This window comes from Triticum urartu, chromosome 6A, assembly GCF_056163025.1.
Source record: "Triticum urartu cultivar PI428250 chromosome 6A, HENAU_Tu73, whole genome shotgun sequence".
Lineage (NCBI taxonomy): Eukaryota > Viridiplantae > Streptophyta > Magnoliopsida > Poales > Poaceae > Triticum > Triticum urartu.
In genome coordinates this window covers 80,733,746-80,805,834 of record NC_141878.1, presented here as the reverse complement: position 1 = coordinate 80,805,834, position 72,089 = coordinate 80,733,746, and the positions used below count along the sequence as shown (strand labels likewise).

Here is a 72,089-nt window from a genome sequence, read left to right as displayed (position 1 = left end):
CCGCATCGCCCGCTCCCTCCATCTCCTCCCTCGAGTCTCCCGCAGCACCGCTGGCGCGACGGAGTCGAGCGGCTGGAGCATCCGCGGGAAGGCTTTGTAGACATGTGGGAGATGCATCTTGTACATCTACCTATCTTCCAGCCATTCCCCCGTGGATATGGCCGGCGACTCCATGGGGCGCGCGAGCGGACTTGCTGAGGGGGCAGGCGCGCCCGGAGTCAGGAGGCGGGGGGTGGCGGCGAGATCTATTTGCCAATTACTCCCTCCTTTTCGGTTTATAGGGCTCAATTCAAAAATCTCACCAACCAAGGTAGATGATGAATGGTGGAATACTTTTTGTAGTTTGCAAAAGCACCTAATTAATGCACTTGTTTTCCTCAAAAAATTATGTTTATCAATGCATAAATTGCAATGCATGCATGCATAAAGTGCATGCATTGGTCAATTTTCTCTTAATACTTGCATGCAATGATTTAATGCACCTTGGAATCTGAACATGTGATGGAAAACAACCAAATTGAGCCTTATAAAATGGAAAAACTAAAATTTTGAGATAAGCCCTATAAACCGAAAAGGAGGGAGTATGTGAACTAAATAGTCAACATATAAAATAATTTAAATATATATAATATAGTTAGAAGGGAAACATAAGTTGGACATGACGTTCCTATTCTTATATAGAAAAATAGAACAGACCTCTGCGTTTTCTTCAAAAAAATACATAAATTGGGCTGCCAAAAATAAAACCTCGGATGGGAGGTCCATAGGCCGGTCGATACATGACGGCCCTAAGAAAATACAAACAGGCCTATGGACCTCCCATCCGAGGTCGTGGGCTGCGCATGTTAAAAATGAAATCCTAGACGGGGCAGCCCAAAACCACGTCCAACACTTGCCAAAACTTCGTCCCTCGTTTTCTCTGTGTTTCACACACTCGACATTGTGTGGGCATTTTGACTGTGCATCATATGAAGATGTGCTATGCATGAATGTTGATCAGCATGATGTTAACTAGCTGGTAGTTCCATTTTCGACCATGAACAAAACTTCCAACATGATGTTAACCCTGTTTGAAAAGGCCGTGTTAATATAAATGCTCTGCCTCTGAAAGTTGCAGTTTCTTATCCGAAACTGAACTTGCAGTTTCTTATCTGAAACTGAAACTTGCAGTTTATTCTCTGAGAATCACATTGTCTGCACTTTTATACTCCTATGAAACTACATTTTTTAAGTGCTAAAAATAGATATCTAGAATTCATAAAATACTTTATATGCTCAATACTGCAAATCTGAAATTCAAAAGACATTCATATCTAAAAGTACTCTCAAAATACACAACACAAAACACAATTCACAACCTACAAATACTAACAACCCTAAGCTCCTCCTGACAATTCACAACCTTCCCGACTATTGGGCTGGGGGGGCAGCCCCCTCCTATTCCTTGGTGGCAGACAGCCGCCCCGTGAGACGATGTGAACGGCGAGGGATACGATGGCAGGGAAGCGTTGTCGGGCCAACTGCTTTTCTCCTCTTGCAGTTGGGTTCGGTCGACGAAGACTCCACCGGCTCGCTCTGGCAGGACACCCTCACAAACGGCACCTTGTAGATGCTCGATCCTTCAATCTCTGGTGGATGCTCCATCTGGGATCGATACTCCCACCACCGCTCCCTCACGATCGGATTCGGTGAATCTGTTTGCTCCATGGCCCAGGAGCAGCTCTATGTATTCCGGCGCGACTCCCTCCGGGAGTATCGCCGCCTTTTCGCTCTGTTGCAGATAGTTGGCCATGGATGTCGCCGTCGTTGCTAGTTGGTCCTTGTTGTCAAACCAAGACTGTATCTCCAACATCCTAGCTAGCTTCACAGGGTCGCCGTCTGCGATCCTCACGTATCAGTTGTACTCCTCCATCGATCTACTTCTCCACAGCACCTTCACTCGCCGGCGGTGGTTTTTGAATGGAAGAGGAGAGGAGCAGCGCTGGTTTTGGATTAGAACAGGAGAGGAGCGACGCTGGTTTTGGACTGGAACAGGAGAGGAGGGGTGGTGGTTTTGAAATGGAAGAGGAGAGGAGCGGCGTTGCATTTAGATTGGAACAGGAGAGGAGCGGCAGTGGTTTAAGAGGAGAAGAACGGAAGAGCGGCGCTGGTCTTGGAAGTAGTTTTTTGTTGTTTTGCGTATTTTGGGTCAAAGTTTGACCACGTACTATATTTGACAAGCAAAATGTGAATGCATGTCACCAAAAATTGTATCGTTTGGTTCGTATCTGAATGTACTTTCAAATTATACTCCCTCCATTTTTGTATACAAGACCACAAACTCATATTACAGGTACCAAGGTAAAAATCAATGCTATGTTTAAGTAAATGTTGCAAGCTAGCTTGTCACCTTGATTGTCGTGTTAATTAATGTGGTTTTTATCTCCCAAGCACAACAAGCCAACCCTCTTACTCCTCATTGGTTGATTAATGTTGGGAATGCAAGCTAACCTTCTCACTCCCGCATGCACACAAGGGATATTAATGTCCTCGGGTGCTAGTACGAGGCAAACGCCATCAATTTTGCCTCGATTAATGTTAGTGACCTTGTATAGTTGCAAATTGTAATTTTGATAGTGGCCTTGTATACAACGTATAACATATATTTTATGTGCGAAAATCATGGTCAATTATGACCCAGAATAAAAGGGAGACTAGTTAATGTGGGGTCGCTTTCTTAATTGAAGGGTAAATTGATTTTGATTTTGATCCAGTCAGAGCGCGCCGGCCCTCTCATCCAATCCTAAATCGCTGCCGCACGCTCCTCTCCCTCTTCTCCATTGCAAAACCACCTCCTCTCCTCTCCATCATCTCCATTCCAAAACCACCGTCTCACCTCTCCCTCTTCTCTATTGCAAGACCACCGTCTCTCCTCCGTTTTCTAGACGCTTTGCTCCATGGCGCGGGCGCAATCCATGGATACAAAATTAGTATAATGTATACTATTTAAAAGTGAGGGCGGGGCTTTTCCTGCGCGGTAGGCGGCGGGGCAGTTCCGCCTAGTCAGTTCGACAGAGACGCGAGAAGACGAGGGAGTAGGCTGCTGCAAACGTAGGGCTGTGTGATTTGACAGCAAGTTACTGCTGGACAGGTGGGGCCCCATGATTTGACTTGCCATTATCATTTTAACTGCGGCGCTACGACCGGCGTGAGTCTCCCAGATTCCTGACCACCTCCATACATGTGCCTCTCCCAATGCTCCACCATGTAGTAGAGGCTGGCTCTTGCATGAGAGCCCACTTCTCCACTTTTTGCTTGCCTCTCTTTCCTCCACATATGCAAAAATGCCATGTAAAGCGCACTATTTACTTTTACTTGCTCCTACAGGTGCTTAAGCTTGCCACATAGGTATAAAGTCTGATGTGGCAAGTTAATCAAGAAAAGAGAAACTAGTTTGGTGACCCAAGGAAGAAACGGTGCTAAGCGCGTGTACCTAGGTGAAAAGACAATTTTGAGTCTATAGCTAATTAAATGAAGCAAACTTAGCAACACCATTTCATTGGAAGAGGTCACTCCTTGGCAAATGCAATAAATACACGCGCTTAGCACCGTTTCTTCCTTGAGTACGAAGAAAGAGATAGAGAGGAGTAAAAAAATACACTTATAGCCAACCTTGTTGTAGTATGAGTGACTAAGTGATGACTATGTATGACATGCCAACATCAGATAGCCTAACGCACCGTGTTAAATCTCCAAGGGCGCGACCGCGCGAGTGACGCGACGGTCGTGGTAGGCGCGACCATGATACGGGCTGCTGGCAGCCCTTGGATCTGAGATCAAACGGTCGCATGCTAAGTTGCTGAAAATTTGCAGAATAACCCTCCAGGATAGGATATTCACCCATAGGTGTAGAATCACGCCATGCAACCGTTCGATCTCAGATCCAAGGGCTCTTGGAAGCCCGTATCATGGGAGAATGGAAAGCCACTACCCTGCCGTTCGCACGCTGGCAGTTCGCTCCTACTCGTCCCCGCATGTCCTTCAATACTACGGCGGTTCGCTCCTAGTCGTCCTGTCCATTCACATTACGGCAGTTCCACTAATCCTAACCCTCCTCCCAAATCCATGGCGTCCCAAATCTCCACGATCGGCGGTGAGTACAAGGTTAGAATCATCACCGGCGATGAGTTCGACGTCATCTACACCCGTTCTTCCGCGACGGTGAAAGGATGCCTTTCTCGCTTCAGCCGCATGTTTGAAAACTCAGATGATGAGTGGGTCGATGGGCTAGATGTTGAGTACACCACAGTCCTGGGATGAGAGAAGGATCTAAAGGACGAAGAGAGGAAGAAGCCCGCCGTGATCCAGGTTTGCGTACATAACGTTTGCTTGGTCTACCACATATGACATGCCGACGTTGAGTGCCAGGACTTTAAGAACTTCCTCAAGGACAAAACAGTGAAATTCATTATTGTAGACTTTGGTAACGACAAAGAAGTCCTGCGTCGGATAGGCCTCGTTGTAGGCAACACCTTCGACCTCCAAAAGAATCGGCTGGTGTCCTCTTGTCAGCCTTCAATGCTGACCCTCGCAGGAGCCATGGTTCATTCTTCGTACGGTAAACTGGAGAAACCTCATTACACATTTCATCGTCATGCATGGCAGTGGAATGTACTAGATATAGACCACATCCACTATGCTGCAATGGATGGCTACCTTTGCTTCAATATCTACAAGGGTTGGATGAAGAGCAACAGCCAAGTGTGCAGTTCAAGCAAAGAAGTATCGTCCAAGAGGAAGAGGCACAAGGACGAAGTCGAGGACATGGACGAGGACTCCGAGTAAGGTGGCAGTGCCGTTGCTCATGGTGGTTCTAATGCAGTGTCTACCGGAATAGTTGCAAAGTTTAATTTCAGGTGTGCTTAATTTAATTTGAGGGGTGTGTTGTGCTGAGCCCCCAGCAGAACTATGTTATGTTTCTTCTCGTTACTTTAACTCTTCAGTATGTACATACTAGTATTTCTTACATTTCATCTTTTAGTTGGTATAGTACTACCACTCGTTTCTTCACATTATATACGTACAATATATATGGCCAATATCATATAGCCAGCACTTTAGTTGTCAAAGAATTTCAGGGTGCTTAGTTTTGTCAAAGAATTCCAGGATGCTTAGAGGGTGCTTGGATCCAAGGGACTTATTTTAGGCTGACTAAAAATAGTCTCTTTAAGAGGCTAAAGTTCCAAGCACCCCTGACTAAAGAGGGCTAAAACTAGTCTTGAGACTAAATTTTTTTAGTCAGGGGTACCCCTACTAAAATGTGGATTAGTCCTCTCTCTACTCATTTAACTCCTCTCCTTTAACACAGGCGAGTTCTGGATTGGAGGGTTTGGAGGATAATAAATGTTCATTAACTTGATTTTAGCCTTTTTTAGTATTTGGATCCAAGCATGGGTGAGGCTAGCATGTTTTAGTCCCACTACTTTTAGTCATGGGACTAAAACGTATCCAAGCACCCTCTTAGTTTTATTTGATGGGTGGGTTGTGCTGGACACCATTATTGTGACTAGCCTTTTTAATAGTACTATATGCATAATTTGGCGACGAGCGCTCTCTATATGTACCACCTTTCTTTAATTTCAAGTTTTGCTCCATGGCGCAATCCATCGATACTACTGCTGTACAAAAGTATACATTTTTTAAAAGGCTAGAGGGTGGGGCAGTCTAGCTTGGTCGGTTTCACGAGAGGCGAGGACCTTTGTGATTTGACGGCTCATTACTGCTGGAAGGCGGGGCCTTGTGATTCGACTGCTCGTATAAATGCGCCGACGACCTGATCGAGGAGGAGCAAAGAACCATGCGGTATACTCAAGTTTTCCACTGGAGTAGTACTGCGACGGAGGAGCACGAAACACGGCAGCCCAGTGCCATATGGCGATAAAAATGATCTAATTTGCTAGTCATCTCATTGTTAGCATTGTTCTATTCATTCCCTCAAAAAAATGTTCTATTCAAGCCTCGCAGAGAACGTGCCACGTGCGGTGAAACACCCGAAAAAAAGATAAAACACAGGAGCAAAATAAGAAGGAATATTATCACCCCAGATGATCTAATTTGCAGCGGAGTCGTAACTGCTTCTTCATCGCCTCCACGACCTCCATCTCCTTGCGCGTCTCCGCCATCTTCATCATTGTGTCCATGGCATGGCATTTCTCGACGCGAGCCTTCATCATCTGTTCCACGGCCATATTACGTACCTTGACAGCAGCCGGGTGCTCGATGCGGAGCTTCACCAACTCTTCCTTCTGTTCCATGGCGAGGGCCTGCAGCATCTTCATCGAGGAACTACTATTCTCATGCAGCTTCTTCCAGCCGGCGTTCTTCTCCTTCAACAGGTCGATCTCGTGGCAGAGCTTCGCATTGTCCTCCCGAAGTCGCAGGATTTTGCCGGTCGCCTTCTTCTCCGAGGCAATGCTCTTCTTCAGCAGCATCACCAAGCCGGCGGTCAACTCCCCCTGCTGATTGAGCTCAACGGGCATGTCGTCGAGGCTCTCCTTCAGCAACTCCATCAAGCCTTGGATGAACTCCTTCTGCTTATTGAGCTAATCGGGCATGCCGTCAAGGGATAACGACTCCAGCTCCTCTGGCTCGGCATGTTCGCCTCCGCGGCTAGGGCGCTCCTGGGAGCCATCGCCTGCCCGTGAGAGATCTTTCGAGGTCTCTGCATGGCGGCGAGCCCTCTCTTTTTTTCTGTAGCCTTGGTTGCCGCTCCCTTGTTACGAGTAGTTCTCGACCTAGAGCTCTGCTCACCGGCCATGGCAACGACAGATGAAGAAGAAGCACTTATGAGGAGGAAAGGTAGAGTGATTTTCGGTTTGGTAGTTCCCCTTTTTATAACCTAAATACTAGCACTAGTACTAATACCTGCATAGTGGGAACACGTTCAGGTTTGGTACATACTACTAGTAGGTGTGAGCAGACTTCCGAATGTGATGGGAACAAGGTAAAGATTAATTAATGGTTTTGGTTTCGAGGCCCGAAACGGCTCCCAATGAGTTTAGCGGAACATAAATTTCAAGTAGAAAATTTGAGCACTACTGGCCGTTGGATATCATCTAGATTCCACCAGATTTCGTCACATGTATAATCTAGAAGACTCCATGGTTGAACTTAAGCATAATGCACAAACATCAAAACACAAGCACTTCTTATTTGTTCTAGAATCTTCCGTATCAGAATTGCCCAAATGTTTTTCTACATGATTTGCCATTATTTGTTTTTACGTTATGTCTTAAGACGCACAATTCCATGAATCTTAAAATAGATTAGCTTTATTATAAAAACTAGATGATTTTGAATGAAATGAACTATAAGAATTAAACGAACATCTACATCATGCATATATGACTCAAAGCTTGCATGCTATAATGTGGTATTTATTCATAATTTGGTTGCCAAATCTCATGCGTGCAATGCACGTGTACCTTACTCTAGTCTAAATGGTGTTTGTGTGTGTATTGTGCGTGTTGAGGTGCAAATTGTCTTTTTTTTGGGTACACGTTAAGCTTGTTCTTCCGAAATTTCAAGCCGCACCTTGTTATGCCGAAAATTCAAGCTAGCGTCTCTGTCTATCGTGCTGCGAAACTCCCGCCTCTTCAACCTGCGCCTTGTTAGCCCGAAATATTTAAGATATATCTTTGTCTTGTTGTGCTCCGACAACTCCCTCCATCTCAACCCGCGCCTTGCTACTCCGAAATTACAACGCGCGCAAAAACTCCCACCTCCTGTGAAATCCCGACACGCGAAATGCCTGTGGTACCCCTGAACCAAAAGAACTGCCTCAAATTGGTGGGGGTACTTTCGTAACTTACCCCACATTTTGGACAAGCGCGTCTCTAAGCCATGGTTCCCCACTGCCATCCCATCCGCCCACCCATTCGTACACCGAGGCCGCGAAAACCCGCGACGAAACCCCACACCCTGCTCCGTCCGCCATCCAGTCGGAGCCTCTTCCTCGACGACGTCGTCCACAGCAACACCTCGACGTCCCTCATCCACCGTACCGGATGAGGATCTGTCGTCGATCTCATCGTCTCGCCGGTTCAGCCACCCCGTCCTCCACCTCCAAGGAGCTGCCCCGACGTTCCCCTCGTCTTTTGCGCCACCTCCATTCCCACACCGCCGTCTTCACCTGCACCACCGGAAGAGCATCATCATCACCGTTTCCTCGGATGAAGCTGCGGCCTAATTGGCGCCACCAAAGAGGTTGTACACTAATTGCTGCATTTTCTTCTTGATTCGATCTCACGGTGCTGCCGGCGCTCGGTCCCGAGCCGACACGGTGCGGCTCCATCCACGGCGGCGTCGCCGGCCACTTCCTCCACGGCGTCGCTCCCTCGGCGGCGACGTCCACATCAATAGGACCTGCTGCTGCTTTAGCTCTCGCTCGCGCTGCTGCTCTGCTCTTGCTCTCGGTCCCCTGCCTAGTCTGCTCTTGCTATTGCTCTTGCTCGCGCTGCTGCTCTCGCTCTTGCTCTTGCTTGTGATGCTGCTCCGATTTAGCTACACTTCACTCCGATGCCACCGAGGTGAAGGAAGAACCAGCCGCAGCGGGGAGGGGGGCTCGCCGGAGAGTTACCCCACTATCTATCTTAGGGTTCAGGATGGGGGAGGTGGTCGCCGGCGGTGGCAGGGCGTTGGCGGGCGGTGGTGTGGGGATCGCCGGAGAAAAAGCTCGGCACGGGGAGGCTAGAGGGATGGCCGGGGCGACGGTGGACCGGCGGTGGGGAGTGTTTTCGGGGCGGGCGGGGCGGCGCACCACCGGCCGCGGGCAGCGGGGGGCTGCTGTTTGGCCGGCTCAGGGGGGTGGAGGTTGAAGATGAACCGCATGCCCTTGATTTCATATCCAATGGCTGCAAAATCGACTGACCAGAGATGAAAAAGTCAGTCGACCGATGTGTAGCCTCACCTTGCTAGTGCATTTAGTTTCGATAGCAAAATTCAGTTTCGACGGCAAAATTCAGTTTCGATAGTTAAGTTCAGTTTCGACAGTTAAGTTCAGTTTCGACAGTTAAATTCAGTTTCGACAGTTAAGTTCAGAGATGAGCGGCTGATGTATTTTACATCTAGCACTTTATGGTTATGTATTTTACGTCATGTATTGAAGATGCTATTAGAATTCCACTCAGGTTAACGTTGTTCGTTGTGTCTCTTGTCCTACTTCAGCCTCGGCGTCGTACAACTCACCGGAGCTGCTCCAACGACGAAACCCTCCATCACAGCGGAGCAGTACCTCGGGCTCCATCTCCAGACTCCTAAGATCTTCTTCCCCTCCTCCGACAGCCAAGTCATCCAGAGCATCCTCACCGGCCAACCCAATCACGCTGAGATCAACATGGCTTCGCCAAAGAGGTTGTGCACTTGTTGCATCTCTTTTTTACTCTACATGTTATATATATTGTCCACTGAGCACTCGTAGCAACAGGAAATACGATTATTTTATCCTACTATATGACAAGCAATGAGGTACCAGGCAACTTAGCTATCCGTGATGGACTCTCTTGAACGCCATCATTATTTATCTCTGCGCGTTTGAGCTGTGCATTTGTCGATGGGCCTGGGAGTTGAGCTAGTATGGCAATGGACTGGGTCCAAAGTAATAGAAGTAGCACAAAAACATTTTTTAGTGTAGGATTTTCCTTGCTCAAGCCTTCCTACTAGAATCGCCAGTGCTTGAAAGGAGAAGTGAATGAAAAACATCGGAATTGGAAAGTTTCCTATGGTACTACTTTTCATGAATTTGGTGCAAAGGAATGGAGCAAAGGAAAACTGTAGGATTTGTTCCTTTAGTGTCTCCTTGAAAGAAAAACCGCAGGAATTCTAATTTCCACTTCTCCTCCTTTTCATATTCCTATTCATCAAGCACAAGACTAAGAGATAGTAGCATAATAGCATTATAACCGTACATTTTCTTGTGGTTTGACTTAATCTCACCATGCTTTTTTGCATCCTGTGATCTTCCAATTGTTGTGAATCAAACACCCAGATTGGCAGAAATCATGTGTTTTTAAATTCTCTATTTTGCACGTGCATTCCTATCCTATTCTTGTCTATTTCCTATCCCTGCATTGTTAGAATCCTCAAATTCAAACAAGTCCTTACTCAATTACTTCTGTTACAGATATGTGTCAAAGAAAACCTTGTGTGGTTTGTCCTGCTCCTGCGGTGCTGTGTTCCACCCCAGCTCAGCTGCTCCAACGACGGAAGGGTTCACCACAGCAGGGATCCACTCTCCAGACTGTCTTTCGCCGCCTCAGATCTTCTTCCCCGCCGCCGGCAGCCACGACAACTGCATTACCATCATCAACTGAGCAGATGACCTTGAGGACTACATGGGTCCGCAAGAGAGGTCGCACTCTTCCGTGTCTGCTTACGTTATGCGTCGCTTAATATGATGACATGCTACATTATCGTCGTGTTCACCTATTAGACTCTGAGTCAGGTCCAAAGTAATGTTGAAACTTGAGTTTTTAAATGGTTGTGGGGTACATATTGGGGCAGCAATCAGTACTATCTGTCTACTATCTGGTTAATCTCCGGTGTCTACTATGAGTTTCATGTTGGGTGCAAACAAACATTAAAGGAGCCATTATCTATATTTTTTAGATAAAGCTATTATCTGCCTGCTATCATTGGTTTTGGGTCTATCCACAGTTTGCTACCATCACTCTGGATTTGTGCATGCACTCCTTACATAATCTCACTATGTTTTATTCCTATGCATGCCAGTTATTGTACACAATGGAACTGATCATGTAGAGCAAAAGAGACGAGCCTTGCGTGGCAATAAAATTTCATGCAGACGTCGTTCCATGGTGGGCGCAAAGGCAGCCCCCCTCCACCCATTTCGGATCGTAATCAAGAGGAAGATAACTGTTATGAGGGGGATTCAGAAGGAGAAGACCACTCCTATTTACCCCATGAGGTCTTCGCTCTAACTTGGCATGCTGATGTTGGTAATATCATGCATATGGTGCCTTGCATTGCTTACTGTATACATTAAAGATGTCATCTTCTTAGTTTAGACATGCTTTGTGTCAATGCCATCTGTTTAGTTTCTTTATCGTATATGTGAATCATGCAATGCCATCTTGTCTAGCCAGGCATCATATATGTGAATTTTGCAATGCCACCCTGGTTAGCCAGTCATCTTCTAAGTGAATTATATCATGCCATCATTTTTTTATTACGTGTTAAATTTGTCAACAATTTTAGTACATTCAATTACTCTTCCTGTGCATCAGCCATTTGGCACGGTCATGGAAAAATCTGGAGTGGAAACAAGGTCTTCAGAGCAGACAATGCTATCTGGCGAAGTGCATGTCTTGCTGGTTACCGATAGCTCCTCAGAGGAGGATTCAGAGATAGATGACTAGTCATATCCCCCCCCCCCGAGGTGCATGCCCTAACTTGGCAGGGTTATGTTGCTCATATCGTGCGTATGGTATCTTGCATTGCTATGTCATTTGCTTAGTTTAGACATGCTTTGTGTGAATGCCACCTGTTTAGTGTCTAATTACCATATATGTGAATTATGCAATGCCATCTTGTTGCAAGACATTATATATGTGAATTATGCAATGTTATCTTGTTGCAAGGCATTATGTATGTGAATTATGCAATGCCATGCTGTTTAGGCAAGCGTCATATATGTGAATTATATCATGCCGTCCTTTTTTTGTATTTCTCATTACTTTTGTCGACAATGTTTGTATATTCAACTGCTCTTCCTATGCATCAGCCATTTGAATTGGTGATGGAGAAATCTGGAGTGAAAACAAGGTCTTCAGAGCAGACAATGCTACCTGCTGAAGCAGATATCTTGCTGGTTACAAATAGCTCTTCAGAGGAGGATTCAGAGGCACATGACCAGTCCTATTATCCCCCTGAGGTGTATGCTCAAACTTGGCAGGGTTATATTACTCATATAATGCATATGTTGTATTGTAATGCTTAGTTTTTACATCATATACACAATATTGAATGCCATCTCCTTAGTTGACACATCATATATGCGATTGCCCTCTGCTCACTTCCTTAGTATATAAATCATATATTTGAATTATGGCATGCCATGATGTTTACATAGACAGCATTTATCTGAATTATGGCATGCCAACCCATTTTCTAAAGACATAATATAGTTATATCATCTCATCCTGTTTACATAGTCATCATATTTAAATTATGTCATTCTATCCATGAATTATATCATGCCATCATGTTTCCATCGACGGCATGTTTGTGATTTATGGCATGCCAACCACTTTAATAGACACATCATATAGTTATATCATGTCATCCTGTTTACATAGTCATCATATTTTGAAGTATGTCATTCTATCCTGTTTAGTTAGCCATCATACATGTGAAATTGTGTCATGCTATCCTGTTTAATTAGCCATCATATATGTGAAATTATGTCCTCCTATTCTGTTTGCTTAGACAACATAAATGTGAATTATTTCATGCCCTGTTTTTTCCCTACTATCCATTGCACCTGTCTATCTTACAATGTCTGTACATTCAATTACTTTTCTTTTTTTATCAGCCATTTCAATTGGAGAGAGTGATGGCAGTATCTGTGGGAGTAAAAACACGGTCTTCAGAAAAGATCATGCTACCTGTCGATGCAGATAGAATGACAGTTGTACTTGCCCAAGAACCAGCCCCACCACACATAACCCACACTCATGCAGATTGTACCCCTACCAAGTTGGACAGAGAACTAGCTACACCCCTTCTAACCCCAACCCCAGCAGATAGACACCCAGTTCCCGTTGACACAGCACCATCTCCACCACAGAGCACCCAAACACGAGCAGTTAGTAAGGCAACTGCAGTGCCCAAATCACAAGGACCACCACTCCGAACCCGAAGTCAACGCTTAAAGCAGAAGAAGAATTGTTCTCAGGTCAGGTTTCGTAGCTATGGTTCATACTACTTTGCTCTTGCATCATTGTATTTACTGATACCAACTAATTTCAAATTTGAAGGATGCAATTGAAACTCCAATGGCGCAACAAGTATGTTTTAAACCTGTTTCTTCAACGTGTTTGGCTGTTTGCTGTTGTAACTTGCTCTATATTGATTTCAGTTTCAATTGAATAAACAGTTATGTTCTCATGCCATGCACATTACAAGTGTTGTTATTGCTGTGTAGTTTCCCAAACTTATATTCTGTCTATGCTGCTTTGTCTTAAATAGATATGATTTGAACTGTATCTATCTTGATTTGGCAACATAAACTAGAATGATATAGACCATACATTGACCATACTACATAGATATATGTTTGTTTCATGTTGTTATCCTGTCCACCTTACTACTGAACTGGTTTACCAAAATGAGTTTCATATACTACATTGTAAACCTGAGATGTGTTTGTTTGTTTCTCTTTTAGAACATGATAAAATATTGGAGAAGAGTACCCTGTTATGCAATGGTAAAGGAAGTAATGCAGATAAGGTTCAAGATAGTGAGACATCCCTGTTGGTCTCCAAGAAAGCTGATAAAAACTATATTGAAGACACTCAGACAACCCCAAAGTCCTGTCTTGATGTAGTGTTTGAGTTACTGGCTACCACTGCTGGCACCGGATCTTCGAACTCATTGCCTGAATCAGTTCGGCCTCTTGACTCTCAACTTCAAGTTGAAAGACATCGATCAGATGTTATGCGACAGGAAGCCGAAGGACTGAGGAAGTCCCTGCAGAATTCAGATGCATACTTTCTGGTGCAACAGCAAGCGCTGGAGGACTTAAGCGCCAAACAATAGAAAGTTAATAAGCTTGCTAAGCATCTTCCCAGCATTATGGGTACCCAGGATATTGTTTCTTGAGCTCTTCTGAAATGGTTTCAGTTCTAGACTTGTTTTGCTGCGACGTTTATATGCTGCTGTGTTCCCTATATTTGCACTGGTGGCGAACTTTGATGCCCAGTGGATGTAATATGTGTAATAGTCGTGATAGCCTAGTGTAAGTTGCTTGCTTATTTATTTCCTTGTTGTCTTGTTTATTTGTTTGCTTGTAGTCAGTGCAGTTCTTTTTCTGCGGTTTGCTAGTGGCTGCAATAACCTATTTTTTTAAAACTAGGCCACAATAACCATGGGCTAATATTTACTGTAGTGACACTGGGCCTCCTACGGGCCATAGAAACAGTGGGCCTTCTACGGGCCGTATAAACAGTGGGCCTTCTACGGGTCGTAGAAACAGTGGGCCTTCTACGGGTCGTAGAAACAATGGGCCTTCTACGGGTCGTATCATCAATGGGCCTTCTACGGGCCATATCATCAATGGGCCTTATACGGGCCAAACAGACCGCATTCTGGCCGTAAACGGGCTAGAGTTGGAATCGTCCGTTCATGGGCCGACCATAACGGGCCATCGTTAATAGGCCGTATTTGATGACGCTGTGAAAACGGCCCAACGTATTAACGGACCACAAACGGGCCGACTGTAACCATGGGCTGAATTTGGCCCACAAGCAGAAAATGACAATAACGGGCTGTAAGTAAACGAATGCTGGAAATGAGCCCAAGAATAAATGGGCTCTGAGAAGGCCGAAAGATAACATGGGCTGGAGACAGTCCAACGGAATAACGGGCCGTTAATGGGTACAAAGTGATACACTGTTCATTACCGGCTAGTTTCACCACGGGCCGTTAATGGGTGTAAAGTGATACATTGTTCATTACGGGCCAGTTTCACCACGGGCCGTTAATAGACCATGAGTTACATAGGGCCTCATATGGGCCGAAAGACGTCATGGGCCATACATGGGCCAAAAGTGAAAACGGGCTGGAATCATATTGGATGGCCCAGATGACGCTACTGGGCCTAATTCGGATAGGGCGTAACGGGTCTTGGGTTAGCGGGCTGTAAATGGGCTATATGCAAACAGGCCGTTAACAGGCTTTCCATGGGCCGGCCCGCCACCTTTTGACCAAGTCAAACGGGCTGGCCTTTTCACAGGAATGGGTCGTGCCATGTGTCAACGTATCATAGGCGCCTTCTGTCCAATGAGTGGATGACATCTGTCCCGACGATGAGCCGACACATGTTTCCTCCAGCCAATGATGATTTTACACGTGGAAAATCCCCATTGGTCGGGGCTGTTAACAGGTTATCGGATCCAAAACCCGACCGGATAGCTTAACGGTGTTCCGTTACGGTGGATGCCACGTGTCGGTCACCCTTGACGAAAGCACTTCTGTGACGCGCGATTTATCGTCATGGAAGTGAGCACTTCCGTGATGATAATTTTGGTAATGTCATGGAACACTTCTACGACAGCACAGGTATGACTATCTTGATTCTATCATAAATTTGTCATGGATGTACATGCATGACAAAAACGCGACCTACTGTGACAAACACGTATCATCACGGAAGTGTATTTTTTTGTAGTGTATGGCGTCTAGTGAGGGAAATTACCACCGTAGAGGTCCTTACTTTGATGGTACTAATTTTTCTAGTTGGAAGCATAAGATGAAAATGCATATTCTTGGACATAACCCTGCCGTTTGGGCTATTGTGTGTATTGGCTTGCAAGGTGAATTCTTTGATGGGAGAGAACCGAACTGTGAGGCTAGCGCGGAAGAGTTGAAGATACTGCAATACAATGCTCAAGCTTGTGATATTCTCTTCAACAGATTGTGCCCCGAAGAATTCAGCAAAATCAGTCGTCTTGAGAATGCAAAGGAAATTTGTAATACTTTGATTGATATGCATGAAGGTACCGACTCCGTCAAGGAATCCAAATTGGATGTGCTTCAAAGTCAACTTGACAAGTTAAAAATGAAGGATGGTGAAGGTGTCGCTCTTACACCACTCTAGAATTTGACATTTCACTTTTGCCGCTCTTAGCTTTTGACAATATATCACTTTTGCCATTCAGTGGCAAAAGCAAAAAATTTAGAGTGGCAATTGTGATACATTGTCAAAAGCTAAGAGTGGCAAAAGTGAAATAAAAAATTATCGTTTTTGCCACGGAATGGCATTTGTGATGTACTGTCAAAAGCAAAGAGTGGCAAAAGTGAGATGTCAAATTCTAGAGTGGCATAAGAAAAATTGGCAAAAGCTAGAGTGCCAAAAACAAAGTTTTCCCTTTCACATAAGTTCTGTTTTTAATATAGCCATAACTTTTTCATACTAAATCCAAATTGAGTGATTCCAAAGCCCACATCTCGAAAATTTTGTCATCCTTCTAGTGCAGAAAGTGTTTATGTATGAGAATTTTGAATTTGAATTTGACCAGATTTGATCTAAACACTAAATTTGGCCTAACTTTTATAGGAAAAAATTTATTTTTGAGTAATTGTTTTTCCTACTATTTATATATGTTATATACCTATCCATTAGATCAATAAAAGTATTTTTTTAAACCATTTAAAATTGCTTTGGAACAGATCCATGTTTCAACTTGATTAGGCCATAATTTTTGTTTATAAAAGCTTTTAATTTGATTTTTTTTGCAAATTAAACTTTGAGGAAAATACTTTTTGTTAAAGTTTTATTTCTAGATTAGAGAGCCTTATTTGCTTTTGTTTAATGTTCTTGAGTTTTCCCCTAAGTTCTTCATAGTTTCCTTTAGTTTTCCTTATGATTCTTTATGCTTTCTTTTCGGTTTTGGAGTGATTGTTTATATGTATGCAATTGTTTGGTTACAATAGATTTCTTGGTCGGTGACGAGTTGAATTGTCAGGAATTGTGAGTGCGATGAACTTCACTAACAAGTACCAGGCAAGTCACTTTGATCATACTTTTACTGCCTATGTTTTATTGCATTAGGTCCACCCTTAAACTTGCATCAAGTAGGTATGTGGAAATTGTGCCCTTGAGTAGTATCATAACGTAGGAATCCAATACCTTTGTTACCAAGCCCCGAGAACCGATGATTTAGTTATGCTGCTATGCTTCAGTAGACGGGGTTGGCATGATTGAATTTTATGAAAGTTGTGAGAGTAATAAATTGGGTTAACCTTAAGGTGGCAACAATTTCAACACACCTATGCGTGGATTGGTTGCGGGCACCTGATTTCTCTCAGGATTTGCCGGGGCACCTAATGTCTATTAGGATTTGCCCAGGGGATCCTGGTGTCTACCTGTGATCACCCTATGAAATGCTACCTAGGCTCAAAGAGAATATGGCTCTTTCAAGACTAGAAGCTTACGTGTGCAATCACAAGCCATTATGGGCTCTGACATAGTGGAGTAAGTTGTAGGAAACCTTACCGGGTGGTACTACGAAAGTAGGGGATTATAGTCGGGATGGGTGTGACGCCCGGGTAATTAAGCTACAGTAACCCTCTGCTAAGGATGCCACGTCCCCTCGGTTACTGTTGATAAACTCGAGTTAGTTCAAAAACGATTCAAATTCAAATTTAAAATATAAGCAAACAGTAAAAGTTTTCAAGCATTAAAACTAAATTGTTCATCATGTGGCAAATAATCCCTAACTAATTGAGGTGAAGAAACCACATTCTTATAGAAAGTTTAGATGCATTTGAATAATTAAAACAGTAGGTAAAACAATGAAATAAATTTCTTTTGCATTTTATAAAATAATAAACTGTTTATTTAGTTGCCCCTAAGTTAATGGGACAGTAGCATAATTATTAACTCTAAATTAGTGACTGCTTTTATAATTTATAAAACTAATACAACTGAGAAATTAAAAGAAAACAGAAAAGTAAATAAATAAAATAAAAGAAAATACAAAAGAGAAAAACTAAACTAACAAAAAAACAAAAAACAAAGAGAAAGCCCCCCCCCCGTTGGGCCAAGTGGCCCAGCTGGCCTTCGCCGTCCGAACTGGCCGGCCCAACTGGCCCAGCCGGCCACACCTTATCCCCACACCCCCGCAAACCCTAATCCCCAATCTCCCCCACTCCTCCCACTCTCCCCCCCCCCGATTGGATCGGGGGCTCGAACCGCCCCGACCCCGTCGCCTCAACGCCGCGCCGGCGCCCGCCCGAAGCCGTCCGTCGCCGCCCGAAGACCACCCCGTCGCCGGACTCCCCATCACCGCGCGCCCGCGTCGTCCCGCACCCGACGCGCCCACGACGTCGCCGTCGCCCCGATCGCCTACGTCCACCCCGCCGCCGGACCTCGTCGCGCCGCCGCACATCGTCCCCGACCCCCGCTGCCCAGTTCCCTATGAACCCCCCTGTGAGCTTCGCCGTTCGTCCCCTCCCTTCTCCTCTGATTCGCATCGCCGTCGCCCGCCTGTGCCTCAACGCTGCCGAGCCCGGACCTGCTCCGGACAAGCCCGTCACCCCCCTCCCTCACCGCGCCTCCGCACGCCGCTTGCCCGCGCGTGCGCGGCCTCACCTCACCAGCGATGCGGCCTCGCCGGCCCGCGCGCCCGCGCCTCCCACTGCTGCAGCTGCCGTGGCCTCGCCCCTCACGCCAGCCCGTCCGCGCGGCCCCACTCCGGCGGCGCCTCCTCTGCTGCCCGCGAGCTCGCTCGTCGCCGGCCCCGCACTTCGTCTCCCCACGCCGGCCGGCCACCGCGGTCGCCTTGGCCACTGGCCTCGCCTCGCCACACTCCGTGCGGGTGAGCGCTCGCCCCGGCGCCCATCGCCCTCCTGCCCGCTAACCCGCTAAGGCCCCCCGGGGCCTATGACAAGGGGGCCCCATCCCCTAGAACGTTTTATATAAAAAAAGAATAAAAATAATAATAAATAAGATTATTAATTAATTAAATAAATAAATTGTGTTTAATTAACCTAATAACTAATTAAACTAATTAACTACTGTTAATTAACATAACTAATCTGTTAACTAAACTAATTAACCTGGTTAATTAGTTAACAGATAATGGCATGTGGGTCCCACTGGACCCACCTGTCTGTTTGACTGATCAACCGACCAGTTGACCTGCTGACATCACTCTGATGTCATGCCTGCGTCATCATTCACTGTTCTGGATAATGTTGGGTTTAAATAAATAATTAAAATCAGAAAATGATTTAAATCTTTAGAAAATCATATCTTTTAATCCGTAATTCGGATGAAAATACTTTATACATGGAAGTTGCTCAGAACGACGAGACTAATTCGAATACGTAGCCCGTTCGTCTGCCACACATCCCTAGCATAGCAAACATGCAACTTTTCCTCTCCGATTCATCTGTCCGAAAACGCGAAACACCGGGGATATTTTCCCGGCTGTTTCCCCCCTTCACCGGTATCACCTCATACCGCGTTAGAACACGTCTAGCTTTGCCTGTTGTCCTGTTAAGCACTTGCTTGCTATGTATTTACTGTTTCTCCCCCCTCTTCTCTCCGGTAGACCCCGTGACGATGCTGATGCCCTTGTGGTCGACTACGTCACCGACGACCCCTCCTTGTCTGAGCAACTAGGCAAGCCCCCCCCCCCTTGATCACCAGATATCGCCTATTCTTCTCTACTGCTTGCATTAGAGTAGTGTAGCATGTTACTGCTTTCAGTTAATCCTATACTGCTGCATAGCCTGTCCTTGCTACTACTGTTGTTACCTTTACCTGCTATCCTACTACTTAGTATAGGATGCTAGTGTTCCATCAGTGGCCCTACACTCTTGTCCGTCTGCCATGCTATACTACTGGGCCGTGATCACTTCGGGAGGTGATCACGGGCATATACTATTTACTTTACACTATTACATTACCTGTGATACTGTTCGGAGATGGGGGCTGAAGGGGCAGGTGGCTCCATCCCGGTAGAGGTGGGCCTGGGTTCCCGACGGCCCCCGACTGTTACTTTGTGGCGGAGCGACAGGGCAGGTTGAGACCACCTAGGAGAGAGGTGGGCCTGGCCCTGGTCGGCATTCGCAGATACTTAACACGTTAAACGAGATCTTGGTATTTGATCTGAGTCTGGCTACTGGCCTATACGCACTAACCATCTACGCAGGGACAGTTATGGGCACTCGATGTCGTGGTATCAGCCGAAGCCTTCGTGATGTCAGCGACTGAGTGGCGCGCGCCGGATTGGACCGTAAGCCTGCTCTTGTATTAAGGGGGTTAGTTCTGCTTCCGGCCGCGTTGGCAACGTGCAGGTGTGCAAAGGGCGATGGGCCCAGACCCCTGCGCCATAGGATTTAGACCGGCGTGCTGACCTCTCTGTTGTGCCTAGGTAGGGCTGCGACGTGTTGATCTTCCGAGGCCGGGCATGACCCAGAAAAGTGTGTCCGGCCAAATGGGATCGAGCGTGTTGGGTTATGTGGTGCACCCCTGCAGGGAAGTTAATCTATTCGAATAGCCGTGATCTTCGGTAACAGGACGACTTGGAGTTGTACCTTGACCTTATGACAACTAGAACCGGATACTTAATAAAACACACCCTTCCAAGTGCCAGATACAACCGGTGATCGCTCTCTAACAGGGCGACGAGGAGAGGATCGCCGGGTAGGTTTATGCTATGCGATGATACTTGGAGGACTTCAGTCTACTCTCTTCTACATGCTGCAAGATGGAGGCTGCCAGAAGCGTAGTCTTCGAAAGGACTAACTATCCCCCTCTTATTCCAGCTTTCTGCAGTTCAGTCCACATATAATAGCCTTATTCCAGTTGATACCAATGCATACATATGTAGTGTAGCTCCTTGCTTGCGAGTACTTTGGATGAGTACTCACGGTTGCTTTTCTCCCTCTTTTCCCCCCTTTCCCTTCTACCTGGTTGTCGCAACCAGATGCTGGAGTCCAGGAGCCAGACGCCACCGTCGACGACGACTCCTACTACACCGGAGGTGCCTACTACAACGTGCAGGCCGCTGATGACGTTCAGGAGTAGTTTAGGAGGATCCCAGGCAGGAGGCCTGCGCCTCTTTCGATCTGTATCCCAGTTTGTGCTAGCCTTCTTAAGGAAAACTTTTTTAACTCATGTCTGTACTCAGATATTGTTGCTTCCGCTGACTCGTCTATGATCGAGTTCTTGTATTCGAGCCCTCGAGGCCCCTGGCTTGTAATATGATGCTTGTATGACTTATTTTATTTGTAGAGTTGTGTTGTGATATCTTCCCGTGAGTCCCTGATCTTGATCGTACACGTTTGCGTGTATGATTAGTGTACGATTAAATCGGGGGCGTCACAAGTTGATATCAGAGCCGACTGCCTGTAGGAATCCCCCTTCCACACTCCTTGGCCGAAGTTGAGTCTAGACATTACTAAAACTTTTACTAACATGGCTGTGTGTCTTACGGGCACACGTCGCCATCGGGTGGTATTAGGATCTTTTATTCCTCGCCTTTACTCTGGGACCCTGATCTCTCTTCTATTCGGGTTAAATGGTTTTGCTAACTCTAACTCTAGGTTCTCGTAAATACTTTCTCCCGGAGAGCCCCTTCATTCCAGATGATGGCCTGCTTCACCAGAAGATTCCGAAGATACTCTTTGCTATTCCTCTCGAGACTTTGTGCCCATCACTTTTGCTATTCCCGACCACCGATAAATCCTTATGGATAACTACTTACACTTGCCATTCATACGATCATCCCCCATTGATCTTGTTATTACAAGATACCCCGAAGTCTTCTCTATTGTTTCGATAATCCTTTGAGCTTACTGCCTTGCTGTTCTTTGTCACCCGAATACCCCTACGGATAATTCTCGCGCTTATCGAGTATCCGCTCATCCCCTAGTTGTTCATGTGTTTCACAATGGTCTTCGAAATACTATTCGATCCTCCAAAAATCCTTAGTAGCTTATTACTCTGCAATACTTGCCTGCTTGCATTATGGATGCTTTCCATATGTCTGGCAATATTCGTTAGTATCCTTAGGCATCGTCTTTTTGATCCTATTGATTCAACATGAGTGCGAATGCACGCAATCATCAGTTGATCCTTTTAAATTATCTTTCCGGCTCAGACATTATTTTAAAACATGAGCTGGATCTCGACCAATCAAATTGCTGTCGATTGTACCCCTAAGGCTATTCAACTTATCCATCCCTAATCAGAGCATTGCTTCTGATCCCTTATCTTGGAATTGATAATTCCTTTCCATTTGAACTTTGAGTTAGTCAGTTGTTTCCATAAACTGATCTCCTTGTATTCCTTCTTCCTCGGGTTGAGTACCGATGCTCACATCAGACCCCTTGTGGACCACCAGATCCTTTGTTGGATTTTATCCGACAGATTCCTTCATATTCTATAAGCTTGTGAGCCTTTCCTCAGATACATAATGCCTTTGGTAAATTGTATCATCTGCTTTCTCCAGCATGCTCTACTCTCTAGCTTGTGTTATTTATTCCTGAAATTGTGGTATATGCTCCTAAGATGCCTCGATGGGTTGCACCTATGCCTTCCATATTATGTGTGAACTCGAAAGTTTTCACGAGTCATAGTCGTCTGGTATTTTGCCAGATAATTCAACCCTACAACTTCTTCGAAAAAGAGAAGTGAATGAAAGGTTATACACTGAAGAAGTGGGAGTCGACCTTGAACTTGTGTTCATGCCCATGGACACGATGTATATCCTATCATGGGAGCTTCTTGTAATAATAACTATCCCCTTGATATAATATCATATGGTATCTGTGAATTGATCCTTGCAATCATGGTTCCGACCATATGTTCTTCTTTGATCCCATTTCTCGGGCAAGTTTAAGCGCTTGTCTTCTATATATCAATACACCCCACTTCAACCTTTCATTTGATATGCCTTCGAGTATTATCCCCTGGTATCTCGAGGATATCTTGCCATTGCACTACATCTTATGAACTTGTGCTGGAGTAATACCTTTCCCTATCAGAGTCACTCCACGAGTTCTGGGTTGTCATCAACCGAGACCATCGATAAGTGAATTGATTCCGCACTCTGATACGATAACTCTAAGTAACTTTCGTTGCTTATGAGTTTAATAATCCTTGAAGTCATTCCTAGCCTGATTGGATACATCCTTATCGTGCTAAATTTTAACTGTGCTACCTGGTTCTTTTTCCCGGAGCACACTTTTCGATGATGAACAAATCATGCATCGATCTTCCTCGTCATATCAATTCTCCTTGAACAACAAACTTGATTTCGAGTTTGTGTCGTACCTATGGTTCCAGTAACCTTTTGCTTCACCATTCCCTTGGTGTGATGTCGTCGCTGGTTGATTACATCTTCATGAAACCTCTCGAGAAGTGTGTCGTGATCATCATCAACATTCTGAGTGTTTCCAGGGTATCAATCGAATTCTTGATGAGAAATAGCATCCTTTGCCCTCGATGATTTGGGTTATCATCGACAACTTTATTGCATTCCCTCCAACACAAAACTTGTTCCTGTTTTGTGTTGTACCTTGAGTTCCTTGCTACCCGACTTATGATATGTTCTACCGCGGAGTATTACCATCTTTTATGTCAAGGATGTTGTGAGGATTACTCCACCTCTCAAGAATTCTTGGTATAGTGATACTTCTCCCCATCATCATTCTTTCTTGGTCCTCGAGTTGGTTCCAAACGGGGTACCAACAAGTGAACGGTGCTGTTTGGATTCTGCCCTTCTAGCAATCCTATTGCTTTGAAGTTAATGGTCGGCCATTCATTGTTTGACTATTGATTATTGAATCACCATTCCGACGTTGGTCGTGCAACCCAGCCCATATTCGGGTGCGCCTTTCAACCAATGTTTAATTGTGTATGTTTTCCCTCGAACATACTTAGTTATATCATTTGATCTGACAAATGTTATCTTCTTGTTCACATAAGTGTGGACATCCATCTTTTGAAAATCTTAATGAATTGTTGCTGAGTCCATCAGCCACCTCCTTATCCTCTCCTTGGTTTATTGATGAACTCTTGTTTCGGAACTCGCTTGCATAGTTCAATTCCCGAGAATCTTACAATGTCATCTCGACAATTTGTGTTGCACCTTTCTTCTCAGGCATCCTAAGTCTGAGTTATCCTAACGGCCATCGATCTGAACCTCGGTCAGATATGATGGTTGGAACATAATTTTAATAGCTATAACATTGGTTCTTATATGACCCGGTAAGGTCATGTCATGCCTAGCACACCTGGCCGGAGGACCTATTGTTATAGTTCTTCCTTTTAGCAAGATTAGCCATTCTTCCATTAGGAAATTGTAAGGCTTATTCTATAAGTTGATCCTGATGGATGCTGGTGTATCCAAAGTTCGACCTTTGCTTGAGGGCCATGTCAATGCTATCTCGAAGCATGTCGTTGGTACTTCGATCTTCAAAATGCTAAATTTCCTTTATCAATTATCCAAACATCGTTGTATGGGTAATGTCATGAAATTTCTCTCCCCTTACCTAAATGGTATTCTACTTTCTATCCTATCATGGATATGATACTCTGCTTGTCCTTGGGAAGGATATACCCCTGAAATATGTGTTTAAACACATTTTCCCTTTCCATTGTTCTGTATAACCTGATGATCACATTTTCCTTTCCATTGGTTTGTTTGACCTTTTCTTGTGATCTATATAATCTAAGCAGTAATAATTCACTGCTTATGTAAACACCTTGGTGTACAACTCTGTCAGTGAGACCCTGTTTCTACTGTTGATGACTTTTCGATAACCGCCGATGGACGAGAACTTTGCCTATTGGTCCGCCTCGTTCAACGAGCAGGAAAATGGTTCTCTTCGTCCCTCGCCCTTGGTACCGTTGTTGTTGCCGACATAACTGACAGGCTATCCTCTGACATGTCTGCTTACATGATCGTGCGAGACATTACCCCCCCTTCCTACTTTCGACCACATGGTGGGCCCATAACCCACAGTTCCACAAGATCGAAACCTGACTCCCATGTACACCCCCTGTTCCCAAGGTTGTTCCTCGCACGTGACCTCGCATGTAATTCACGAGCCACCTTCAGTTCTGATATCGGACACAATACTTATTCCCGTTGTTTTGACCCTTTCACGCCCTATAACAGACATTGAACGATTGCCTGCCCGCTCGAAACTTCCCAGGTTACCTCCTTACTTTGCTCTCGATAATTTCTTAAGATTCGATTCGAGAGTTACTTTCCGCCACCTTCCTCGATGTTGTCGACCCGATAGTCAACCTTGCCGACGTCCGTTCTCCCAGAATGCCTACCCTTTATTCTTTCGTAAGTATGATGGAGTTCCTGAAGAAAGGGCGCCGACTTCATCATGATGACCTGAAACAGAGAAATGAAGACTTCAACATAATGGATCGACCTCTTCGAGAAGAGCAACCAAGATCGAGAAGACCCGTTAGAATTTCGTAACCAGAATTTTCCCCTTAGTCCCCCTCTTAAATCTCGGGACGAGATTTCTTGTAGTGGAGGAGAATTGTGACGCCCGGGTAATTAAGCTACAGTAACCCTCTGCTAAGGATGCCACGTCCCTTCGGTTACTGTTGATAAACTCGAGTTAGTTCAAAAACGATTCAAATTCAAATTTAAAATATAAGCAAACAGTAAAAGTTTTCAAGCATTAAAACTAAATTGTTCATCATGTGGCAAATAATCCCTAACTAATTGAGGTGAAGAAACCACATTCTTATAGAAAGTTTAGATGCATTTGAATAATTAAAACAGTAGATAAAACAATGAAATAAATGTCTTTTGCATTTTATAAAATAATAAACTGTTTATTTAGTTGCCCCTAAGTTAATGGGACAGTAGCATAATTATTAACTCTAAATTAATGACTGCTTTTATAATTTATAAAACTAATACAACTGAGAAATTAAAAGAAAACAGAAAAGTAAATAAATAAAAGAAAAGAAAATACAAAAGAGAAAAACTAAACTAACAAAAAAACAAAAAACAAAGAGAAACCCCCCCCCCCCCCCGCTGGGCCAAGTGGCCCAGCTGGCCTTCGCCGTCCGAACTGGCCGGCCCAACTGGCCCAGCCGGCCACACCTTATCCCCACACCCCCGCAAACCCTAATCCCCAATCTCCCCCACTCCTCCCACTCTCCCCCCCCCGATTGGATCGGGGGCTCGAACCGCCCCGACCCCGTCGCCTCAACGCCGCGCCGGCGCCCGCCCGAAGCCATCCGTCGCCGCCCGAAGACCACCCCGTCGCCGGACTCCCCATCACCGCGCGCCTGCGTCGTCCCGCACCCGGCGTGCCCACGACTGCGCCTCGGAGCTCGACGTCGCCGTCGCCCCGATCGCCTACGTCCACCCTGCCGCCGGATCTCGTCGCCCCGCCGCACATCGTCCCCGACCCCCGCTGCCCAGTTCCCTATGAACCCCCTGTGAGCTTCGCCGTTCGTCCCCTCCCTTCTCCTCTGATTCGCATCGCCGTCGCCCGCCTGTGCCTCAACGCTGCCGAGCCCGGACCTGCTCCGGACAAGCCCGTCACCCCCCTCCCTCACCGCGCCTCCGCACGCCGCTTGCCCGCGCGTGCGCAGCCTCACCTCACCAGCGATGCGGCCTCGCCGGCCCACGCGCCCGCGCCTCCCACTGCTGCAGCTGCCGTGGCCTCGCCCCTCACGCCAGCCCGTCCGCGCGGCCCCACTCCGGCGGCGCCTCCTCTGCCGCCCGCGAGCTCGCTCGTCGCCGGCCCCGCACTCCGTCTCCCCACGTCAGCCGGCCACCGCGGTCGCCTTGGCCACTGGCCTCGCCTCGCCACACTCCGTGCGGGTGAGCGCTCGCCCCGGCGCCCGTCGCCCTCCTGCCCGCTAACCCGCTAAGGCCCCCCGGGGCCTATGACAAGGGGGCCCCATCCCCCAGAACGTTTTATATAAAAAAAGAATAAAAATAATAATAAATAAAATTATTAATTAATTAAATAAATTAATTGTGTTTAATTAACCTAATAACTAATTAAACTAATTAACTACTGTTAATTAACATAACTAATCTGTTAACTAAACTAATTAACCTGGTTAATTAGTTAACAGACAATGACATGTGGGTCCCACTGGACCCACCTGTCTGTTTGACTGGTCAACCGACCAGTTGACCTGCTGACATCACTCTGATGTCATGCCTGCATCATCATTCACTGTTCTGGATAATGTTGGGTTTAAATAAATAATTAAAATCAGAAAATGATTTAAATCTTTAAAAAATCATATCTTTTAATCCGTAATTCGGATGAAAATACTTTATACATGGAAGTTGCTCAGAACAATGAGACTAATTCGAATACGCAGCCCGTTCGTCCGCCACACATCCCTAGCATAGAAAACATGCAACTTTTCCTCTCCGATTCATCTGTCCAAAAACGCGAAACACCGGGGATATTTTCCCGGATGTTTCCCCCCTTCACCAGTATCACCTCATACCGCGTTAGAACACGTCTAGCTTTGCCTGTTGTCCTGTTAAGCACTTGCTTGCTATGTATTTACTGTTTCTCCCCCCTCTTCTCTCCGGTAGACCCCGTGACGATGCTGATGCCCTTGTGGTCGACTACGTCACTGACGACCCCTCCTTGTCTGAGCAACCAGGCAAGCCCCCCCCCTTGATCACCAGATATCGCCTATTCTTCTCTACTGCTTGCATTAGAGTAGTGTAGCATGTTACTGCTTTCAGTTAATCCTATACTGCTGCATAGCCTGTCCTTGCTACTACTGTTGTTACCTTTACCTGCTATCCTACTACTTAGTATAGGATGCTAGTGTTCCATCAGTGGCCCTACACTCTTGTCCGTCTGCCATGCTATACTACTGGGCCGTGATCACTTCGGGAGGTGATCACGGGCATATACTATTTACTTTACACTATTACATTACCTGTGATACTGTTCGGAGATGGGGGCTGAAGGGGCAGGTGGCTCCATCCCGGTAGAGGTGGGCCTGGGTTCCCGACGGCCCCCGACTGTTACTTTGTGGCGGAGCGACAGGGCAGGTTGAGACCACCTAGGAGAGAGGTGGGCCTGGCCCTGGTCGGCATTCGCAGATACTTAACACGTTAAACGAGATCTTGGTATTTGATCTGAGTCTGGCTACTGGCCTATACGCACTAACCATCTACGCAGGGACAGTTATGGGCACTCGATGTCGTGGTATCAGCCGAAGCCTTCGTGATGTCAGCGACTGAGTGGCGCGCGCCGGATTGGACCGTAAGCCTGCTCTTGTATTAAGGGGGTTAGTTCTGCTTCCGGCCGCGTTGGCAACGTGCAGGTGTGCAAAGGGCGATGGGCCCAGACCCCTGCGCCATAGGATTTAGACCGGCGTGCTGACCTCTCTGTTGTGCCTAGGTAGGGCTGCGACGTGTTGATCTTCCGAGGCCGGGCATGACCCAGAAAAGTGTGTCCGGCCAAATGGGATCGAGCGTGTTGGGTTATGTGGTGCACCCCTGCAGGGAAGTTAATCTATTCGAATAGCCGTGATCTTCGGTAACAGGACGACTTGGAGTTGTACCTTGACCTTATGACAACTAGAACCGGATACTTAATAAAACACACCCTTCCAAGTGCCAGATACAACCGGTGATCGCTCTCTAACAGGGCGACGAGGAGAGGATCGCCGGGTAGGTTTATGCTATGCGATGATACTTGGAGGACTTCAGTCTACTCTCTTCTACATGCTGCAAGATGGAGGCTGCCAGAAGCGTAGTCTTCGAAAGGACTAACTATCCCCCTCTTATTCCAGCTTTCTGCAGTTCAGTCCACATATAATAGCCTTATTCCAGTTGATACCAATGCATACATATGTAGTGTAGCTCCTTGCTTGCGAGTACTTTGGATGAATACTCACGGTTGCTTTTCTCCCTCTTTTCCCCCCTTTCCCTTCTATCTGGTTGTCGCAACCAGATGCTGGAGTCCAGGAGCCAGACGCCACCGTCGACGACGACTCCTACTACACCGGAGGTGCCTACTACAACGTGCAGGCCGCTGATGACGTTCAGGAGTAGTTTAGGAGGATCCCAGGCAGGAGGCCTGCGCCTCTTTCGATCTGTATCCCAGTTTGTGCTAGCCTTCTTAAGGCAAACTTTTTTAACTCATGTCTGTACTCAGATATTGTTGCTTCCGCTGACTCGTCTATGATCGAGTTCTTGTATTCGAGCCCTCGAGGCCCCTGGCTTGTAATATGATGCTTGTATGACTTATTTTATTTGTAGAGTTGTGTTGTGATATCTTCCCGTGAGTCCCTGATCTTGATCGTACACGTTTGCGTGTATGATTAGTGTACGATTAAATCGGGGGCGTCACAATGGGTACTGGCCATGGTTAAGGGGACCTCTACGAAAAAACTATGTCTTGATCATCCAGTTTTTAAACACCAGGCAATGCGAGGACTATAACGGAGGCGATCGAGTCTTGTGGGGAAAAGTAAATCGATTAGCCGTGTCCCTAGTTACAAACAATTTGAGCAACTGGAATTTGGATTATATGGAGATCTCAACACTGTTACCGATTAAATGAATTTGGGTTAATGTTAACTTTGGGATACCTACTAATAAAGCAAGGTGCGTTCCGCCCATTCTTTCATCCGTTCACCGCCGAAAAGATCCTTTTTCTACCCGATGTGGTACTAAATTCTTATGTGTTTGTCTACTAGACAAAGAATTTTTGTATGTGGGCCACGCGTTGTGGCCCAGTGAAGTTAGCCCACTTATTTTTCTGGCCAGGCAGCTAAGAAAATTCTATTTTCCGCACTGGACGACAAATAGTCGGAGTTTCCCGCAGGACAACCAATAATTGGCTGGCTCTTTTTTATTTTTTTATGTATTTTAATTCTAATTTTATTCTCCTTTCCTTATCTCTTTTTCCCTTCCAAGTTTGTTTTTCTTTTAGAATTTATTCATAAATTAAAAAAATTCAAAAAAATCAGAATTAAAAAAACAAATATTAGAAAATGTTCATAATTCCAAAATTTTGTTGCTATTTTGAAAAATATTAGGAACTTGCTAAAAGTTGCAATTTTTTCTTTAAAACTATTGTTTTTCAAAAATTGTTCTGAATTTCTAAAAAGAAAATGGCATTTGTAAAAATGCTCCAAATTTGAAAAATATTCATGTTTTAGTAAAATTTTCAAAATTAAAAATAATTTTTGTGGATAAAAGATACACATTTTCTAAAAATCTTATGAATTTTCAACACATGTTCCCGGTTAAAAAAAATGTTGACATGTTCAAATAATGTTCATGTTTTTATAAAAAAAGTTGGTGTTCTCATAAAATGTTTGTGAATTTTAAAAGATGTTTCCTTTCATATTTTATTTGCGTTTTTTCGAAAGTGGACATAATTTTCAAAAAACTGTTCAGAGTTTTAAAAACTGTTCATGTTTCCTAGAATATTCAAAAATTTCATACCTTAGAATCTCCTCGATTGAAAGGATTGAAAGGAAGAGTAGATTGAATAATTCATGGGCCTTCTCTGGCGTATGATGACGTAAAACAATGCTAATAATGCATCTTTGCTTAGGGTAGCACTCGACGTTTTCTGACACTCGACGCAGGGTGTAATTCTAGTAGTGTTAACACAATATGTCTCACCACTTTTTAAGAATAGCTAGTTATTAAAGATAAGACTAAGAGATAAATCACTAGACATACTTATATTCTCATATCCAAATCACATACAAGGCTTAACATAGAACTGTCTTATCAACCACTGCACCTGCCCTTATAACTTATTGTAGACATACTTTTACTCTCATGTCCAAATCACATGCAAGACTTAAGATAAGACTGTCCTATCATCCACTATACATGCCCTTATACACTTTGCCCCAATGCATGAATGGGCGGATTTGTACAGAAACCGCCTTACTTATAGCATCGTTCATAACAGAATTCCTACAACCTGCTTCCTTTAATATAGAGTGCCATTCCATCTTGCCCTGGCCCGGGCTAGACTTGAGCAAATTTAGCCTTCATCCAGAGACGAAGAAGGAAAAAACCCAGAGAGACAGGGAGCATGTATCGCATCCTTGCACAAATGTAACCCTGCCAAGGACATGCATGCATGCGAGCACACCGGGTCTTCTTCATGATCTCGCATGCAACTGCCGTTTTCCCTTAGACGAAGTCACTTGGTGAAACGAGCAGCAGCGCGGCCTATTTATGCACACCGCGTCACAAATCTCGGGCGGTGTACGTACGTCCACGGTGGTTCCGGCTCAGAGCTCTCCCTCTCTCTGTCACTCACATGGCGGTCGCCACCGCGTCCGGCGTGATCTCCGCCCTGCTGGTTCTCGCCGGAGTCGCGGTCACGGCGCAGCCACATCCTGCGGCGGGAGGGCCACCCGCTACACCTCCTCCGGCGGCGGGAGCCACCCCTCCGCCGGCGGTAGGGCCGCCCAAGGCGCCTCCGTTGCCGGCCGGGCCGCCCAAGTTCCCCGCGATCCTCGCGTTCGGCGACTCGGTGGCCGACACGGGCAACAACAACCACCTCCGGACGTTCATCCGCTCCAACTTCCCGCCCTACGGCAAGGACTTCCCCGGCCACAAGCACACCGGCCGGTTCTCCAACGGCAAGATCAGCGTCGACCTCCTAGGTAAGTACCATCCATTACCCTGTACTTTTGCCATGGAAATGTATTTTCACAATATATTTTCCCAAACAACCAAGGATCAATTTGTTTTGGAAATGCGTGCGTGCGTGCAGCGTCGGCGCTGGGCGTGAAGGAGCTGCTGCCGCCGTACCTGAAGAAGGGGCTCTCCATCGAGGAGCTCAAGACGGGGGTGAGCTTCGCGTCCGCGGGCAACGGCTTCGACAACGCCACGTGCCGGACCATGTCGGCGCTGACGATGGAGCGGCAGCTGCAGCTGTTCCAGGAGTACAAGGAGAAGGTCGGGGGCAGCGTGCCCGACAAGGCGCTCTACTTCATCGTGACGGGCAGCAACGACATCGTGGAGCACTTCACCTTCGCGGACGGCATCACGGAGCCCGGGTACGCGGAGAGCATGGTGAGCCGGGCCATCGCCTACGTGCAGTCGCTGGCGGACCTGGGCGCGAAGCGGATCGCGCTGGTGGGGGCGCCGCCAGTGGGGTGCCTGCCGTCGCAGCGCATGATCGCCGGCGGGCTCCGGAAGCAGTGCGCCACGGACCGCAACCAGCTCGCCCTGCTCTTCAACCACAGGGTGGGGCAGGAGATGGCGAAGCTGGGCGTCAGGCTCCCCGGGGTCACGCTGGTGAACGTCGACATCTACACCATCCTCGCCGACGTGATCTACCGGCCGGAGGCGTTCGGGCTGAACAACACCCACGACGCGTGCTGCGGCTACATCGGGCTGGCCGCCGCCGTGCTCTGCAACTTCGCCAGCCCGCTCTGCAAGGACCCCTCCAAGTACTTGTTCTGGGACAGCTACCACCCCACCGAGAGGGGCTACCAGATCCTCATCGACGCCATCGTCGCCAAATACTTCAGATTCATGCACTAGCGATAGCAAGTTTCTTCTCTCTCGCTCTCTCTCTCTCTCTCTTTACAGTAGCATAATTCACTAGCGAGATTTTTAATAAGGGTAATACGTCATAGGAGTGCTCTGCTTTTTATTTTATTTTAGAGTAAATTCCACCTTGTCCATGCAAATATGTCGACAAGCTAAATAGTTGGTCCTCACTAACTCCAAATTCTTTTAACATCCAACCATGTCAACTCACTATGCCAAAATGCGCGAAAAGGATACATTTTTAATGCACACGCAACTATTCATGAAAAAGACACCTTTAAAATGCATCATGGATGATACTCATATTCAATATATATTTTACAACTATACGATAATCAGTAGCTTATACGTATTTTAGTTTCGAATCTCATATTGTTAATCTAAATTGTTTCATACAACCAGATCTCATTTAAATAATTGCAACTGATTCCCGTAGCTACAAGTGGGGTATCATCTCTAGTTGTATTTACTCCTTTGTGGCTTCTATTTTCGTTGTTAAGTTCCCGCAAAAATTGTATGGGGTGACAAACATGTACCAAAGCACACATGAGTCAAAAACTGCAAGCATAAGAATAAAATAGAAATGAAACGTAAAGCAACAAGATTTCTTCAGATATTCACAAGATTATTTTTGAGAATTTGAGAAATAAGGAACATGTAGGACACACATGGATTTTCTACAAGGTCAGAATATATCTCAAGCTATTCCTCATGGAAAATTACAGAGTTCCTACAACACTCCAAAGGCAAATGGGGGCCTAGAGCATAAAAGCTATAGATGATAAACTTGTTGAGAAGATTAAATACTCCCTCTGTAAACTAATATAAGAGCGTTTAGATTACTAAAGTAGTGATCTAAACACTCTTATATTAGTTTACGAAGGGAGTACAATAATAAGTAGCGATTCTCTCAACACAACATGTCTCTTACTAGTGGTATACACGAGGTCACCGCAGTGGTGAAGCCCATTGTCCCAGCACAACAACAGTATATGCACACATCAATGCTAGACAAAGCCACAGCATGTCTTTGCTTAAATACATTCAACATAACACTATTTCCACCCCCCGCAAAAACAAAACACAACACTATTTGCAAACAAATATTGCTACATCGAGCCGACATTTTTGCAGTACCGTGTTCCGTATATCCGCAGCAGACGCATGGCCCAGATAACAGACCTCGAAAGCAAAATGGGTTCATCCCTGCAGATATCAATAGTTACAACAAAGAATAAAACCAATGTGGGTGCAATAAAAATAGTTGTTTCCGCTGTGCTCTCAAATTAATCCCAGGGCCATCTTATGACATTTTGGGAGCAATATAAAAAATTAGACCAACTATGCAAAACTGGCAAGTAAAGAGTAAACGGCACATAAGCTGCTCATGCTGCTCATTTGTGTTACAGGAGCACCAGGTACATGTAATCCTAGTTCTGAAACATATTACTAATAGATTAGTAGAAACGCAACATTTCAATGCTAGATAAAAGCTTCAAGGCCCTCAAGCAACATTCTTCTTTCAAGAATCAACATTTCCAACGAAAGATATGTAAATACTAAGCCCTATAAGATGCACTACCATTCCAATAGATGGTCTTGGCTTTTATATAACATCAACACTGGTAAACTACAATCAAGCTTTCACATCTGAGATTTGGCATGGATAGGCTCAATTGGTGGAATTCAAACTAGCATAATCAAAAACAGCATGGACCGACAGTTGGACAGCAAAAAGTTAGACCCAATGATCAAGAGGAAATTGCACAAACCACCTACTATTGGTGCTAGTTTTGCACAAAACACTCACTTTACAGGTTTGTTGCACAAAACACCACATTCTGAGGTAATTTGTTGCAGCTAGGTCTAATCCACCATTTGGGTGCGTTGACATGATTCCTGACAAGTGGGTTCAGTTTGTAAGTGCATCCGTGACAAGAAAAAACAGCCACATCAGCAGCCAACTAGAACTATCAATATCTCACAATTCTTGCTCCAATTGAGCTGATTTTTTTCTAGAATATTATTGAGTGCACACATGATTTATTGGTTTGTTTTGCATTTTACGAAAATGTTAAATTTGAACAAAAATATTAAACAAGTCAACTAACATTGCAAAATCGCCCAGTATTTGGATGCTAAAACCTCATGGCGGTAATATTTTGGTGTGTGCGACTTGATGATGTCTGTAATGGTCACATGACAACTACTTGGATGGTAACACCTCATGGCGGTAATATTTTGGTACGTGAGAGTTGATGATGTCAATAATGGCTTTATGGCAGCCACTTGGATGCTAAAGCCTGACAGCGACAATATCTGCCATATCTTGGTGCTACTGATTTTATTTTATGAATATTGTGCCTATTTATGAATCATTTTATATTTGTGTAGCAATCTTATGTTTTTCACATGAAAATTTGTGGTGTGCTATTAGCTATTTGTAACCAGTAATGAATCTGGAAAGTTTCAGCTGGTTTGGATCACATTATAATGAGATATCTGCAGTTTACATTGGCTCATAATTTTTTTTACTCAAAAATCAAAATTTTCAAAAAAAAATGCAGAACAATTCCAGTAAATCACACATGTATGCAATACTACTCTCGAAAAAAGGCAGCTCATTTGGACCACAGTTTGTGAGATATTTGCAATGTTAGTTGACTCGTTGAAATTTAACATTTTAAAAAAATATTTAAAAAAACCCAATAAATCATAGATGCACTCACTAATATTCTGGGGAAAATCCAGCTCAATTGAAGCAAAGGATTGTGAGATATTGACAGTTCCAGTTGGCTGCTGATGCGGCAAGTTTTTCTTGCCGTGATGCACTTACAAACTGGACCCACTTGTCAGAAATCATGTCAACACATCCAAATGGTGGATTAGACCTAGTTGCAACGAATTACCCCAATATGTGGTGTTTTGTGCAACAAATCTGTAAAGTAGGTGTTCTATGCAAAACTAGCACCAAAAGTAGGTGGTTTGTGCAATTTCCTCAATGATCAAACCAGTCTGGGTCTGGTTACCACCAGAGGACCAGAGGTGTAGTGTACCCAGGAAAACCAAGCCAGTTCCCCTGTTTTTCAAAGGTAATATATTTTGTACAAAAATGCTTTTCAGGTCATGCAAATTTAGTGGGATAAATGCCTTTCAAGTACAAATTTTTTCGTTACTTGCCCAGTCACTTGACATTTGTTGGACAGGTCAGAAACAAACCATGACCATCTTCACTACTTTGACAAATTCTCCCAACATAAACAGAATCAACCAATAACGTCCTACATGCACAATTAGGACAGCGAAACACCACAAACGGAAACAGAATAAGATTTACCATTTCACAGGAGAGAATCTACAGAAAATAAGCAAGCACTTGGTATGAGAACAAGCTTACAACTTCATATAGTCGGTCTTGACAACGATGGTGGGAAGCCGAAGTATGGGTGGACACGTTCATGGTTGAAGCATGGCTTTGTCATCGTACAGATTTTCTTAAGTTCTGAAGTCCGGACCTCCACTGAAAAATAATCTATATCCCAAGTATCCACCCATTCAGTTTCATGACAGTCCTGCTGAGATTCTGTAGTGCCTCCGAGAAATAAGAATCCCGCAGCTGCGCCAACGGTGAAATAGTCATATTGGCCAGGCAAGGGTATAACACTCTCCAGCCGCCATTCCTTGGGAGATTCGCTGTTATTTTGAGTGGTATAAACAAGACGAAACGATCCATTTGGACTGTGATCACCAACAAGAGACAACAACTCAAGGGATCCTTCTCTACCAACTACAAAGCCAGGCAGACTTCTGGTCTGGCCAGGCCGAGTTCGGTGATGCATACCGTGTTCTGCAAGTGGCTGGCCAGGCAGACGTCTGAGCAGCTCGTGGAAACCACTGTGATCGCTGATGGTGGAAAACTCCATTCTCCGTGTATCCAGAACAAGAAATTTGTCCATCCAAGGCGACGCCGAGTAGAAGCAGCCACGCACATGGTCGAAACTTGACATGCCGCGGCAACCTCTCGAATCAGAACAGTTCTGCAGCCCATGGGGGCGGTCTGTGCCCAAAGAGCTCCAGCTGGGAGATGCAGCTATACACCATTGCCGAGTAACGGACGAGAAGACGAACGCGACAACCTTGGTTCTGTAGTGCGCTATGCATATCACCCTGAACGACGTCTCATCCTCATGGTCACCGACGGGGGCGAGGACTGGCGCCAATTCAGCCGGGCGTCCTTCCTGGGCGGTTATGGCGTCATCGGGCACGGGCGGCAGCAGCACGTAGCGGCGCGACAAGGGGTCGCACACGGCGAGGGCGGATCTGAAGGTTCTCCCCGGGACCCTGCAGTCGAGGAGGACGCGGCCGTCGCGGACGTCGCGGGGGTGCCAGGGGCTGAGCCACCCCTCCTTGGGCTTGGGCACGAAGGAGTAGGTGAAGTCGGCGGCGTCGAGGAGGGCGCGGGCGAGCCGCGCGGAGGGGTGCGGCGCCTGGGCGGGGTGGAAGGCGCCGCCCCTGTCGCTGATGAGGCCGAGGAGGGGCGGCGGGCGGAGCTTGCGGAAGCGGCGGAGGAAGGGGCGGTCGGTGATGACGCGGCGGAAGGTGGCGCAGGCGGCGGACGCGCAGGCGAGCGCCTCCGGGGTGGGCAGGCGGAGGAAGATCTCCTCCAGGATCTCGTCCGCGAGGAGCGAGAGGTGCGTCCCGCGGTCGGTGGTTGGTAGCACCGGCGAGTCCATGACGGGCGGAGGAATCGGGCGGAGAGGAAAGGGATCTGTAGTTAGGGTTTGACCAGATTTGGCGGGGCGGCCGGCAGCGCTGAAGAGTGGAGAGGGGGTCGTGTGCTGCTGCAGTGCTGCTCGCTTGTAGTGGAGAGGAAGCTGCTGCTCAGACCTCAGAGCATGATAGTCTCGCTCTGTCTCTCTCTTTTGAGTTGAGAGAGCAAACCCCCGGTACGACCCGGCAAACGCACCAGTTAGAAAAATTTGACCTAGATGGCTGTTTTAAACCGGCCTCAAACGTTTGGAATAATCGGTATCCTTCATATTCATATGGGAGGTCCGGGCGCGATCGGGCGTGTTCGCTACGTTGGATCGGGCCCACGTTGGCCCACTCAATCCCACATATATTTGTCCCCATCACCTTCTCGGACCAAATCCTAGTCACTCCACTCCGTCATCCAAACTCCCTTCCGGCGATCTCCGGCATGGTGTGCAACGGATTTGATTCCTACACCTCCAGATTAGTCGACCCCGAGCTCATCCCACAAGGCATCGAGGAGAAGATGGTCGCCAGGCTTGCGCTCCACCGCTCCCGGGAGGAGGCCGCCCAATGATAGTGCTTGGACTCCTTCCATCGGGATTCCATTGCGTCTACCCAAATGGCACATGCATCTGCCGCGAGGTGTGTCCCCGCTGCCTCACCGGAGGCGGTGCGGTCTGTCTGGTGTCCGAAAGCGGTAGTGGACGCACAACCCCTCCGTTGGCGCGCCAAGGCGAAGGTGAACGAACCGTGGGCGTCGTTTGACGTAAACATGGTGCGGCATGCCCACCGTGCAAGGCAGTGGACGCGGGAGGCTGCGACACCCCTAGCTGCGGTGGACGTTAATGAGGCGGAGTCGCATTCTCCGGCGCCCCATATGGTGCACTAGTCCGGGCACCACAACCGCGTCGGGTGGATGTCGTCAGCTCCTCCCCGGACGGATCCATCATCGATCTCACGTCCATCGACACCGTCAACGTTCCGGGCTCCGACGAGGAAGAGTAGGGCATGGGAGACGGTGGCACCTTGAGTCCCATGAGCCGGCTTGTATCCCATGTCCTACTCTACGTCACTGACGACCAGACCAACACTCTGGGGAGCGCAGCAGGCCGCCGTACATGGGGTCGGTTGAGACGGATGAGCTCCACTTAAGATTAGATTTATGTTGCATGTATAGTATGGATTTGAGGTTTTTAATTTCAGGTATCCGGTTATTTGGATTATTTGAAGTGTGACCAGCCACTGTCTGTGGACGCGCCCGAACGCGTCCATGGGTGTTTGGGGGGTCGGATTTGGGGTGCCCGGCTGTAAATGCTTTCATTGAGTGTGTGGAGCTGTGGAAAATACTTTCCCAAAATATTCTTGTGCACTAAATTTGAAGTAAAATTTTCCTCGAAACAAAATTGAGAAAAATGCACGGTGGAGCACGCAATTTGGTAAGGATGCACAATTCCATCCATCTACTCGTAAACAACTAAAAATGTCAAGTAAGCTTGTTTGGTTTGTTCCAAAACCATATATGTTTCCATAGTGTTGTTTGGGTTAAATGTACAAGTTGCATGTATCTGTTATTGTCTCTAGCGGCAACCCTGAGGATGACAGATGTATATGTAAAGGAACATGTGAACAGGGAATTATATGCTTTGTTATGCAGTATTATATGGTTGATGTTATCCAAGCAATATTCATATCATTTCTAGCGTCGTTTCTAAATTTTGTTTGCTCTTCTTAATACTTGTTACTTGGCAGCTGTTGGGAAATTGGTACTCTCATTTACTTGTTTGCAACCTTCAACACTCAAATCACTCAATTGTCATTGTAGTAATAAATTCTCTTGGAGTAATTATTTGTCATAGACGTTGTAGAGAGTGACAACTTAGTTGCTAAAGTATTAACAATAGTCTTTTCTCCTAACGAGTCGAATATAAATTGGAGCTGTGAAGTTTCCCGTGACGATTGTTGGTGGAGCAATGTGAAGAGAAATCATTGATAGTCAACATGACTGATACTAAAAGATATCTTAGCTCAGAATTTGCAACGCTTCATTTTTGTTTAAACAAATATGCACATATCGGAAATCAATACATAAGATTATTAGCTCAAAACTTCAAAAGCATCCCGTGTGCACACATGAGATATCAATGCACAAGAACATTGCCCAACAACCATGAACTAGTGTGTTAATACCATGCTAGGGAGTAAACAACCACAAACATGCATGAAAGATTAGTAGTATAAACAATCGATCCAATTATCATGTTCTATAAGGTCACTTATATAAATGTGGTCTCTATTGCACAGAATAGCTAGAAACTATTTACTAGCGTGTGCAATAATGACATGCACACAAATTGTAATTTTTATTTAAAAACAATATGTCATAATTAGAGTGCTGGCCAGATGGAGACATTCCAGACCTGGCGCCTTAAGTGGTTGCCCCTTTGGCCTTGCCCCCTGACTGCGCCTGCATTTTGGTTAGGAGTTTTTTGAGATGGAGTCTGAAATGAACCCACCTAGGATACCGTTATTCTGGCAAGCTTTCTTTGGTCTATCTGAGAAGATTGGTTGATATATCTTCTCCCGCGAAAGCTCTGTCACTAATTATATCAACAACCTGTGACTAAATAAGATTTGCAATTAACATGAACAAACAGACAATTGAAATATGTGCACGAGATATATCAATAGTAACAAATAGGAATTGTGGATTGTCAAGGTGATAAGAGAAAATGGTGTGTATCCCAGATATTATACGTCTTCGATGAGGTGGCTACGGTTGGATTCTCGGTATTATCTAGGATTGTTGTTCTATTGGAACAAACAAACCCACCTAGGACTGTTGTTCTATTGGAATAGTCATCTTACATATATGTGTTTCGCAAACATTAACAAGTATTGTCCGAGAGCGACAAATAAACGATTGTTGGCTTGGATAATCCTCAAGACCAAACGAGCTCCCTCGCAGTTGCCCCCGCTTCTTGGGGGAGGCAACGATCCTATCAGAGGACGTGAGTGGGGCCATCCACGTGACGACGGTCTGCCACGCTAGCTCTCTCACCTGGTAAGGCCTGCACACGTCGCAGTTTTTCTCTTTTAGCTATGTCCTGCAAATATATGTGAAAAGGTACAAAATTCAAAACCTCAAAATTTCTGAATTTTTTAAATTCCAAATGTTTCTAAACAAGAGGGACGTAAGTAAGTTCTAAAATTGCCAGAACCGAAAGTTATCAACAACCAAAATGCCGCGGGGGAGGGGGGAGGGTCCTCTCAAGAAAAAATTGTCGGAATTGGACCGTGTGCTTGATTTGTTACCTTGGTTGCCCGCCGCCCATCCGCCATGACCCCTCGAGACAGGCCATATATGCCCTCTAACATCCTCTCGATCTCACCTTGTTAAGTTCAAATTAATCAATCTGACAAGTGACAAACACATAGTGATGACCACCGTATTTTGTACGTACGTACCCACACCTTCAGCCATATAGCTGAGAATACAAAGACCAGACAAGCTAAGCTTCTTAGAATTGTCGAACCAATCACAAATTATATTCGCTTATTCGACGCTGGTAGTTTGTTTGTGTATGTAGTTATATATACATACCCTAGCTGTACATCACGCATTTTAGACTGTTCTTAGTGCGTGCCGATTGAGCATTTCCGGCCAGTGTCGATCGATAGAGTAGCTGCCGGCCATGGGGAAGAAGGCCGCCGCCGTGATCTGCGGGACGGCGAGCTTACTCGGCCTCCTCGCGGCCATCCTAGGATTCGTCGGCGAGGGCACCAAGTCCCAGGTAGGCATGATAATTAGCTTTGCTTTGCTAGCTCCAGTATGCAGTAGGACAGGTGCCGCGGATCACGAACAGAGCTGACACAGTAGTGCTCGTGCTGTCGTGCAGTCGTTTGCTGGGTTCGACGGGGTGCACTGCGTGTACCGGAGCACGGCGGCGCGGGGTTGCGGCGTCACGGCCACGCTGTTCCTCCTGGCGGCGCAGGTCCTCCTCGCCGCCGCCACCGGCTGCTCCGGCTGTTGCCGGCCAGAGACGCGGAAGATCCCGTCCGAGACCAAGCGCGTCTTCGCCGTCGCCATGTACATCCTCTCATGGTATGACGCATTACCCCCCCCCCCCCTCTCTCTCTAGACTTTCTCTCTCTCTAGACTTTCTCTCTCGTGTCTAACGTGTAGTGTGCACGCATGTGCTGTGCGAACGAAGGATCCTGATGTTCATCGCGGCGGTGCTGTTTTACATCGGCGCGATGTGGAACACGGCCGGGAAGCGGAAGCCGGCGGAAGGGACCAGCGCCGGCGAGGACTGCTACGTGCTGCAAACTGGGGTGTTCGCCACCGCGTCCGCGCTGTCCCTCATCGTCGTCGGCTTCGGCATCGGCTCCTACTTCCTGCTCGGAGCGTCGGCGCCGCCACGGGAGCAGCAGCCGGAGATCGCCCTGGGGCAGCCGCCGCCCTACTTCCAGGCGCAGCCCCAGCCCCACGGCGGCTATCCGGCCGGTGCCACCTGGCAGACACGCGTATGAACCAAGCTCTTCCTCGGCCTTGGAATTTTCAGAATTGCTAATGCAAATCACACGAGAATTTGTAAAGTTTTAATGGACCGTCTCATATATATCAGCAAGATCAATCGAGCCATGTATAGGAAACCAAAAGAGGATTTCTCTGAATCTTTTCTGAAAACTGTTATAGGTAATATAGGAATTTTCAGTGGAATCAGCTTCCTCTTGGAGGTGGCATTCCGGCGGGAGTCAAATGTGATTTATTTTCTGTTAGTTTAGTGATCAAGAACAAACCAACATATTTGGTGTCTAGAATTATACTAGTCGTTTATGGTTTACCCTATGAGAAGGGCAAGCAAGACTTTATATATGAGCCGCACGGACTTCTTGTTCATGGGCAATCTCCAGTCGTTGTTGAAGGGGATTTCAACTTATAACAGGTAATAGGAATTTTCAGTGGAACCACCTTCCTGTTGAAGGTGGCAACTATGTGACACAAAATAATCTGACTCGCGATATCTAGTAAGTCAGTGACAGAGTGGTAGACACATAAACACTACTATAATGCATAACAGTTTATGAGTTTAATCACAACAAATGTAAAATTTCACTACTTTTTAGAGTTTGATGTTAGATAAATGACACATATAGCTAGACTTTCTTAAATATGCTAACATCAATATTTTTTTTTAGATAACAGGCCTTGGCCCGACTTTATAAATAAAGCCACACGGCAGCGTCACAGACCCGAACACCCAAACAGATAACAAGAACCGCGAATCCAGCGACCAAAAGCCTAGAACAGGCGAAAGAAGTTCAGAGCGATACATGGCACCCTGCCATACACAGCGCGCAGGCCGGAGGGGAGAGACGACTAAGACCAACCGATAAAAACACCGCAACAGAGATCAGACGTTAGGACCCAGCCCGGAGAAGAAGGACGCCGAAGCCCGAATTTTGGCGATGAGCGCGTCCAGGGCATCCCGATCGTCTTCTTTAGTCAATAGTCTCCACTGCTGCAAGATGATACAAGATTTGAAAAGAACGTCAGCAGGTTTAGATGGAAAGATATGCTCGATAGTAAATTTGTTCCTAGTAGTCCAAAGAGACCAACATAAGGCACCCAAGCCAACCCAGAACACCCTCTTAGTAACCCCAACCAGAACCTTGGCTAGGGTTCTAAGCTCAGAGAAGGACGAGGGATTCCAAGAGACTTGAAGCCAAGATCTGACGCAACTCCAAACGAACTTAGCCAAGACACAATGAAAAAAGATGTGGTCCGTATTTTCCAAGGCACCACAAAGGTGACAAAATTCTGAACCCGGACCATTGCGCTTGCGAATCTGATCAGCCGCAGGGAGGCGGCCTCTGAAGGCTTGCCAAAGAAATATCTTAATCTTAGGAGGCACTTTGGACTTCCAGATGTTAGAGAATCTGTTCGAGGGGGTACCTCCGATAAGCCTAGAATAAAGAGACTTGACCGAAAACCTACCAGAAGACGAATGAGGCCAAACTACAGAATCCGGAGCCTCTGAGAGCACAGGGAAGAGGGCAGAAAGACTTTGCCAATCCTCCAACTCTTCAGGAGACAGGGAGCGGCGAAAAGCCAGGTCCCAATTATTATCCGCCACCTCCGCGATGGAGATATCCGGCTTAGGACAGTAAGAAAACAAAACCGGGAATTGAGTAGCCAGAGGAGCATCTCCACACCACCAATCCCGCCAAAAACGAACAGAACTACCAGTGCCCACGATAAACTTAACATGCTCCAAAAAGATCGGTCTGACTTTGACAAGGTTCTTCCAGAATTGAGACCCTCGCCCAGCAGAAGCAAACAGGGGGCTAGATTGAGGGAAATACTTAGCCTTGAGGATAGAATACCAAAGTGAGTCGGCCCCAGTAGTTATAATTTTCCACCACCATTTAATTAATAAGCATTTGTTCATCACCAAGGTATTAATAATGCCTAACCCCCCAAGGTTCTTAGGCCGACACATAAGCTGCCACTTGACTAGTCTATATTTCCACTTATTATCAGCCGCATTCCAATAAAAGGCACCCCTGTGTTTGTCAAAGCCAGCGTGAATACCCGCCGAAAGGAGATAGAAACCCATGAGGAACATAGGAAGGGAAGAAAGACAGGAGTTGATTAAGGCCACCTTGCCAGCGTTAGTATTGTATCTCCCTCGCCAAGGAAGGACCCTGTTCCCCACTTTAGCAACAGCCGGGGCAAAGTCCTTAGCAAGAAGTTTAAAAGGAGAAATTGGGAGGCCCAGATATTTGAAAGGAAAGGAACCTAAAGAACAGTTAAGAAGCCTGGCCACACGTAGGGCTTCCGCATCATTCACACCAGTAACTAGAACCTCACTCTTGGAAAAGTTAATCTTCAAGCTAGAGACCGCTTCAAAGCAAAGAAGGATGATTTTAAATTAGCAATACACGCATCATCCAACTCAACCATAATGATCGTATCATCGGCATACTGAAGGTGCGAAACCCCTTTCGGGAGGAGATGAGAGACCACCGGGCTAATGTGACCACATTGAGTCGCCCTCGTGAGCATACAAGAAAAGGCATCGGCTACAAAATTGAAAAGGACAGGGGAGGCAGGATCCCCTTGACGAAGACCCCTGCCATTGGCAAAAAAATTACTAATATGCCCATTCACCGAAATGGCAGTGTGGCCCCCAGTAACCAACTGCATGATACGATGCACATAAGCTCCATCAAAACCTTTCGCGAGCAAGACCTGCTTAAGAAAAGACCAGCTGACCGAGTCGTATGCTTTCTCAAAGTCTAACTTAAGAATAACCGCTTTAGAGCCCCGAGAGTGCAGGTCATGCACAATTTCGTGCAAAGAGAGGATACCATCTAAAATAAAACGACCCTTAATGAAAGCAGATTGGAAGGGACTAATAACTATATGAGCAACCGGAGAGAGGCGGTTAGCGAATCCCTTACCCGGGAATTTGGCAAAATTGTTAATCAGCGCAATAGGACGAAATTGAGAGATTAGTTCAGCCCCCTTGACCTTGGGAATCAGAGAAATGACGGCATAGTTCAAGCGGGAAATATCGATATAGCCAAGGCAAAAGCCCTGTATGACCCTGCAAACCAGCTGCTTTAACTGAGGCCAAAATTTTCGAAAAAAAGGAATAGAAGAGCCGTCAGGCCCAGAGGCCGCATTCGGGTTAGCGGAGTTAACTATGTCCCAGATTTCCTGATCAGAAAAGGGGATCATCAATGCGGCGTTGTCCTCGGCCGAAACTTTTAAACCCATGTTCCAGAGAGAAGGGGAGATCGAGAGGCCCGAAGGAGGTTTCGCCTCAAGTAAAGTAGAGAAGAAGTCCCGCACATGTTTCTGTATTTGTAAAACAAATGCAAATATTTCTCATATCCATTTCCATATCAATTCGGATGTGGACGTGGACTTGCTATATAGACATATTACCAAATACAAATACATAATATTTTGAATTATCCAATGCCACTTTCCACCCTTAGTTACAGGAACATGGGCATGAGGCCATGAGCCCAAATTTTCCAAGGCCCAAGGCCAGCCTTGCCAACACAGAAATGCATGAGTGATTTGAGACAGTGCTTCAACAAAATCTCGAGTTCCTTCTCACGGTCACACTACAAGCAAAGAAGACGATCTTACCAAAAGACGGGTCGATTTGGTGCCAATCAAATCACCTGGTCTTTCCCAACCACATCTCTCAATAAACCCTAGACTCAGGGGGTCTTTAGTGATTTGGTTATGCCCCGGGCCCTAGGCGTGCTTGCTTGTCTACCTAGCATCCAAAGACTCTCATAGCCTTTGGAGATGCGCTAGAATGCAACTCCGTGCCAGCGGGTGTGGGAATGACACTTTTTCTCGGGGGTAGGTTGTCTTGGCGAGATGACGGGGCGACGGGAAGCATGTGGAGGGTTTAGCCCACCGGTCCTTCATCCAATGGATGGGTTGTTCTCATTCCAAACCCTAAATACGCTTGAGGATATAGAAAGGTGGTGTCGATTTTTTCTTGAAGACCCGAGCGATCCTCTCATTTCAAATGACCCAACTGACAAACATAGTAAGAAAAGCCATAGCCTTCCTGTTAGTGTTGGGGAACGTTGCAGAAAACAAAAATTTTCCTACGGTTTCACCAATATCCATCTAGGAGTTCATCTAGCAACGAGTGATTGGATTGCATCTACATACCTTTGTAGATCACGCGTGGAAGCGTTCAAAGAACGGGGATGAGGAAGGTGTACTCGACGTGATCCAAATCACCGGAGATCCTAGCGCCGAACGGACGGCACCTCCGCGTTCAACACACGTACGGTCAGCGTAACGTCTCCTTCTTCTTGATCCAGCAAGGGGGAAGGAGAGGTTGAGGAAGATGGCTCCAGCAGCAGCACGACAGCGTGGTGGTGGTGGAGCTGCAGTACTCTGGCAGGGCTTCGCCAAGCACTATGGAGGAGGAAGATGTGTTGGAGAGGGAGAGGGAGGCACCAAAGGCGTGGGGTGAGAGGCCCTCCTTCCCCCACTATATATAGGGAGCCTAGGGGGGGCGCCGGCCCTAGGAGATGCAATCTCCTAGGGGGGCGGCGGCCAAGGGAGGAATCCCTCCTCCCCAAGGCACCTAGGGGGTGGCTTCCCCTTTGAGGACTCTTCCTCTTTTTTTATCTCTTGGCGCATGGGCCTCTTGGGGCTGGTGCCCTTGGCCCATGTAGGACAAGGCGCACCCCCTACAGCCCATGTGGCCCCCGGGGCAGGTGGCCCCACCCGGTGGACCCCCGGGACCCTTCCGGTGGTCCCGGTACAATACCGGTGACCCCGAAACTTGTCCCGATGGCCGAAATAGCACTTCCTATATATAATTCTTTACCTCCGAACCATTCCGGAACTCCTCGTGATGTCCGGGATCTCATCCGGGACTCCGAACAACATTCGGGTTACTGCATATACATATCCCTACAACTCTAGCGTCACCGAACCTTAAGTGTGTAGACCCTACGGGTTCGGGAGACACGTAGACATGACCGAGACGACTCTCCGGCCAATAACCAACAGCGGGATCTGGATACCCATGTTGGCTCCCACATGCTCCTCGATGATCTCATCGGATGAACCATGATGTCGAGGATTCAATCAATCCCGTATACAATTCCCTTCGTCAATCGGTATGTTACTTGCCCGAGATTCGATCGTCGGTATCCCAATACCTCGTTCAATCTCGTTACCGGCAAGTCACTTTACTCGTACCGTAATGCATGATCCCCTGACCAGACACTTGGTCACTTTGAGCTCATTATGATGATGCATTACCGAGTGGGCCCAGTGATACCTCTCCGTCATACGGAGTGACAAATCCCAGTCTTGATCCATGTCAACCCAACAGACACTTTCGGAGATACCCGTAGTATACCTTTATAGTCACCCACTTATGTTGTGACGTTTGGTACACCCAAAGCACTCCTACGGTATCCGGGAGTTACACAATCTCATGGTCTAAGGAAAAGATACTTGACATTAGAAAACTCTAGCAAACGAACTATACGATCTTATGCTATGTTTAGGATTGGGTCTTGTCCATCACATCATTCTCCTAATGATGTGATCTCGTTATCAATGACATCCAATGTCCATAGTCAGGAAACCATGACTATCTGTTGATCAACGAGCTAGTCAACTAGAGGCTTACTAGGGACATGTTGGTGTCTTTTATTCACACATGTATTACGATTTCCGGATAACACAATTATAGCATGAATAAAGACAATTATCAGGAACAAGGAAATATAATAATAATGCTTTTATTATTGCCTCTAGGGCATATTTCCAACAGTTAGTAGTGGTGGGTCACCACATATTGTTCCACCATCCCTTAATATTGCGCTCGGCCACCCATCAATCCAACTTTAGAGTCCCTAAGCCAAGTCATTCCTTGACCAAACACCAAACACATAGGATGAAGCGACACTTGTAAAACAGATGAGGCGTGATGCGACACCGTCTTCGGAGAAGAGGGTGTTCAAGGGGAGGTCTGATCTTCACGGCGTAGGATCGATTAATGGATGGGGATAACTAGCTGCAAGCAGTCGAAAAATGGAAAATAAGATATTATGACCCGACGAGGAGGATGCTCACTGAAGCTTGCAATCCGAACATTCGTCGATCCACAACCTGCGATACTGCCCCACACAACCACGCTCAAGTCGTGGAGCACGGGATAGGTGCAATCCATAAGGGAAACCACTAACTCTAACCCACACAACACGATCTAGTCATGGAGCACGAATTAGGAGCAATTTCTCAAGGAATCACGAGAATAAGGGTAACAAGAGCTCTCCTATCTCAGGAGGAGTCTATGTCTTTGGTCTTTGATAGAAATGGCAAAAATCCCCAATGAAGGGAAGAGCTAGCCTATTTATAATCGGGACAACCCCCCTAGATAGGTGTGAAAGAGAACTAGCTTCTGGAACCAGCTTAGGTGTGAAAGTGAACCAGCTTTGTTTGACTAAATGGCTTCAAGACTTAATGAGGTAGCTTGTGGAAAACTCTCGTTGGAGGTGGTTGGCAGTTCCCGACCAAACATTGTTCATTGGGGTCGAACAATGTTTCCTTCAGCGGAAAACTTGAGTTCTGGAAATCTTTCGCAAGTTGGGATATCCAAACTCGTGCAAAACATTGTTTCGTCAGAAGCGGAACAATGTTTCTTCAGCAGACAACTCGTTCTTCATGAATTCCTAACTTTGTTTCCTTGCCATAAAACATTGTTTTGCACGGACTGAAATGTGTTTGGCCTTCTTTGATATCGCACCTGAGTTCAACCAACAACAAAGGAGGTGAAGGCACAACCATGTTTTCAAGGTCAAATGATAGACTTAAGTTAGCGTTCACCTAATCATGTATTTGCATTGCGTGGCTTCTTGTGATTGGACCGTTGATGGTTGGTGGTGTGTGGTGCCCATGGTTGGGATGTCCTCATCATCCTCAACCTCTTAAGAAGGAGTCGTCCTCGACTCTAAAGGCCCAAAATATGGGGAAAGATCAGAGACATTGAAGGTTGGGCTAACACCATATTCTTCTGGAAGATCGATCTTGTAAGCATTGTCATTGATTCTCTCGAGCACCACAAATGGTCCATCGCCGCATGGCTGCAACTTGCACATGAGTTGCTCAGGAAAACGGTCCTTCCGAAGGTGTACCCATATCAAATCGCCTTGCTCGAACACCAGCTTCTTCCTGGTCTTGTTTACCCGCTTCGCATATTGTTCAGTCATTTTCTCAATGTTCTCCTTTGCCTGGGAATGAAGTTTCTTGATGAAATCAGCATGCTTACTTGCATCAAGGCTAGTTCGTTCCTGCAGTGGCAAAGGCAAAAGATCGATGGGAGCAATAGGTTTGAAGCCATAAACAAGTTAAAATGGAAAAAATTAGTGGTCGAATGTACCGCCCTGTTATACACGAACTCCACATGAGATAGGCACTCTTCCCACATCTTCAAATTCTTCTTGAGGACTGCTCGCAGCATCATGGACAACGTCCGGTTGACAACTTCAGTCTGTCCATCAGTTTGTGGGTGGCATGTCGTGGAAAATAGGAGCTTGGTGCCAAGTTTTCCCCACAAGGTCTTCCAAAAGTAGCTCAGAAATTTGGTGTCACGGTCTGACACAATCGTGCGTGCTACTCCCTGTAGCCGCACAACTTCCTTGAAAAACGGATCAGCAATGTGTGAAGTATCATCGCTCTTATGACATGGGATAAAATGTGCCATTTTACTAAAACGATCAACTACCACAAACACCGAGTCACTCCCCCTCTTAGTCCATGGTAAACCAAGAACAAAATCCATAGAAATATCTACCCACGGAGTATTCGGGATAGATAGAGGAGTATATAACCATGAGGATTCAAGCGGGACTTAGCTTTGTGGAAAATCTCGCATCTCATCACATAGCGTTCCATGTCACGTCTCATTCGCGGCCAAAAGAAGTGATCAATGAGCACACTTTTAGTTTTCTTGGCTCCAAAATGTCCCATGAGACCACTAGTGTGAGCCTCCTGCAAGAGCAATAAATGAACAGAACAATCAGGGATGCACAATTTGTTAGCTCGAAATAGAAATCCATCATGCAAGTGAAACTTCTCCCATCCCTTTCCCTTGTTACACTTTGAAAATGGTTCAACAAAGTATGAGTCATTAGCATACAATTCTTTGATGCTTTCTAAACCAAGGATTTTAACATCAAGTTGGGAAAGTAAAATGTGACGCCTAGACAATGTGTTGGCAACAACATTATCCTTCACTTTCTTGTACTTGATAATATAAAGAAAAGACTCTATGAACTCACTCCATTTTGCATGTCTACAGTTCAGTTTAAGTTGGCCCTTAAGATGTTTTAAAGATTCATGGCCAGAATGTATTACAAACTCTTTTGGCCACAAGTAATGCTTCCATGTTTCTGAAGATCGAACAAGTGCATACAATTCTTTATCATAGACAGAGTAATTAAGAGTTGGACCATTAAGCTTCTCACTAGAATAGGAGATGGGTTTACCTTCTTTCATTAGTACTCCACCAATGCAAACACCACTTGCATCACATTCGATCTCAAATGTCTTACCAAAATCAGGAAGTGAATGCAATGGGGCTGGTGTCAATCTCACCTTCAGTTCTTGGAAGGACTTGTCTTGGGCATCACCCCATTGGAATGGAGTGTCTTTCTTCATTAACTCATTCATTAGTGCAACAATGGTGCTGAAATCCTTCAGGAACCGGCGGTAGAAACCCGCAAGTCCGAGGAAGCTACGTACTTGGCTCACATTTTGTGGAGGCATCCACTCACGAATAGCCTTGATCTTCTCTTCATCGACCTCCACACCTTTTGCTGAAACAACAAAGCCAAGAAACACAACCATGTTTGTGCATAATGTGCACTTTTCCACGTTAGCATACAACTTTTCTTCCCGTAGGACATCAAGCACACATTATATGTCCAACATGATCCGCCAAAGTTTTGCTATAAATCAATATGTCATCAAAGTAAACCACTACAAACTGGCCAATGAAGGATCTAAGCACATGATTCATCAATCTCATGAAAGTACTAGGTACATTTGTTAATCCAAAAGGCATAACTGTAACACCCACGATGTGGCTATATCTCCCACGTGGCGGAGCACGACTTAGAGGCATAACCGCATAGTAGGCATGTCGCAAGAGGGGTAATCTTTACACATCCCATGTACTGAATAAGAATGGGATAAAGAGTTGGCTTACAATCGCCACTTCACACAATACATAAGTATAGCATTACATCATCTAGAATACAATCAAGGTCCGACTACGGAACCAAAATAAATAAAGACCACCCCTATTGCTAGGTCCCTGATTGCCCCAACTAGGCTCCACTACTGATCGAAAGGAAACGAAAACAACCCAACGAACACGATCTTCATCGAGCTCCCACTTGAGCAAAGCTGCATCATCTGCACTGGTATCAACGGCACCTGCAACTGGTTTTGGAAGTAATCTGTGAGCCATGGGGACTCAACAATCTCACACCCTCGCAATCAAGACTATTTAAGCTTATGGGTAGGAAAAGGTAGTGAGGTGGAGATGTAGCAAGCACTAGCATATATCTCACACCCCCGGTGAGCTCAAGCAAGGCAGAGGGGATCCACGGGCGCGTGGGGACTGCAGAGGTTGGTCGGGGATGCAAAACGAGAAGGTGGGTTAGGTCGGCCGGGTGGAGTGGATGGATTGGATCGGGGATCCCGAGGAAGATGCGGCGGCGGCTGAAGGGACAAGTCCCTAGATTTTAGGGTTTGTCTAAAATGGATAAAAGGGGGGCTATATATACATCACATATTAGGTTAGGGGCTACCTCATCCCTCCGATCGCAATCGGACGATCGCGAAAAATAGGCTAGGGAGTCCAAATAAGAAAACGATGATGTTTTATAGATGTTTGGGGATGATCCGAATCCAACGGTGACGACTGCCCGGGTCGGGTCCGGGACAGCTTTCGGACGCGCGCGCGAGGGGTTCGATGCATTGAGCAAAGAGGGGGTAGGCTGGGCCTAGGCTCTGTAGGAGAGGTCCCGGGCTGAGAAGAGAGGGACGGAAATGCAGCCCGACAAGGTTTCCGGAGACCGAAAACGTCCGATGATTTGACCGACTATAATGTCGCTATAGTTATCCGTTGGGGCATCAAACGATCTCCAAATGCGATGAAATTTGGCAGGCGACCTACTGACAACAAAACAACACCGCATGCCAACTTTCATCCCATTCCGAGAACATTTTCCGGTCACTTATAAAATACTATTTCGGACATGCCGCATGCGCGTGCGAGTGTGTTTGGGCTCTGAACGGACAACGGACGGAACTGGGGGAACCCGGACGGATGCAAGTTTTGAAAACATGCAGATGTAATGCAGATGATGACATGGCAAGATGCAACATGCAAGCGAATGACATGGCAAAGACGGCGACTAACTGGAAGACAACTGGCGCAACGGTCTCGGGGCGTCACAACACTCCACCACTACGAGAGGGTCTCGACCCAAGATCCTAGGGATGGCACCGGAGAGAAAATGGAAGGGGAAGAGGAGAGGTAAAACTAAGTTGCTTCTTTGACAAACGAGTGAAACCAAAGAACCTTGGAAGGTTGAACAAATTGAAAGAAAGAATACAACGAAGATGAACAAAGTTGAAAACACTCCATTAGAAAAGAGGAACAAGAAAGAACAAATTCGGACAACACTCCAGTTGAAAAGAGATGCCAAACTTGATAGGATGAAAAGGACTTGAGCAGAGGACACAACACTCCGGTTAATTGGATAAGCAAAGGAAAGAACATGATCTTGACACAACGAGGTGACGGGTGAAGAGATAAACATCACAATGCCTCCAAAAGAAATGAAAGAAAGGAATGGAATGAACAGAGGGAAACAAGATCTTGAGAGAGCACCCTTACAACAAATGCTAGAACGGAGTTGTTGGATCATCAACAACGAAAAGAGTAAGCTTGTTGTGGGCTTATGGAAAACATCTCAAAACTATGAGGTGAAATTCTGCCACTAACGGAAATAATAGATTGGATTGATGTCAACAAGGAGACGAGAAGCTTATTTCACCGGGAGGATAAATGAAGAACTTGGGTCATTTATAAACACCATAATTAGCAACAATCCTTAGGGAAAGCTTTAGGTGAAATATAACCCAAGACAACTCCCTGAAGAGAATGATGGGTTGAGAAGAGCTCATGGTCGAGAAATTGATGGGTTTAACTATCTCATACTTGACAACTTGCGAATCATGAAACACGAAGGGAATTTGTCAAGAATGACATAACACCATCTCAAAAGATAAGATAGAAAGAATTTCACTTCGGAATGCAAGATGAAGAATACTTGAGCTCCTCTAAAAACAATCTCAATGAACACTTCGAGAAGGAATTAAATCCTTGATGGACCAACATGTAGAGCCTCCATGAAGAACTCCGGTAAACAAAATGATGATCAAACGAAAGGAAAGAGAAGTTGAAAACACAAGGTGAAGCCTTGCGATGATTTAGATGGAGCTTCGCGACGAGATAAAGTGGAAACTTGGAACTCCGGAAGAAAAGATAAAGCATCTCGAACCGAGAATGTGATATGATGAACCACTCCGGAAAGCAGGAATTGAATTTACTTGATGAAACTAGAATAAGAATTACATTATGCTTATCCTTCACCAATTTAAATTGATGACAAGAAACAGATTTGGCATACTACTTATTCCCATTGCAAAGGATTGAAGAGAGATATAACACAGACTTGCGAAGGTCTTCACGGAACCACCGGTAGGACTGAAACAACGAATAAATTGATACGATAACCAAGGAAAAGAACTCTTGAACGAACCACCGTAAGCATTGGAAACGATTGAAGAAAAATGAACAATTCACCGGGAGGGATTAGAGAATGAGTTGATACTTGAGGGAATTGATACAAGAGAACGAAGAGATGACGAGCCAATTAGATAACACTTGAATAATGCACCGGTATGATTTGGAGGATGAGAGTTGAAAGCTGAGAATGAATAAACCCGAAATGATGGCCTTCGGAGAATCAAACTGAAAAGAATCTTGAATTGCTTCGGATGGGTGAAAAGGATTCTCACAATCAAAAACAATTATGAGAGGATGGTAGCAAGCTTAAACTACACATCTCTGAGAGAACGGATAAGATATGGAGGAAAAACTCTTCTTCGGTCTTCAAATGTTGAGAATGACGATGAGAAACACCACCATGAATTGTTGAGATACTCTGTAATGAAAAATAGAAAGGTTGAGCCAATAATGAAAAGAATGTGAAAGATCTTGGAGAAGGCATTTGACTGATGATAATTCATTCTTACGTCAAACTTGGAAAAGAATTTGAAAATAGCTCCGGTAAAATTAGAAGAGTCAGGTAAGATCCTGGGAAAAGACATGTGGGTTAGGGGCCACTCAAAAGATACACCGTTGAATGATTTTAAAAGAGAGATTGCACTGGTTGAGTTAAATTGCTAGAATGAGATAACAATCTCGAAATAGGTTGAACGGATCTTGAATAAAAAGATGAGCCTTCTGAGATATCTTCAGCACTCCCGAACAAATGAATAGCGAGAGGTGAAAGATTAAGAGGTGCAACGGCATGGGAAAAACATTTGAAATGAGGAAAGGATAAGATCAACACCGAAAGCTTGATTTGAATCCACCGGAGAAGATAAAAGAAACGAAGAATGATGAACTTGAAGCTCCGTTAGTATCTTCCTAAGAATCACCAGATAAGAACATTGACGGAAAAGAATGGAGAGACTCTCACAAATAAAAGGATACATGATTAAGAAATTTGAATCCTTGAAGAAAAAGGGTGGGAGGGCAGGAAAAACAAAGGCAACTTGGGACGGATGAAACAAATAACGTTGAGAAGACTTTGAGTTGATCTTGCGGATGTTGAAATGATTGAATCCACTTGAAGGGAAACACGCCGGTTGAAAAGGCTTGACATGACAATCTCGATTATCATGAAGAATTAGTATTCACATAGGAATATGAGAACACCGCTTAGGAAAGGTATGGAATCAACATTTGACTTCGAAGCAACTCGAATACCACAAATAAAAGAAAACAAAGGATTGTGGCTTGCAGAATAAGCCGGAACAAACGTATGATAGATCCCATATCGTATCATGTGTCTGTTGGAAAGATATTCTAGGAGCTACTTGAATTCCCACTTATAAACTCCCGAAACTTTCTGGTTATGCAATCAGGTGTTGGGGATACAGGGGAAGCATAATATCTCATCCAAAACTAACAAATCCTACATCCAGCTGTATCCATCCTTCAACACATAACCAACAAACCTCCGGAAATCATTTACCTCAACCTTCGAAAAGCATCTGTTATACGAGTTATGGCAATACTCCCGAACTCCCGCCCCAGTACTGGGTGGCGTCGAGGATATCTCACCAACAACTGCATAAAAGAGATTTTCGATGTCGGCGAACTCAGGTATTCCAGAACTACAACGATAAAATTGTGACGACAACACCTCGGAGTTCAACTCCCCGGGACAATGCCACAACCCCTAAATGTTAGGAGGCACCAAGAACAATGTTCTCGTCACAAAACCATCTGAACAATTCCAAGATACCCGCGTGATCCTAAATTTTTTAGTGAAATTTGAGGACAGGAGAGTCAAAACTCTACGTCAGGAGGCCTCACTAGAGAGACGACGGGACTGGGGAGTAAAAAGAATCCTACTCTCCGATATATATAATCCTATAAGACTCAAAACATTTTTCTAGACTCAACAACGCCAGCGATTCGATCAATCAGGGGGCTCCTAAGTCGGGGAAGGCTCTGATTACCAACTTGTAACACCCACGATGCGGCTATATCTCCCACGTGTCAGAGCATGACTTAGAGGCATAACCGCATAGTAGGCATGTCGCAAGAGGGGTAATCTTTACACATCCCATGTACTGAATAAGAATGGGATAAAGGGTTGGCTTACAATCGCCACTTCACACAATACATAAGTATAGTATTACATCATCCAGAATACAATCAAGGTCCAACTACGGAACCAAAATAAAGAAAGACCACCCCTATTGCTAGGTCCCTGATCACCCCAACTGGGCTCCACTACTGATCAAAAGGAAACGAAAACAACCCAACGAACATGATCTTCATCGAGCTCCCATTTGAGCTCAGCTGCGTCATCTGCACTGGTATCAACGACACCTGCAACTGGTTTTGGAAGTAATCTGTGAGTCATGGGGACTCAACAATCTCACACCCTCGCGATCAAGACTATTTAAGCTTATGGGTAGGAAATGGTAGTGAGGTGGAGCTGCAGCAAGCACTAGCATATATGGTGGCTAACTTATGCAAATGAGAGCGAGAAGAGAAGCAAAGCACAGTCAATAAACTATCATGATCAAGAAGTGATCCTGAAACTACTTACGTTCAAGCATAAAACCAAAGCCGTGTTCACTTCCCGGACTCCGCCGGAAAGAGACCATCACGGCTACACACGCGGTTGATTCATTTTAATTAAGTTAAGCATCAAGTTCTCTACAACCGGGTATTAACAAATTCCCATCTGCCCATAACCGCGAGCACGGCTTTCAAAAGTTAAAAACCCTACAGGGGTGTCCCAACTTAGCACATCACAAGCTCTCACGGTCAACGAAGGATATTCCTTCTCCCAGGAAGACCCGATCAGACTCGGAATCCCGGTTACAAGACATTTTGACAATGGTAAAACAAGACCAGCAAGACCACCCGTTGTGCCGGCAAATCCCGATAGGAGCTGCACATATCTCGTTCTCAGGGCACACCGGATAAGCTAAGCGTACAGGAGCCAACGTAACCCAAGTTGCCAAGGGACGGCCCTGCACGGTGCTCTAGTTTGGACCAACACTCAGAGGAGCACTGGCCCAGGGGTTTAAAATAAAGATGACCCTTGAGTCTGCAGAACCCAAGGGAAAAAGGCTTAGGTGGCAAATGGTAAAACCAAGGTTGGGCCTTGCTGGAGGAGTTTTATTCAAGGCGAACTGTCAAGGGGTTCCCATTATAACCCAACCGCGTAAGGAACACAAAATCAAGGAACATAACACCGGTATGACGGAAACTAGGGCGGCAAGAGTGGAACAAAACACCAGGCAAAAGGCCGAGCCTTCCACCCTTTACCAAGTATATAGATGCATTAAAGTAAACAATATATAATAATGATATCCCAACAAAATCCATGTTCCAACATGGAACAAACTCCATCTTCACCTGCAACTAGCAACGCTATAAGAGGGGCTGAGCAAAGCGGTAACATAGCCAAACAACGGTTTCCTAGGAAAGGTGGGTTAGAGGCTTGACATGGCAATATGGGAGGCATGATAAAGCAAGTGGTAGGTATCGCGGCATAGCAATAGAGCGAGCAACTAGCAAGCAAAGATAGAAGTGATTTCGAGGGTATGGTCATATTGCCTGAGATCCCACAAGGAAGAAGAACGAGTCCATGAAGAAGACAAACGGACGTAGTCGAACAAATCCTCACAACGCGACGTTATCGGAACTAACCCGAAGAAGCAACACCGGAAAGAAGCAAACAACATAGTAAACAACCACCACATAAGCATGGCATGATGCACAATCAAGTAAGATGCATGTCCGATTTAATGAGGCATGGCATGGCAAAGTGCACAAGCAAAACTACAAATTAAGTGGAGCTTAATATGCAAAATATGCAACGAGTTGCATATTGACGAAACACCACAACAATTATTTAGTTCTCTCCCGTTTATGTACCCAACAATATTAAATGTTGGTTAGCATGGCAAGGGGTGAAACATAATAAAACTACTTAACTAGGCAAGTTTAAATGAGGCCGGAACAACAAACAACAAGTCCGGAAACTCCTCATGTGCATATTTTAGGTTTGGTACTGTTCTGCTCTAAACCATATTTTAGAGTTGTTAAACATGTAAAGTGATGCCACCATGTTAAACTAGGCATTTTTCTACCCCATTTACATATAAAGTATGTTAAGTTTGGAGCTACGGTTATTTAGTTATGAATTAAATCATTTTAGCATGGCATTTAAACAAAATTAGACAAACAACATTTTAAACATAGATGAAAGTTGGATATTATTAAACTAGACAAAATTCTAGACATTTTACATATAAAGTTTGTTTTAAACCGATGCACGGTTAATTAGTTATGAGCATATCAATATGATGGCATTTCTGTAAATATGCAAAGGCCAGGAAATAGAAAAAACGTCCAAGGAAAAAAAACGTTCACGGGCTGAAACTGAACTGGCCCAACAGTGCAGTGGGCGCTGGGGGTGGCCTCACCTAGTGGGTTGAGGCCCACTCGGTGGAAGAGGCAGGCGGCGGGACGCTGGCATGGGACTGCTGGGCCTTGGAGCCCAGATGGCAGCCACTCGCGGGCGAGGCGCAGTCAACGCGGGCGTCGACCACGTCGTCCTCCTCTCGAACAGAGGCGCAACGGGACCTGGAGGCGGCAAAAGTGCAAGCGGGGGCGGTCTCCAGGGCACGGGAAGGCGACGTGGGGAACCGGCGGGGACCAAGGCGAAGCAGGGGAGGTCCGGCAGGGGCGCGGGTCTCCAGGACGGCGAATCTGGCCAGGAACAGGCTTGGACGGAGGCTTCAGGCGACGCAGGGCGGCAGAGTTCGATTCCTGCAGAGACATGGGAGAGAGTGGAGCACGCTGTGAAAGAGAGAGAGGCAAGGGAGGAAGAAGAACGAGGGAAGGAGGCAAGGCAAGGCGCTGGACCTGTGGCCGGCGGCGGCGACGCTTGCAGGGAGGTCCGACGACCTGGGGAAAAGATCTGGGCGGCGAGGAGCTCCTTGCAGCATGGGATCCCGCCTCCTGGTAGCTTGCACGGGCTGCAGGAGGGAGTCGCGGGGTCGCGAGGCCGACACAGGGGTGCTCGGGCAGAGGAGCAAATGCTCCTGGACGAGGGGAGGCGTAGGAGATCGGGTGTCGTGGTGATCTGCTCCCCGGTGAGCTCAAGCGAGGCAGAGGGGATCCACGGGCGCGTGGGGACTGCAGTGGTTGGTCGGGGATGCAAAACGAGAAGGTGGGTTAGGTCGGCCGGGTGGAGTGGATGGATTGGATCGGGGATCCCGAGGAAGATGCGGCGGCGGCTGAAGGGACAAGTCCCTAGATTTTAGGGTTTGTCTAAAATGGATAAAAGGGGGGCTATATATACATCACATATTAGGTTAGGGGCTACCTCATCCCTCCGATCGCAATCGGACGATCGCGAAAAATAGGCTAGGGAGTCCAAATAAGAAAACGATGATGTTTTATAGATGTTTGGGGATGATCCGAATCCAACGGTGACGACTGCCCGGGTCGGGTCCGGGACAGCTTTCGGACGCGCGCGCGAGGGGTTTGATGCATTGAGCAAAGAGGGGGGTAGGCTGGGCCTAGGCTCTGTAGGAGAGGTCCCGGGCTGAGAAGAGAGAGACGGAAATGCAGCCCGGCAAGGTTTCCGGAGACCGAAAACGTCCGACGATTTGACCGACTATAATGTCGCTATAGTTATCCGTTGGGGCATCAAACGATCTCCAAATGCGATGAAATTTGGCAGGAGACCTACTGACAACAAAACAACACCGCATGCCAACTTTCATCCCATTCTGAGAACATTTTGCGGCCACTTATAAAATACTATTTCGGACATGCAGCAGGTGCGTGCGAGTGTGGTTGGGCTCTGAACGGACAACAGACGAAACTGGGGGAACCCGGACGGATGCAAGTTTTGAAACATTCAGATGCAATGCGGATGATGACATGGCATGATGCAACACGCAAGCGAATGACATGGCAAAGACGGCAAATAACTGGAAGACAACTGGCGCAACGGTCTCGGGGCATCACAATAACCAACCATTCATACAAGCCAAAGTTTGTCTTAAAAGCATTTTTCCATTCGTCGCCCTCTTTCATTCTTATTTGGTGGTAACCACTTCACAAATCGATTTTGGAAAATATGGTGGAGCCACAAAGTTCATCAAGCATGTCATCGAGCCTAGGAATAGAGTGGTGATATCTCACAGTTATGTTGTTAATGGATCTACAATCAGTGCACATGCGCATGGTACCGTCTTTCTTTGGAACCAAAAGAATGGGGACAACACAAGGAGAAAGACTTTTCCTTACATACCCTCTGTTAAGAAGATCTTCTACTTGCCTCTGAATTTCCTTCGTCTCCTCTGGGTTTGCTCGATACGGTGGCCGGTTTGGTAGTGGGGTGCCCGGAACCAAGTCGATTTGGTGCTCAATGCCCCGCTTCAGTGGCAACCCAGGTGGTACCTCCTTGGGAAACACATCCTCATACTCCTGCAAAGATCAAAAATAACACTAGGAAGAGTTGAGGGTAAGTCGTTAGTAGCCAATAAAGTTTCCTTGTACATGAGTACAAAGAATGGAGTATTAGGTTCTCTCAATTCCCGAAGATCCCTTTTCCTAGCCATCATAACTAATCCCTGTTTTTCCTGGGGCTTGGTCATATTTGGCTGTGGAGCTTTTGGCTGTGGAAACACTCCCTCACTATGTTGGTGGCTCACTCGTTGTGTATGATCACTCTCTCCCTTTTTATTTCCTTTTCTTTTCATCTCATCAAGATAGACTTCCTCGGGTGTCATGGGCAGCCAAGTGAACTTTTCTCCTCTATGGACAAAAGATAAGCGATTCGCATGGCCGCTGATTTGCGGCCACTTATAAAATACTATTTCGGACATGCAGCAGGTGCGTGCGAGTGTGGTTGGGCTCTGAACGGACAACAGACGAAACTGGGGGAACCCGGACGGATGCAAGTTTTGAAACATTCAGATGCAATGCGGATGATGACATGGCATGATGCAACACGCAAGCGAATGACATGGCAAAGACGGCAAATAACTGGAAGACAACTGGCGCAACGGTCTCGGGGCATCACAATAACCAACCATTCATACAAGCCAAAGTTTGTCTTAAAAGCATTTTTCCATTCGTCGCCCTCTTTCATTCTTATTTGGTGGTAACCACTTCACAAATCGATTTTGGAAAATATGGTGGAGCCACAAAGTTCATCAAGCATGTCATCGAGCCTAGGAATAGAGTGGTGATATCTCACAGTTATGTTGTTAATGGATCTACAATCAGTGCACATGCGCATGGTACCGTCTTTCTTTGGAACCAAAAGAATGGGGACAACACAAGGAGAAAGACTTTTCCTTACATACCCTCTGTTAAGAAGATCTTCTACTTGCCTCTGAATTTCCTTCGTCTCCTCTGGGTTTGCTCGATACGGTGGCCGGTTTGGTAGTGGGGTGCCCGGAACCAAGTCGATTTGGTGCTCAATGCCCCGCTTCAGTGGCAACCCAGGTGGTACCTCCTTGGGAAACACATCCTCATACTCCTGCAAAGATCAAAAATAACACTAGGAAGAGTTGAGGGTAAGTCGTTAGTAGCCAATAAAGTTTCCTTGTACATGAGTACAAAGAATGGAGTATTAGGTTCTCTCAATTCCCGAAGATCCCTTTTCCTAGCCATCATAACTAATCCCTGTTTTTCCTGGGGCTTGGTCATATTTGGCTGTGGAGCTTTTGGCTGTGGAAACACTCCCTCACTATGTTGGTGGCTCACTCGTTGTGTATGATCACTCTCTCCCTTTTTATTTCCTTTTCTTTTCATCTCATCAAGATAGACTTCCTCGGGTGTCATGGGCAGCCAAGTGAACTTTTCTCCTCTATGGACAAAAGATAAGCGATTCGCATGGCCGCTGATTTGCACATCACGGTCATGCAACCACGGTCGCCAAAGAAGCAAGTGGCAAGCGTGCATAAACACCACATCACACTCAACATCATCCTGATATGTCCCTACTGAAATTGGTATCCGCACGCTGCTAATCACCTTAATTGCGCCGCAATCATTCAGCCATTGCATGCGGTATGGGTGTGGGTGACGTTTTGTTTACAATTGAAGCTTCTCGACCATCTTCGTACTTGCAATATTATTGCAGCTACCACTATCAACAATCACTCAACATATCTTGGAGTTTATAAGGCAACGGGTGTGGAAAAGATTATGTTGATGCCCCTTTTCCTCCTCCACAACCTGGGCGTTAAGTGAACGACATACAACCAAAGCTTCTCCATCAAGTTCCTCATGAGATCAAATAGTTCCTCCTACTTCCCAACCTTGCTCCTCTTCCACTTCATCATTGCCACCTTCCGGGTCACTTTCAGACTCCCATTCACCTCGTTCATTGATGATCATAGTTCTTTTGCTTGGACATTCCAAAGAAATATGACCTCTTCCTTTGCACTTGTGGCATTGAATGTCGCTGCTGCGTGTAGAACTCTTTTCTGGATTTGGAGTAGAGGATACTCCTGCTGTAGCTGATGACCTTTATCTTGATTGCGAATAGCAAGTGAGGAAGCTGTCGAGGCATGTGGGTGTCTAGGTGGTGCACCCTCAAACTAAGAACCATATGGTTGTTGTGCTCGCTGCCATGAGCGTGTGGTGGTGCGGCCTTGGAAAACACGAGTATGACCATTACACATATTCTTCTTCTCAACTCTTATAGCTTGATGTATCACATCTTGTAATGTATCATAAGGAAACATCTCCACAAAATATGATATTTCATCATTCAGCCCATGTAAAAATCTCGCCATCTTTGCCTCATCACTTTCACGGGTTCTTGTCCAAATTAGCAGCACCTCCATCTCTTTATAGTACTCCTCAACAGTGCGGGAACCTTGAGTGAGCCCCTGCAACCGCTTGTACAATTTCCTCTCATAGTATGATGGAACAAAACGGCGCCTCATGACTTCCTTCATCAAAGTCCAACTGCGGATATGATTATTGCCTGACATTAACCGATCGTCTTGCAGCTAATTCCACCATGTAAGAGCATAACCAGAGAACTCCATAACAGCAAGGTCAACTCTCTTGGCTTCATAAAAACCATGGATGCGAAATATTTGACCACACTTCTCTTCCCACTCAATATATGCATCTGAATCCTCTTTTCCCGTGAATGATGGCACATGTAGCTTCACTCTCGCTTGGTTGTCATGGTCATCCTGATCACCACGGTCATAATGAAGACCATTGCAACCAAAAATAGCACCATGGCAAGGCGGGGAGTAGGGTTCATAGTCCCCCATGCCTTCATCTTCTTCACCATGCTCGACAGATCTTCAAGGAAGATGGAATCACCATCATGTGTCGCTCGTCGCCGGTGATCAGCAGCAAACCCGCGGGGGTCATGGCCTCGCCCGCGAGCATCTCCTCCATGCAGCCCACCCTCACGGGGGGCAGCAAAGTTGCCACACCTCCGTTCAGCACCAACAGTAGGGGCGCCATGGGTAGAAGCTCATGCCGCTCTTCCACGACGTTTCCTTGACGTTTCCGGTTGTCGTCGGCCAGTGAGGCAGCGGGGCTATGTTGATGTTGATCCCCATTACCTGTGATAGGAAGATGACCACCGAACATCCTTCGCATAGCTGCAACTGTACTCTTCTCAATCATATCACCAAGTGCCGCATGAGTTTTTGGGAGATCATCTTCCACATGTTGATGTCCATGTACACTCGAGTTGGATCCTGTCATGTTAACTCTTGGGAACAAGTGGACAAAAGAAAAATATATGTGGAAAACACTCAGCTCACCTTCTTGCTTACCCAAATTCTAATGATTCCTTGGCGGCTGTGCGGAAGTAGCAAATCGGGAGTGGACAGGCGAATGAAAGGAAAGAAGCTGACGGTTTCTAGGTGGATATGGGTGGGGTAAAAACGGAGGGCTAGTGCTGAGATCCAATCGATGCAAACCAAATGAACAAGAAAAATTTGTAGATCCTTGCACCACGTTTCAGCTGCAACACTTGTCACTTCAACTTCTGAAATTTCTCACCAAACTGAATATGATTCCACAGTTTCTCAACACTTTCTCTCTCTTTTTTCGCTCTTTTTTTGCAACACAATAGATCAACAACAAGACTCAAAGAAAAACTGCGGCAACATTGGATAGAACTTGGTGCAAATACAAAGAGGAAAGCAAACAACTAGATCTCAGCAACAGAGACTTGGATTTTTTGTGGCTTTTTTGGCTTTGGACTCTAGGACAGGGAAAACCAAACTAAAAAGGATAGATCTAGCAACAAAGATATAGATCCTACCGTGTAAACCTTGCTTTGAATACCAGATGATGCGACACCATCTTCGGAGAAGAGGGTGTTCAAGGGGAGGTCTGATCTTCACGATGTAGGATCGATTAATGGATGGGGATAACTAGCTGCAAGCGGTCGAAAAATGGAAAATAAGAGATTATGACCCGACGAGGAGGATGCTCACCGAAGCTTGCAATCCGAACATTCGTCGATCCACAACCTACGATACTGCCCCACACAACCACGCTCAAGTCGTGGAGCACGAGATAGGTGTAATCCGTAAGGGAAACCATGAACTCTAACCCACACAACACGATCTAGTCATGGAGCATGAATTAGGAGAAATTTCTCAAGGAATCACGAGAATAAGGGTAACAAGAGCTCTCCAATCTCAGGAGGAGTCTATGTCTTTGGTCTTTGATAGAAATGGCAAAAGTCTCCAACAAAGGGAAGAGCTAGCCTATTTATAATTAGGACAACCCCCTAGATAGGTGTGAAAGAGAACTAGCTTCTGGAACCATCTTAGGTGTGAAAGTGAACCAGCTTTGTTTGACTAAATGGCTTCAAGACTTAATGAGGTAGCTTGTGGAAAACTCCCGTTGGAGGTGGTTGGCAGTTCCCGACCAAACATTGTTCATTGGGGTCGAACAATGTTTCCTTCAATAGAAAACTCGAGTTCTGAAAATCTTTCGCAAGTTGGGATATCCAAACTTGTGCAAAACATTGTTTCGTCAGAATCGGAACAATGTTTCTTCAGCAAACAACTCATTCTTCATGAATTCCTAACTTTGTTTCCTCGCCATAAAACATTGTTTTGCATGAACTGAAATGTGTTTGGCCTTCTTTGATATCGCACCTGAGTTCAACCAACAACAAAGGAGGTGAAGGCACAACCATGTTTTCAAGGTCAAATGATAGACTTAAGTTAGCATTCACCTGATCATGTATTTGCGTTGCGCGATTTCTTGTGATTGGACCGTTGATGGTTGGTGGTGTGGTGCACATGGTTGGGATGTCCTCATCAAGGCGCCATCTCGTTGGCCCTACTGCAAAGGACGCAAAGGCTATAGTTTTTCCAACCTCTATTCTCCAACCGACCAGACGTCCATAGCATATTATGGAGCATCAAAGCATCTCCAATAGATTATGTGGATGTATAAATAACCAAATTTTACATCATTCAGGCCAAAAACGATGCTCCAACCGATGATGTAGATATAAAAAAATTACTCTAAATTTACTCTAGATGTAAAATACATCACTTGGTGATGCAAATTTGCATCACCTGTGGCCATCCGAGCAAAATGCGTGTACCCCAACCGCCATGTGGAATGTTCTCGCGCCACCTTGAGTCCCAGCCCTGCCGCCAGCGGCCTCGCCAACTAGTCAATTTCGCATCCCGCGATGTCCTCCATCTCAAGTCAAATCCGTTCGGATTCAAAATCATGTGGCCGCCGGTGCACGATCCCGAGCTGCCATGGCCGTCTCTGTGGGAGCCCCCGTCTCAAATCTGGTCGGATTCGATATCACGGTGCCGTCGGTTCTTGATCCTGAGGCGCCATGGCCGTCTTCATGGGAGCCCGTCCTCATGCATCGCCAACCACCACGGCAGAGCTTCCCAATCCCGAGCCGCCAAGTCTTGATTCGACATCACCATGAACTTTGTTTAAGTATTTATTTGAGATGATTTTTTATATCATCTACTGGAGTGGCTACTTCATGGTTGCCCTATTTTATATCATCTGTTGGAGTTGGACGTTTTTCGTAATATAAATAACACTTTTTGGTGATGTAAATTTTACTCCAACTACTTTTCGGTGATGTATTTCACATCATCTATTGAAGATGCTCCAAGAGCATCTACAACCAGAACACACAAATATAGCCCCCTAAACGTCCACAGGAACGACCCGGTTACCCCTCAGTTTTTAGACATTACAACCACACTCATTTTAAATCCTCGTTTCCATAATACCCATGCAACATCTATTTTGATTTGCTTATATAAAACATAGAACAAACAACAAACTAGCAAACTGCTCATTATTGATATGTTGACGACTTCATTGTCAGAGCCTTTAGGCTTGTGGTTATTGGTCGCGGGGTGAATATGAAGGAAATATGCCCTAGAGGCAATAATAAAGTAGTTATTTATATTTCCTTACATCATGATAAATGTTTATTATTCATGCTAGAATTGTATTAACCGTAAACTTACTACATGTGTGAATACATAGACAAACAGAGTGTCCCTAGTATGCCTCTACTAGACTAGCTCGTTAATCAAAGATGGTTAAGTTTCCTAGCCATAGACATGTGTTGTCATTTGATGAACGGGATCAGATCATTAGAGAATGATGTGATGGACAAGACCCATCTGTTAGCTTAGCACTATGATCGTTTAGTTTATTGCTATTGCTTTCTTCATGACTTATACATGTTCCTATGACTAAGAGATTATGCAACTCCCGAATACCAGAGGAACACTTAGTGTGCTATCAAACGTCACAACGTAATTGGGTGATTATAAAGATGCTCTACGGGTGTCTCCGATGGTATTTGTTGAGTTGGAATAGATCGAGATTAGCATTTGTCACTCCAATTGTCGGAGAGGTATCTCCGGGCCCTCTCAGTAATGCACATCACTATAAGCCTTGCAAGCAATGTGACTATTGAGTTAGTTGCGGGATGATGCATTACGGGACGAGTAAAGAGACTTGCCAGTAATGAGATTGAACTAGGTATGATGATACCGACGATCGAATCTTGGGCAAGTAACATACCGATGACAAAGGGAACAACGTATGTTGTTGTGCGGTTTGACCGATAAAGATCATCGTAGAATATGTAGGAACCAATATGAGCATCCAGGTTCCGCTATTGGTTATTTACCGGAGATGTGTCTCGGTCTTGTCTACATAGTTCTCGAACCCGTAGGGTCCGCACGCTTAACATTCGATGACGAGTCGTATAATGAGTTTATGTGATTTGATATACTGAAGGTTGTTCGGAGTCCCGGATGAGATCACAGACATGACGAGGAGTCTCGAAATGGTCGAGACATAAAGATTCATATATTGGAAGGCTACATTCGGACACCGGAATGGTTCGGGTCGTTTTGGATAAGTTTCAGAGTATCAGGGGTTACCGGATCCCCCCCCCCCCGGAAGTTGTTGGGCCTCATGGGCCTAATGGTGGAAGAGAGGAGGCAGGCCAAGGTGTGGCGCCCCCCTAGCCGAAACTGAATTGGACTAGGGCTAGGGGCGGCCCCCCTTTCCTTCTCTTCTTCCCCTCCTTCCTTCTTCTCCTACTAGAACTAGGAAAGGGGGGAACCTACTCCTACTAGGAGTTGGATTCCCCCCCTTGGGTGCGCCCTTTGTGGCCGACCCTCCTCCTCCTTTATATACAGGGGAGGGGGCACCCCATAGACACACAAGTTGATCTTAAGCCGTGTGTGGTGCCCCCCACCACAGTTTTCCACCTCGATCATATTGCCGTAGTGCTTACGCGAAACCCTGCGTCGGTAACTTCATCATCACTGTCACCACGCCGTCATGCTGACGAAACTCTCCCTCGACCTCAACTGGATCAAGAGTTCGAGGGATGTCACCGAGCTGCACGTGTGAAGATCGCGGAGGTGTCGTGCGTTCGGTACTTGATCGGTTGGATCGCGAAGACGTTCAACTACATCAACCGCGTTACTAAACGCTTCCGCTTTCGGTCTACGAGGGTACATAGACACACTCTCCCTCGCTCGTTGATATGCTTCTCCTAGATAGATCTTGCGTGATCTAGGAATTTTTTTGAAATACTAAGTTCCCCAATAGTGGCATCCGAGCCAGGTCTATGCGTAGATGTTATATGCACGAGTAGAACACAAAGAGTTGTGGGCGATAATAGTCATACTGCTTACCAGCATGTCATACTTTGATTCGGCGGTATTGTTGGATGAAGCAGCCCAGACCGACATTACATGACCGCGTTCATGAGACTAGTTCTACCGACGTGCTTCGCACACAGGTGGCTTGTGGGTGTCTGTTTCTCCAGTTTTAGTTGAATCGAGTGTGACTACGCCCGGTCCTTGTTGAAGGTTAAAACAGCACACTTGACGAAAAATAATTGTGGTTTTGATGCGTAGGTAAGAACGGTTCTTGCTAGAAGCCCATAGCAGCCACGTAAAAACTTGCAACAACAAAGTAGAGGACGTCTAACTTGTTTTTGCAGGGCTTGATGTGATGTGATATGGTCAAGACGTGATGATATATAATTGTTGTATGAGATGATCATGTTTTGTAACAGTTATCGGCAACTCGTATGAGCCATATGGTTGTCGCTTTATTGTGTGAAATGCAATCGCCATGTAATTGTTTTACTTTATCACTAAGCGGTAGCAATAGTCGTAGAAGCAATAGTTGCCGAGATGACAACGATGCTTTGTTGAAGATCAAGGTGTCAAGTTGGGGACGATGGTGATCATGACGGTGCTTTGGAGATGGAGATCAAAGGCACAAGATGATGATGGCCATATCATATCACTTATTTTTATTGCATGTGATGTTTATCCTTTATGCATCTTATTTTGCTTAGTACGGCGGTAGCATTATAAGATGATCTCTCACTAAATTTCAAGGTACAAGTGTTCTCCCTGAGTATGCACCGTTGCTACAGTTCATCGTGCCGAGACACCACGTGATGATCGGGTGTGATAAGCTCTATGTTCACATACAACGGGTGCAAGCCAGTTTCGCACACGTAGAATACTCGAGTTAAACTTGACGAGCCTAGCATATGCAGATATGCCTCGAAACACTGAGACCGAAAGGTCGAGCGTGAATCATATAGTAGATATGATCAACATAGTGATGTTCACCATTGAAAACAACTCCATCTCACGTGATCATCGGACATGGTTTAGTTGATATGGATCACATGATCACTTAGATGATTAGAGGGATGTCTATCTGAGTGGGAGTTCTTAAGTAATATGATTAATTGAACTTTAATTTATCATGAACTTAGTACCTGATAGTATTTTGCATGTCTATGTTCTTGTAGATAAATGGCCCCTGCTACTGTTCCGTTGAATCTTAATGCGTTCTTAGAGAAAGCTAAGTTGAAAGATGATGGTAGCAACTACACGGACTGGGTCCGTAACTTGAGGGTTATCCTCATTGCTGCACAGAAGAATTATGTCCTGGAAGCACCGCTAGGTGTACCACCCGCGTTAGCAACTGCAGACATTGTGAATGCCTGGTAGACGCGTGTTCATGACTACTCGATAGTTCGGTGTGCCATGCTTTGCGGCTTAGAACCGGGACTTCAACAACGTTTTGAACGTCATGGAGCATATGAGATGTTCCAGGAGTTGAAGTTAATATTTCAAGCAAATGCCCGGATTGAGAGATATGAAGTCTCCAATAAGTTCTACAGCTACAAGATGGAGGAGAATAGTTCTGTCAGTGAACATATACTCAGAATGTCTGGGTACCACAACCACTTGACTCAACTAGGAGTTAATGTTCCTGATGATAGTGTCATTGACAGATTTCTTCAATCATTGCCACCAAGCTACAAAAGCTTTGAGATGAACTATAATATGCAAGGGATGGATAAGACAATTCCCGAGCTCTTCGCAATGCTAAAAGCTGCGGAGGTAGAAATCAAGAAGGAGCATCAAGTGTTGATGGTTAATAAGACCACTAGTTTCAAGAAAAACGGAAAAGGGAAGAAGGGGAACTTCAAAAATAATGGCAAGCAAGTTGCTGCTCAAGTGAAGAAGCCCATGTCTGGACCTAAGCCTGAGACTGAGTGCTTCTACTGCAAAGGGACTGGTCACTGGAAGCGGAACTGCCCCAAGTATTTGGCGGATAAGAAGGATGCCAAAGTGAAAGGAATATTTGATATACATATTATTGATGTGTACCTTACTAATGCTCGCAGTAGCGCCTGGGTATTTGATACTGGTTCTGTTGCTCATATTTGCAACTCGAAACAGGGGCTACGGATTAAGCAAAGATTGGCTAAGGACGAGGTGACGATGCACGTGGGAAATGGTTCCAAAGTCGATGTGATTGCGGTCGGCACGCTACCTCTACATCTACCTTCGGGATTAGTTTTAGACCTGAATAATTGTTATTTGGTGCCAGCGTTAAGCATGAACATTATATCTGGATCTTGTTTGATGCGAGACGGTTATTCATTTAAATCAGAAAATAATGGTTGTTTTATTTATATGAGTAATATCTTTTATGGTCATGCACCCTTGATGAGTGGTCTATTTTTATTAAATCTCGATAGTAGTGATACACATATTCATAGTATTGAAGCCAAAAGATATAAGTTTAATAATGATAGTGCAAATTATTTGTGGCACCGCCGTTTAGGTCATATTGGTGTAAAGCGCATGAATAAACTCCATGCTGATGGGCTTTTGAAATCACTTGATTATGAATCACTTGATGCTTGCGAACCATGCCTCATGGGCAAGATGACTAAAACTCCGTTCTCCGGAACAATGGAACACGCAACAGACTTATTGGAAATAATACATACTGATGCATGCGGTTCGGTGAGTGTTCATGCTCGTGGCGAGTATCGTTATTTTCTGACCTTAACTGATGATTTGAGCAGATATGGGTATATCTACTTGATGAAACATAAGTCTGAAACATTTGAAAAGTTTAAAGAATTTCAGAGTGAAGTGGAAAATCATCGTAACAAGAAAATTAAGTTTCTACGATCTGATCTTGGAGGGGAATATTTGAGTTATGTGTTTGGTCTTCATTTGAAACAATGCGGAATAGTTTCGCAACTCACGCCACCTGGAACACCACAGCGTAATGGTGTGTCCGAACATCGTAACCGCACTTTATTGGATATGGTGCGATCTATGATTGAAGGAAATATGCCCTAGAGGCAATAATAAAGTTATTATTTATTTCCTTATATCATGATAAAAGTTTATTATTCATGCTAGAATTGTATTAACTGGAAACATGGTACATGTGTGAATACATAGACAAACAGAGTGTCACTAGTATGCCTCTACTAGACTAGCTTGTTAATCAAAGATGGTTATGTTTCCTAACCATAGACAAAGAGTTGTCATTTAATTAACAGGATCACATCATTAGTTGAATGATCTGATTGACATGACCCATTCCATTAGCTTAGCACCCGATCGTTTAGTATGTTGCTATTGCTTTCTTCATGACTTATACATGTTCCTATGACTACGAGATTATGCAACTCCCGTTTGCCAAAGGAACACTTTGTGTGCTACCAAACGTCACAACGTAACTGGGTGATTATAAAGGAGCTCTACAGGTGTCTCCAAAGGTACATGTTGGGTTGGCGTATTTCGAGATTAGGATTTGTCACTCCGATTGTCGGAGAGGTATCTCTGGGCCCTCTCGGTAATGCACATCACTTAAGCCTTGCAAGCATTGCAACTAATGAGTTAGTTGCGGGATGATGTATTACAGAACGAGTAAAGAGACTTGCCGGTAACGAGATTGAACTAGGTATGGGATACCGACGATCGAATCTCGGGCAAGTAACATACCGATGACAAAGGGAACAACGTATGTTGTTATGCGGTCTGACCGATAAAAGATCTTCGTAGAATATTTAGGAGCCAATATGAGCATCCAGGTTCCGCTATTGGTTGTTGACCGGAGACGTGTCTCGGTCATGTCTCCATTGTTCTCGAACCCGTAGGGTCCGCACGCTTAAGGTTACGATGACAGTTATATTATGAGTTTATACATTTTGATATACCAAAGGTTGTTCGGAGTCCCGGATGTGATCACGGACATGACGAGGAGTCTCGAAATGGTCGAGACATAAAGATTGATATATTGGAAGCCTATGTTTGGATATCGGAAGTGTTCCGGGTGAAATCGGGATTTTACCGGAGTACCGGGAGGTTACCGGAACCCCCCGGGAGCTATATGGGCCTAAGTGGGCCTTAGTGGAAAAGAGAAGGGGCAGCCCTAGATGGGCCGCGCACCCCTCCCCTCCCTTGGTCCGAATAGGACAAGGAGAGGGGGCCGGCCACCCTCTCTCTTTCCCCCCCTCCGCGAATCCTATTCCAACTAGGATTGGGGGGGGGGGGAATCCTACTCCCAGAGGGAGTAGGACTCCTCCTGGCGCGCCTCTCCTAGGCCGGCCGCACCCCCCCCCCTTGAGCCTTTATATACGGAGGCAGGGGCACCCCAGAACAACACAAGTTGATCCACGTGATCATATTCTTAGCCGTGTGCGGTGCCCCCTTCCACCATAATCCTCGATAATATTGTAGCGGTG

At 45.8% G+C, this 72,089-nt stretch overlaps 3 protein-coding genes across 3 annotated transcripts; 2 read left to right on the top strand and 1 right to left on the bottom strand.

Annotated features, from left to right (window-relative positions):
- The first annotated feature begins 30,764 nt into the window (after positions 1 to 30,764).
- Positions 30,765 to 33,001, top strand: LOC125530098 (GDSL esterase/lipase At3g14820-like). Its single transcript, XM_087526701.1, has 2 exons — positions 30,765 to 31,405; positions 31,516 to 33,001. The coding sequence occupies exons 1-2, from the start codon at positions 31,057 to 31,059 to the stop codon at positions 32,289 to 32,291; spliced, it is 1,125 nt and encodes a 374-aa protein (XP_087382827.1). The 5' UTR covers positions 30,765 to 31,056; the 3' UTR covers positions 32,292 to 33,001.
- A 186-nt stretch (positions 33,002 to 33,187) lies between these two features.
- LOC125530097 (uncharacterized) lies at positions 33,188 to 37,212 on the bottom strand. Its single transcript, XM_048694489.2, has 2 exons — positions 35,698 to 37,212; positions 33,188 to 33,506 (listed from the first exon to the last, which is right to left on the bottom strand). Exon 1 carries the CDS (start codon positions 37,031 to 37,033, stop codon positions 35,702 to 35,704), a length of 1,332 nt encoding a protein of 443 aa, XP_048550446.2. The 5' UTR covers positions 37,034 to 37,212; the 3' UTR covers positions 33,188 to 33,506; positions 35,698 to 35,701.
- A 3,535-nt stretch (positions 37,213 to 40,747) lies between these two features.
- Positions 40,748 to 41,585, top strand: LOC147964069 (uncharacterized). Its single transcript, XM_087529815.1, has 3 exons — positions 40,748 to 40,846; positions 40,952 to 41,157; positions 41,267 to 41,585. Exons 1-3 carry the CDS (start codon positions 40,748 to 40,750, stop codon positions 41,583 to 41,585), a joined length of 624 nt encoding a protein of 207 aa, XP_087385941.1.
- Positions 41,586 to 72,089: the final 30,504 nt, after the last annotated feature.

What these genes read in the sequence shown, in the direction of transcription:
- LOC125530098 (XM_087526701.1), top strand. Translation starts at nt 31,057, where the DNA reads ATGGCGGTCGCCACCGCGTCCGGCGTGATCTCCGCCCTGCTGGTTCTC. An exon ending in GATCAGCGTCGACCTCCTAG is followed by an intron (nt 31,406 to 31,515) that starts GTAAGTACCATC and finishes GCGTGCGTGCAG; the next exon opens with CGTCGGCGCTGGGCGTGAAG.
- LOC125530097 (XM_048694489.2), bottom strand. Translation starts at nt 37,033, where the DNA reads ATGGACTCGCCGGTGCTACCAACCACCGACCGCGGGACGCACCTCTCG.
- LOC147964069 (XM_087529815.1), top strand. Translation starts at nt 40,748, where the DNA reads ATGGGGAAGAAGGCCGCCGCCGTGATCTGCGGGACGGCGAGCTTACTC. An exon ending in GCGAGGGCACCAAGTCCCAG is followed by an intron (nt 40,847 to 40,951) that starts GTAGGCATGATA and finishes GCTGTCGTGCAG; the next exon opens with TCGTTTGCTGGGTTCGACGG. An exon ending in GCCATGTACATCCTCTCATG is followed by an intron (nt 41,158 to 41,266) that starts GTATGACGCATT and finishes GTGCGAACGAAG; the next exon opens with GATCCTGATGTTCATCGCGG.